Source organism: Ranitomeya imitator, chromosome 5, assembly GCF_032444005.1.
Source record: "Ranitomeya imitator isolate aRanImi1 chromosome 5, aRanImi1.pri, whole genome shotgun sequence".
Taxonomy (NCBI): Eukaryota; Metazoa; Chordata; class Amphibia; order Anura; family Dendrobatidae; genus Ranitomeya; species Ranitomeya imitator.
In genome coordinates this window covers 643,949,869-644,021,476 of record NC_091286.1, presented here as the reverse complement: position 1 = coordinate 644,021,476, position 71,608 = coordinate 643,949,869, and the positions used below count along the sequence as shown (strand labels likewise).

At 47.3% G+C, this 71,608-nt stretch overlaps 1 protein-coding gene across 2 annotated transcripts; it reads left to right on the top strand.

Annotated features, from left to right (window-relative positions):
- Positions 1–19,883: 19,883 nt before the first annotated feature.
- On the top strand, positions 19,884–67,944 carry PUM2 (pumilio RNA binding family member 2). 2 transcript variants are annotated; one of them, XM_069728140.1, is made up of 22 exons: positions 19,884–20,027; positions 43,031–43,349; positions 45,286–45,354; positions 45,574–45,679; positions 47,350–47,537; positions 47,680–47,852; positions 47,973–48,243; positions 48,615–48,717; positions 50,072–50,194; positions 51,701–51,858; positions 52,368–52,497; positions 52,582–52,728; positions 53,221–53,508; positions 55,099–55,335; positions 56,164–56,431; positions 56,684–56,813; positions 57,072–57,200; positions 59,271–59,408; positions 59,498–59,623; positions 61,039–61,160; positions 61,478–61,670; positions 66,889–67,944. In XM_069728140.1, the coding sequence occupies exons 2-22, from the start codon at positions 43,044–43,046 to the stop codon at positions 67,018–67,020; spliced, it is 3,537 nt and encodes a 1,178-aa protein (XP_069584241.1). In that variant the 5' UTR covers positions 19,884–20,027; positions 43,031–43,043; the 3' UTR covers positions 67,021–67,944. The 2 variants fall into 2 exon arrangements, with proteins under 2 accessions (XP_069584241.1, XP_069584242.1); XM_069728141.1 differs by having other exon boundaries at positions 19,893–20,027; positions 50,075–50,194.
- The last annotated feature ends 3,664 nt before the right edge of the window (positions 67,945–71,608 follow it).

Below are 71,608 nucleotides of genomic sequence, written 5' to 3'. Positions count from 1 at the left end.
TTTCGTCGCTGGATCTCCCGCTGTCATCGCTGAATCGGCGTGTGTGACGCCGATTCAGCGATGTCTTCACTGGTAACCAGGGTAAATATCGGGTTACTAAGCGCAGGGCCACGCTTAGTAACCCTGGTTACCAGCGTAAACTTAAAAAAACAAACACTACATACTTACCTTCCGTGTCTGTCCCCCGGCGCTCTGCTTCTCTGCACTGGCTGTGAGCGCCGGCCAGCCGGAAAGCACAGTAGTGACGTCACCGCTCTGCTTTACAGCTGACCGGCGCTGACAGTGCAGAGGAAAGCACAGCGCCGGAGGACAGACAGTAAGTATGTAGTGTTTGTTTTTTTACGTTTACGCTGGTAACCAGGGTAAACATCGGGTTACTAAGTGCGGCCCTGCGCTTAGTAACCCGATGTTTACCCTGGTTACCAGGGGACTTCGGGATCATTGGTCGCTGGAGAGCTGTGTGACAGCTCTCCAGCGACCACACAGCGACGAAACAGCGACGCTGCAGCGATCGGCATCGTTGTCGTATCGCTGCAGCGTCGTTTCAGTGTGACGGTACCCTATGTCAAGAGCAGAGACTAAGTGGATTTTCCTGCTGGACACCATTATTCCTAGAGGATTGAATAGCAGTGTGGAATTGTTTGGCTTTCAATAATTGATCCGATGGATGGATGGTATATAAGGACTACTAACTGGGGGTAAGGGCCATCCCTGAGGAAGGAGACAGACGTCTCCGAAACGCGTCAGTTTTTTGGTCCTTACCGCTCCCCGTACTCCCTCCGGTCATGTGTGCGGTCACGTTGCTCACCTCGTCACACAGGTCCTTCGTGCGCACCGCTCTCACCGCTTGCATATTGTGAGTCGCTCGTTCATTTGGACCCTGCCGCACGCTGTTTGAACTGGAGGGATATGCTGCCACCGGCCGGAGCAGCTATCTGAATAACCTGGACTATCTTCTTGATTTTAACCCTTCTTACTGTGGATTACTTACTGCTCTCACCTCTGGACTGGGGTAAGACTCATTTAACGGTGCCTCTTAGGGACTGTTACCTGGGGCCTTTTATGTTCATTATTGACTGGTATATCATATTGCTTCTACATTAGCCATCCCACACTGGTCACTCCTGCTTGCATATATTACCATCAGTAGCTACTATCAGCGCGAATTTCTTTATATATGTTTTTACATATGTGAATTAAGTATTTTATATCAGTATTTGTAAGCCAAAACAAGGAGTGGAACAATTAGAGGAAAATTATAATATTAACATATCTAGCACCTCAGCCTTTATCACCCACTCCTGGTTTTGGATTACAAATACTGATATTAATTACAGACCAAATACTGCTAGTGTGAGGACAGCCTTGGTTTGTAGAGGAAATACATAGGAGACACGGTCAAGACCCAAAAAAATAAAGTTTATTAACAAGAAATATTAGTAACATTAAAGAAAATAACTGGTACAGATAAAATCACAACAGGACATTTACACAAGATTGTCCTGCCATGACACACGTCCAATATCCGAATCAAAAAAGGCAGCAAATTGGTCCCGCATGTGGCCAACTTCAGCTGTTGACAGGGTGATGCTGGTCATCGGGCAGTGGGCGTGCAACTGGTTCATCCAGTTCAATGTTGGGCCGCTCCTTAGCCATTATGTAATTGTGCAGAACCACACAGGCTTTGACCACCTCATCGACTGTCTCCATTTTTAGATTAATGGCTGATGCAAGAATGTGCCATTTTGAGACTAGAATACCAAAGGTGCCCTCTACTGTTCTTCGGGCCCTGGTCAGTCTGTAGTTAAAAATCCTTTTAGTGTGGTTCAAGTCCCGACTGGAATATGGCTTCAGTAGGTTTTCACACATCTGAAATGCCTCATCACCAACCATAACAAATGGCATCGGTGGACCTTGAGTGTTGAGGAGCGGTTGTGGCCGTGGAAAATTAAAATTTTTGCCATATACACGGCGGCCCATATCAGAGTTCTTTAAAGTCTGGGAATCATTGCCACGGCCAAAAGCTCCAATGTCCACGGCGATGAAGCTACAGTCCGCATCGGCTATTGCCATGAGCACAACAGAAAAATATTTTTTGTAATTGAAGTACTCCGATCCTGTTCTGGCTGGTTTGATAATGCGAATGTGCTTTCCATCAACCGCTCCCAAACAGTTGAGGAAATCACACACACTCCAGAATTTTTCCGCATTTTTCCTTAATGTAACCAGCAGACGTTCCTCTGGTGGAATCGCTCTACGGAGCTGGGTGTCCTGTCTCCGTATGGCTCCTTGGACACGAGCAAGCAAATCCCGGAATGAGTCTTGCGACATCCTTGTATATTCCGGGAATTTGTCCGGGTTGGCATTAAGCTCGTCATACAGCGTGTGATAGGCTCCATGTCTCTCACGTAATTCAATAATGGGGTGTCTCCAAAAACGCCTTCGCCATGTCCTTCTCCATCTTTCGCAATTTCTGTCTTGCTCCCAAGCAAACGCACAGGCAAGAAACAGCTTGATGCTTAAATCCAGGTTGAAATAAAAGCTCTCCATGTGAAGATCCATCATGACACAGCATACAGGAGCAAAATCTGAAGATTTCAGCTGTTCAAGGGTCTATATAAAGATATCCCATAATACACGCCCTCTGTAGTCACATTATTTGCAATGACTCTGTATAATATATGAGTTTCACTTTTTGCATTGAAGAACTGAAATTAACTTTTTGATTATATTCTAATTTTGTGAGAAGCACCTGTATGTGATGGATGTCAAATACATATCCACAAGCTCTGCCACTAAAGGCGCGCTATAATAGGGAGATTACAAGTGATTGCCCAGGATTTCCCAGTATTCCTGGCACGATGCTAATAACATCAGGGACAGACATCCCTCCTCTCCAGCATAGAAATAATAATTAGATGTCCCAGTGGACTCTTCCTCTAGTGATCTAAATAAAAATCCTGGAAAAAAAATATAGCATTTGTTGTTGTTTATTATAATGAGTAGTGTTTGCATGTAATATGTCCTTTACAGTGAAAGTGTTAATGTCGGGAGTTTTGATCTGTGCATTAATCATGCAGTAAGTTGGTACAGTAGTTAGTCCTGGAGCCTTATGTCACAATCCATAGCAGCATCTGCCGGCAGTTTCTTTGTTTTTCCAGCACTCCAGTCACCCGCAGGGAGGCCTTAGGAACCATGGCTCCTAATCTCTGGGTAACACAAACCACTGAAAAGCTATGGTGTCTTTGTTGCATAAGACCAAGTTCACACTAGTATCCCGAGTTCTTTTTTCTGTCTTGTTATATGGAAACTAGATGGTGGCCCGATTCTAACGCATCGGATATTCTAGAATATGTATGTCCATGTAGTATATTGCCCAGCCACGTAGTATATTGCCCAGTGACGTAGTATATTGCCCAGCCACGTAGTATATTGCCCAGTGACGTAGTATATTGCCCAGTGACGTAGTATATTGCCCAGCCACGTAGTATATTGCCCAGTGACGTAGTATATTGCCCAGCCACGTAGTATATTGCCCAGTGACGTAGTATACAGCACAGAGCCGTAGTATACAGCCAGGGCTGGCGTTTGGCACAGGCAGACCAGGCAGTCGCCTGGGGCCCCCACCTAGAAAGGGGGCCCCCTGCCTCTGCAGCCCTTGTATGAAGTGCCCAGAGGGTGTACAGCAGTGAAGCAGCAGTCCCAGAATGTGTCTCCCAAACCCCCCTTGAGACCCCATCAGTGCTGTGATTTACTCATTTGGTCCTGGAGCTCTGTGCTGATTGCTGTAGGATCACGTTTCACAGTCACATACAGCGGGGATCAGCATGGGCTCTGACCACAGTCACTAAATCATTGCTTGTAATCTGATAGGGCGACTTCCTGTCACTACTGTCTGGATGACACAAGACAGGAATATTGTCTGCTGAATCAGGGCATTTATTATATAGAAATAAATGAATTCCAACGTGAAATAAGGATAAACCATACACATGTATAGTACAGGTGTGCATAGGAATCAGCGTTTTTGGTGCATTTTTTTTTTTTTTGCAGCCAAAGCCTGCTCTCTTGTCAGTAAAAACGCTGCTTTCAAAACACCCATTTTTTAGGGTATGTGCAGAGGATCCGGAAATGGCAGCCCTTTGGATGGCAGTGGACATGTGCTGCATCCAAAGTGCTGCCATCTTTTGAACACAGGTGATTCCGCATGTGTTCATTGAACTGTGTGGAATCACCACATCCTATACATTGCAGGGGTGAGATTTCTCTTGTGGAGACTCGCGTCTGCGCAAGATAAATTGACATGCTGAGGTCTGGGGAGACGCAGTTGTGAAATTCAGTCAACGGAAAATAAAAGGGTGTGCAGGAGATTTCTGAAAATCTCAGTTTTTGCTTGTGTTGTAAACTGCTGTAAACTTATTATTTGCAGAAGAAAAAGCTGCAAAAATTCTACCCATGAACATGGCCAAAAGCTGCTTTTCAAAGTGCCAGCAGTGACCCTGCATACAGCTAATAGTGGCAGACCCATTGGCCGATATAAGGCCCCTAAATATGGGGGCCACAGTGCAATGTTATCATTTGGGGCCCCCACTTTAAATTTTTGCCTAGGGCCCCACTTTGTCTAAAACCGGCCCTGTATACAGCACAGCCACGTAGTATATTGCCCAGCCACGTAGTATATTGTCCAGTCACATAGTATATTGCCCAGTGACGTAGTATACAGCACAGAGCCACATAGTATACAGCACAGAGCCGTAGTATACAGCACAGTCACGTAGTATATTGCCCAGCCACGTAGTATATTGCCCACCCACGTAGTATATTGCCCACCCACGTAGTATATTACCCGGCCACATAGTATATTGCCCAGCCACATAGTATACAGCACAGAGCTGTAGTATACAGCACAGCCATGTAGTATATTGCCCAGCCACGTAGTATATTGCCCACCCACGTAGTATATTGCCCACCCACGTAGTATATTGCCCGGCCACATAGTATATTGCCCAGCCACATAGTATACAGCACAGAGCCGTAGTATAGAGCACAGCCATGTAGTATATTGCCCAGCCACATAGTATACAGCACAGAGCCGTAGTATACAGCACAGCCATGTAGTATATTGCCCAGCCACGTAGTATATTGTCCAGCCACGTAGTATATTGCCCAGCCACATAGTATACAGCACAGCCATGTAGTATATTGCCCAGCCACGTAGTATATTGCCCACCCACGTAGTATATTGCCCAGCCATATAGTATATTGTCCAGCCACATAGTATATTGCCCAGTCACGTAGTATACTGCCCAGTCACGTAGCTCCCCTCCGGTCAGTGCTCACACAGGGTTAATGGCAGCGTTGACCGCGGTGTAACGCACTTGGTTAACGCTGCTATTAAGCCTGTGTGACCAACTTTTTACTATTCATGCTGCATAAGCAGCATGAATAGTAAAAATATCTAATGTTAAAAATAATAAAAAAATAAAAAATAGTTACATACTCACCATCCGGAGCCCCCGGATCGAAGCGGCCGGTTACCGACGCTCCTCGCGACGCCCCGGTGACCGCTCCATGCATTGCGGTCTCGCGAGATGATGACGTGCGGTCTCGCGAGAGGCCGCGACCAATGAATATCCGTGAAAGACAGAAGGACAGACAGACGGAAGTGACCCGTAGACAATTATATATTAGATGTGATCTCCACATTAGGTAATAATATACCAATTGAACTGCTTAGATGCCGCAGTCAATGGTCACAGCAGCACTTTAGAGGTTGGAATTGGGTGTTGACGGCGTTGTCATGGCAGGCAGGGGGCGTACCGAAGAAACCAGTGTCTGCCATGTTATACACCTATGAGGCCTGTGATTGGTGTTGTGAGTTCTGTTTTTGGGCTCCCTCTGGTGGTTACTGATGGTACTGGGTGACTTGTGTTCTCTGCGGTCTCTGGTGTCCACCTGTTCCATCAGGTTATGGGAGTTTCCTATTTAACCTGGCTTTTTTGTCATTTCCTCGCCGGCTATCAATGTAATCAGCGTGTCTTTTTACCTCTGCTCCCTGCGTCTGTTATCTTCAGGACAAGCTAAGTTTTGATTTTCCTGTTCCACGTTTTGCTTAATTTTTGTTAGTCCAGCTTGCAGAGATGTGATTCCTTGCTGCTGGTTGCTCTAGTGGGCTGAAATTACTCCTCATGTTCCAGGAGTTGGCACATGAGTTCAAGTAATTTCAGGATGGTTTTTTGAAGGGTTTTTCGCTGACCGCGCAGTTCACTTTTGTATCCTCTGCTATCTAGCTTTAGCGGGCCTCATTTTTGCTGATTCTATTTTCATAACTACGTATGTGCTTTCCTCTCATTTCACCGTTATTACATGTGGGGGGCTGCTATTTCTGTGGGGTGTTTCTCTGGAGGCAAGTGAGGTCTGTGTTTCTTCTTATAGGGGAAGTTAATCCTTCGGCTGGCGCGAGACGTCTAGGAATCATCGTAGGCACGTTCCCCGGCTACTGCTAGTTGTGTGTTTAGGTTCAGGATCGCGGTCAGCTCAGGTTCCATCACCCTAGAGCTTGTTTTGTTTTTGTGCTTGTCCTTTTGTGATCCCCTGCCATTGGGATCATGACAGTATAGCCGGCCAGAAAAAATTGGTCATCGTTTTGGCTGAAGTAGGAGGAAAAGTAGTCTGAGGAAGTTTTTTTTTTTTTTTTTTTTTTTCTCCTCCTCAGTGTTTGCTGCCTAGCCTTAATTGCAGCTTGACTGCTTCTTTCCTCCTCTTAATCCTTGAATGGCTCTGACCTCAGCTGTTTATCATGGACGTCCAGAGTTTGGCTTCCAGCCTGAATAATCTTTCTGCTAAGGTTCAAAATATACAAGATTTTGTTGTACATACGCCTATGTCTGAACCTAGAATTCATGTCCCAGAGTTTTTTTCTGGAGATAGATCTAGTTTTCTGAATTTTAGGAACAATTGCAAGTTGTTTCTTTCCTTGAAATCTCGCTCCTCTGGAGACCCTGCTCAGCAGGTCAAGATTGTTATATCTTTCCTGCGCGGTGACCCTCAGAATTGGGCATTTGCATTGGCACCAGGGGATCCTGCGTTGCTCAATGTGGATGCGTTTTTTCTGGCATTGGGTTTGCTCTATGAGGAACCTAACCTAGAGATTCAGGCTGAAAAAGCTTTATTGGCTCTCTCTCAGGGGCAAGATGAAGCAGAAATATATTGTCAGAAATTTCGGAAGTGGTCGGTGCTTACTCAGTGGAATGAGTGCGCCCTGGCTGCAAAATTCAGAGATGGCCTTTCTGAGGCCATTAAAGATGTTATGGTGGGGTTCCCGGCGCCTACAGGTCTGAATGAGTCCATGACTATGGCTATTCAGATTGATCGGCGTTTACGGGAGCGCAAACCTGTGCACCATTTGGCGGTGTCTTCTGAACAGGCACCTGAGATAATGCAATGTGATAGAATTCAGTCCAGAAGTGAACGGCAAAATTATAGGCGGAAAAATGGATTGTGTTTTTATTGTGGTGATTCAGCTCATGTTATATCAGCATGCTCTAAACGCACAAAAAAGGTTGATAAGTCTGTTGCCATTGGTACTTTACAGTCTAAGTTCATTCTGTCTGTGACGCTGATTTGTTCATTATCATCCATTTCCGTCGATGCCTATGTAGATTCAGGCGCTGCCCTGAGTCTTATGGATTGGTCATTTGCCAATCGCTGTGGGTTTAGTCTGGAGCCTCTGGAAGTTCCTATTCCTTTGAAAGGAATTGACTCTACACCTTTGGCTATGAATAAACCTCAGTACTGGACACAAGTGACCATGCGTATGACTCCCGTTCATCAGGAGGTGATTCGCTTCCTGGTACTGTATAATTTACATGATGTCTTAGTGCTTGGTCTGCCATGGTTACAAACTCATAACCCAGTCCTGGACTGGAAAACAATGTCTGTGTTAAGCTGGGGATGTCAGGGGGTTCATGATGATGCATCTCCGATTTCTATCGCTTCATCTACTCCTTCTGAGGTTCCGGTATTTTTGTCTGATTATCGGGAGGTTTTTGAGGAGCCTAAGCTCAGTTCGCTTCCTCCTCACAGGGATTGCGATTGTGCTATAGATTTGATTCCCGGCAGTAAATTCCCTAAAGGTCGTTTGTTCAATCTGTCAGTGCCAGAGCATACTGCTATGCGGAATTATGTTAAGGAGTCCTTGGAAAAGGGACATATCCGTCCATCTTCGTCCCCTTTGGGAGCAGGTTTTTTTTTGTGGCCAAAAAAGATGGTTCCTTGAGGCCTTGCATAGATTATCGTCTTTTGAATAAGATTACAGTCAAATATCAGTATCCTTTGCCATTGTTGACTGATTTGTTCGCTCGCATTAAGGGGGCTAAATGGTTCACTAAGATTGATCTTCGGGGTGCGTATAATCTTGTGCGGATAAGGCAGGGTGATGAGTGGAAAACCGCATTTAATACGTCTGAGGGCCATTTCGAGTATTTGGTGATGCCTTTTGGACTTTCTAATGCTCCTTCTGTCTTCCAGTCTTTTATGCACGATATTTTCCGTGAATATCTGGATAAATTTATTATCGTGTATTTGGATGATGTTTTGTTTTTTTCTGATGACTGGGAGTCTCATGTTCAGCAGGTTAGGAAGTTGTTTCAGGTCCTGCGGGCCAATTCTTTGTTTGTAAAGGGTTCTAAATGTCTCTTTGGAGTCCAGAAGATTTCTTTTTTGGGGTATATTTTTTCCCCTTCTACTATTGAGATGGATCCCGTCAAGGTTCAGGCTATTTGTGACTGGACGCAGCCTACATCTCTTAAGAGTCTACAGAAGTTCTTGGGCTTTGCTAATTTTTATCGTCGCTTCATAACTAATTTTTCTAGTGTTGTTAAGCCTTTGACGGATTTGACTAAGAAAGGTGCTGATGTTGCTGATTGGTCTCCTGCGGCTGTGGAGGCCTTTCAGGAACTTAAGCGCCGGTTTTCTTCTGCTCCTGTGTTGCGTCAGCCAGATACGTCGCTTCCTTTTCAGGTTGAGGTCGATGCTTCCGAGATCGGAGCGGGGGGCGGTTTTGTCACAGAGAAGCTCCGATGGCTCAGTGATGAAGCCATGTGCGTTCTTTTCTAGGAAATTTCGCCCGCTGAACGGAATTATGATGTTGGTAATCGGGAGCTTTTGGCCATGAAGTGGGCATTTGAGGAGTGGCGTCATTGGCTTGAGGGTGCTAGACATCGTGTGGTGGTCTTGACTGATCACAAAAATCTGATGTACCTTGAGTCTGCCAAGCGTCTGAATCCTAGACAGGCTCGTTGGTCACTGTTTTTCTCCCGTTTCAATTTTGTGGTTTCATACCTGCCAGGTTCAAAGAATGTGAAGGCGGATGCTCTTTCTAGGAGTTTTGTGCCTGACTCCCCTGGAAATTCTGAGCCCACTGGTATCCTTAGGGATGGGGTGATTTTGTCGGCCGTCTCCCCAGACTTGCGACGTGCTTTGCAGGAGTTTCAGGCGGATAAACCTGATCGTTGTCCGCCGGAAAGACTGTTTGTTCCGGATAATTGGACCAGTAGAGTCATCTCTGAGGTCCATTCTTCTGTGTTGGCAGGTCATCCTGGAATATTTGGTACTAGAGACTTGGTGGCCAGGTCTTTTTGGTGGCCTTCCTTGTCGAGGGATGTGCGTTCTTTCGTGCAGTCTTGTGGAGTTTGCGCTCGGGTTAAGCCTTGCTGTTCTCGGGCCAGTGGATTGTTGTTACCTTTGCCTATCCCGAAGAGGCCTTGGACGCACATTTCCATGGACTTTATTTCGGATCTCCCTGTCTCTCAAAAGATGTCCGTCATATGGGTTGTGTGTGACCGCTTTTCTAAGATGGTTCATCTGGTACCCTTGCCTAAGTTACCTTCCTCCTCTGAGTTGGTCCCTCTGTTTTTTCAAAACGTGGTCCGTCTGCATGGCATTCCGGAGAACATCGTTTCTGACAGGGGATCCCAGTTTGTGTCTAGATTTTGGCGGACGTTCTGTGCTAAGATGGGCATTGATTTGTCCTTTTCGTCTGCATTCCATCCTCAGACGAATGGCCAGACGGAACGAACTAATCAGACTTTAGAAACTTATTTAAGGTGTTTTGTTTCTGCTGATCAAGATGACTGGGTTTCCTTTTTGCCGCTTGCCGAGTTTGCCCTTAATAATCGGGCTAGTTCTGCTACCTTGGTGTCTCCTTTCTTTTGTAATTCGGGGTTTCATCCTCGTTTTTCCTCTGGTCAGGTGGAGCCTTCTGATTGTCCTGGAGTGGACATGGTGGTGGATAGGTTGCATAGGATTTGGAGTCATGTGGTGGACAATTTGAAGTTGTCCCAGGAGAGGGCTCAGCAGATGTGACCAAAAGAAGCAAGAAGACCATGGAGAAATCACCAACCACACAACTGAAGAACCGATATCAAATCTTTGTAGAGGATGAAGATGGCACACCTAAGAATGAAGCAATACCAGCAAGCAAAAAAGAAAAGGGCACACAGCAACAAGTGACAGCAAAAAGTACAGCCAAGAAGCAACGAAGAGTGGTGGTGGTGGGAGACTCACTACTGAGAGGCACCGAAGCAGCCATCTGCAGACCAGACATAACTGCAAGAGAAGTATGCTGCCTTCCAGGTGCGATGATCAAGGATGTGACCGATAGGATACCAAAGCTCTTCAGCTCCAAGGACGTCCACCCATTTCTTCTGATACATGTTGGCACCAATGACACGGCAAGGAAGGACCTACCGACAATCTGCAAGGACTTTGAAGAGTTGGGGAAGAAGGTAAAGGAACTGGATGCACAGGTAGTTTTTTCTTCTATCCTTCCAGTAGACGGGCATGGCACCAGGAGATGGAACAGGATCCTTGATGCAAACAACTGGCTAAGACGATGGTGCAGACAACAAGGATTTGGATTCCTGGACCACGGTGTGAATTACTGGTATGATGGACTCCTCGCCAGAGACGGACTACACCTCAACAAACCTGGGAAACACACATTCGCCAGAAGACTCGCTACACTCATCAGGAGGGCGTTAAACTAGAAGAAGAGGGGACGGGAAGAAAAACATTAGACTCGAACAAAGACGACCCAGGAAAACATACTCAGAAGGGAGGTAAGAACATTTCTAAAACAATCCACAGTGAGGAGATTGGAACAAAACAAAATCCTCTAAACTGCATGCTCGCAAACGCCAGAAGCCTGACAAACAAGATGGAAGAACTAGAAGCAGAAATATCTACAGGTAACTTTGACATAGTGGGAATAACCGAGACATGGTTAGATGAAAGCTATGACTGGGCAGTTAACTTACAGGGTTACAGTCTGTTTAGAAAGGATCGTAAAAATCGGAGAGGAGGAGGGGTTTGTCTCTATGTAAAGTCTTGTCTAAAGTCCACTTTAAGGGAGGATATTAGCGAAGGGAATGAGGATGTCGAGTCCATATGGGTTGAAATTCATGGAGGGAAAAATGGTAACAAAATTCTCATTGGGGTCTGTTACAAACCCCCAAATATAACAGAAAGCATGGAAAGTCTACTTCTAAAGCAGATAGATGAAGCTGCAACCCATAATGAGGTCCTGGTTATGGGGGACTTTAACTACCCGGATATTAACTGGGAAACAGAAACCTGTGAAACCCATAAAGGCAACAGGTTTCTGCTAATAACCAAGAAAAATTATCTTTCACAATTGGTGCAGAATCCAACCAGAGGAGCAGCACTTTTAGACCTAATACTATCTAATAGACCTGACAGAATAACAAATCTGCAGGTGGTCGGGCATCTAGGAAATAGCGACCACAATATTGTGCAGTTTCACCTGTCTTTCACTAGGGGGACTTGTCAGGGAGTCACAAAAACATTGAACTTTAGGAAGGCAAAGTTTGAACAGCTTAGAGATGCCCTTAATCTGGTAGACTGGGACAATATCCTCAGAAATGAGAATACAGATAATAAATGGGAAATGTTTAAGAACATCCTAAATAGGCAGTGTAAGCGGTTTATACCTTGTGGGAATAAAAGGACTAGAAATAGGAAAAACCCAATGTGGCTAAACAAAGAAGTAAGACAGGCAATTAACAGTAAAAAGAAAGCATTTGCACTACTAAAGCAGGATGGCACCATTGAAGCTCTAAAAAACTATAGGGAGAAAAATACTTTATCTAAAAAACTAATTAAAGCTGCCAAAAAGGAAACAGAGAAGCACATTGCTAAGGAGAGTAAAACTAATCCCAAACTGTTCTTCAACTATATCAATAGTAAAAGAATAAAAACTGAAAATGTAGGCCCCTTAAAAAATAGTGAGGAAAGAATGGTTGTAAATGACGAGGAAAAAGCTAACATATTAAACACCTTCTTCTCCACGGTATTCACGGTGGAAAATGAAATGCTAGGTGAAATCCCAAGAAACAATGAAAACCCTATATTAAGGGTCACCAATCTAACCCAAGAAGAGGTGCGAAACCGGCTAAATAAGATTAAAATAGATAAATCTCCGGGTCCGGATGGCATACACCCACGAGTACTAAGAGAACTAAGTAATGTAATAGATAAACCATTATTTCTTATTTTTAGTGACTCTATAGCGACAGGGTCTGTTCCGCAGGACTGGCGCATAGCAAATGTGGTGCCAATATTCAAAAAGGGCTCTAAAAGTGAACCTGGAAATTATAGGCCAGTAAGTCTAACCTCTATTGTTGGTAAAATATTTGAAGGGTTTCTGAGGGATGTTATTCTGGATTATCTCAATGAGAATAACTGTTTAACTCCATATCAGCATGGGTTTATGAGAAATCGCTCCTGTCAAACCAATCTAATCAGTTTTTATGAAGAGGTAAGCTATAGACTGGACCACGGTGAGTCATTGGACGTGGTATATCTCGATTTTTCCAAAGCGTTTGATACCGTGCCGCACAAGAGGTTGGTACACAAAATGAGAATGCTTGGTCTGGGGGAAAATGTGTGTAAATGGGTTAGTAACTGGCTTAGTGATAGAAAGCAGAGGGTGGTTATAAATGGTATAGTCTCTAACTGGGTCGCTGTGACCAGTGGGGTACCGCAGGGGTCAGTATTGGGACCTGTTCTCTTCAACATATTCATTAATGATCTGGTAGAAGGTTTACACAGTAAAATATCGATATTTGCAGATGATACAAAACTATGTAAAGCAGTTAATACAAGAGAAGATAGTATTCTGCTACAGATGGATCTGGATAAGTTGGAAACTTGGGCTGAAAGGTGGCAGATGAGGTTTAACAATGATAAATGTAAGGTTATACACATGGGAAGAGGGAATCAATATCACCATTACACACTGAACGGGAAACCACTGGGTAAATCTGACAGGGAGAAGGACTTGGGGATCCTAGTTAATGATAAACTTACCTGGAGCAGCCAGTGCCAGGCAGCAGCTGCCAAGGCAAACAGGATCATGGGGTGCATTAAAAGAGGTCTGGATACACATGATGAGAGCATTATACTGCCTCTGTACAAATCCCTAGTTAGACCGCACATGGAGTACTGTGTCCAGTTTTGGGCACCGGTGCTCAGGAAGGATATAATGGAACTAGAGAGAGTACAAAGGAGGGCAACAAAATTAATAAAGGGGATGGGAGAACTACAATACCCAGATAGATTAGCGAAATTAGGATTATTTAGTCTAGAAAAAAGACGACTGAGGGGCGATCTAATAACCATGTATAAGTATATAAGGGGACAATACAAATATCTCGCTGAGGATCTGTTTATACCAAGGAAGGTGACGGGCACAAGGGGGCATTCTTTGCGTCTGGAGGAGAGACGGTTTTTCCACCAACATAGAAGAGGATTCTTTACTGTTAGGGCAGTGAGAATCTGGAATTGCTTGCCTGAGGAGGTGGTGATGGCGAACTCAGTCGAGGGGTTCAAGAGAGGCCTGGATGTCTTCCTGGAGCAGAACAATATTGTATCATACAATTATTAGGTTCTGTAGAAGGACGTAGATCTGGGTATTTATTATGATGGAATATAGGCTGAACTGGATGGACAAATGTCTTTTTTCGGCCTTACTAACTATGTTACTATGTTACTATGTTACTATGTTTGCTAATCGCCGTCGCCGCGTGGGTCCTCGACTTCTTGTTGGGGACTTGGTGTGGTTGTCTTCTCGTTTTGTTCCTATGAAGGTCTCTTCTCCTAAGTTCAAGCCTCGGTTCATCGGTCCCTATAGGATCTTGGAAATTCTTAACCCTGTGTCGTTTCGTTTGGATCTCCCGGCATCGTTTGCTATTCATAATGTGTTCCATCGGTCGTTGTTGCGGAAGTATGAGGTACCTGTCGTTCCTTCGCTTGAGCCTCCTGCTCCGGTGCTGGTGGAGGGTGAATTGGAGTATGTTGTGGAGAAGATCTTGGATTCTCGTGTTTCCAGACGGAAACTCCAGTATTTGGTCAAGTGGAAGGGTTATGGTCAGGAGGATAATTCTTGGGTGATTGCCTCTGATGTTCATGCTGCCGATTTGGTCCGTGCTTTTCATAGGGCTCATCCTGGTCGCCCTGGTGGTTCTCGTGAGGGTTCGGTGACCCCTCCTCGGGGGGGGTACTGTTGTGAGTTCTGTTTTTGGGCTCCCTCTGGTGGTTACTGATGGTACTGGTTGACTTGTGTTCTCTGCGGTCTCTGGTGTCCACCTGTTCCATCAGGTTATGGGAGTTTCCTATTTAACCTGGCTTTTTTGTCATTTCCTCGCCGGCTATCAATGTAATCAGCGTGTCTTTTTACCTCTGCTCCCTGCGTCTGTTATCTTCAGGACAAGCTAAGTTTTGATTTTCCTGTTCCACGTTTTGCTTAATTTTTGTCTTAGTCCAGCTTGCAGAGATGTGATTCCTTGCTGCTGGTTGCTCTAGTGGGCTGAAATTACTCCTCATGTTCCATGAGTTGGCACATGAGTTCAAGTAATTTCAGGATGGTTTTTTGAAGGGTTTTTCGCTGACCGCGCAGTTCACTTTTGTATCCTCTGCTATCTAGCTTTAGCGGGCCTCATTTTTGCTGATTCTATTTTCATAACTACGTATGTGCTTTCCTCTCATTTCACCGTTATTACATGTGGGGGGCTGCTATTTCTGTGGGGTGTTTCTCTGGAGGCAAGTGAGGTCTGTGTTTCTTCTTATAGGGGAAGTTAATCCTTCGGCTGGCGCGAGACGTCTAGGAATCATCGTAGGCACGTTCCCCGGCTACTGCTAGTTGTGTGTTTAGGTTCAGGATCGCGGTCAGCTCAGGTTCCATCACCCTAGAGCTTGTTTTGTTTTTGTGCTTGTCCTTTTGTGATCCCCTGCCATTGGGATCATGACAGATTGGGCTTTAGAAGAGATTGTTAATTTTCCGATACACTGCAATATTCCAGTAGTGCAGTGAATTCTACAAGCGATCACAGTTCCCTAGAGAGACCATTAAAAAAGTTTAAAAAAATACAAATATATAAGGATAAAAAGATATAAATGTTCAAAAAGCATTTTTTTCACAATCTCAAAAAGTTATTAAAATATTTTTAAAAAATCTATTTGGTATTACCACAAATGTAAGGGTATGTGCACATGGTGAGTTGAATTTCTGCACCATTTTTGCATCTCTTGGCAGAAAAAGCACAGCTGCAAAAATGAGCAATTGGTGCGTTTTTTATTGATTTGAGTGTAGTCAATGGTGAAAAACGCACAGAGAATTGAGACGCAGCAGATTATTTTCTGCAACAGATCTGTCAAAAATAAGCAACACGTGCATGACACGTCAGGGTTCTCATACACTTTGCTGGCATCAGGATTTGCTTCAGGTTTTTCTAGAAAATCTGCAAGGAAAAAAGGCAGCAAAAATGCACCAAATCTGCAAAGTGTGCACAAGCCCATACTGTCCGAACTAATAAAATATTAGACTATTTACCGCCACTGTGAGTAAAAGAAGCAATAAAATTGTTAGAATCGCTTTTTTTTTTCACCTTCCCAAAAACTGAATATAAAGAGGTCAGAGAGTCGAGTTGTATAGAGCCCAAAATAGTGTCCGTAAAATCTACAGCTCTGATGACAAGAAAAAACCTAAAACGATCCCTGATACGGGTCCATAGATTGAAAAATTAAAAAAAAAAAAATCTCTTGAAAGGAGATGAGGAAAAATCCAAAGGGAAGAATGTCCAAGTGGGACTTCCAGAAGGGACCGCATCAAGCGGGAGAAGATCCTGGGGCACACACTGTAGATCTTGCCATGGATTTCCCTCACTGCAGGGCACAGATTCACCATCCGTGTCCATGTAGATTTTTCTTGCAGCGCATGGATGAGGTGCAATGATATTATCGCCCACAAGTCTGGATGGAAAATCTGCAGCACATCCGTCCGCCAAGTGCGAACCCAAAGGCCGCGTGTGCACAATGTCTAAACTTAGGAGAAACTTCCACGTTTTTCAAGCAGAAGATTCTGCAGGAAGCTGTTTTTTCCTTTTTTTTTTTCCTAAAACGTATCTTGTGTCATTCTTTTTCATCATTTCCTGAGCATTTTTTTCATCCAGCGGTATTCTGGAGGGTTCTCGTACATTTTTTTTAAAGTCTTTTTTGCTGTCATTTTTTTTCACTCCACTGAATAATGAAGAAACTGCTAGCGCATATATATATATATATATATATATATATATATATATATATAGTTTATTTTTACACAAAAACGGTGGTAAACTCTGGTTGTTTTCCGGGCGTCTTTTGAGCTTTCCCATTGACTTGTAGTGTAAAGTACAGAGCGTCTTTGGAGCGGAAAATTTCAGACAAATGGACCGGCCACTTCTTTTAACTGCTTAAAGTTTTTTTGAAACATGAAGTTGTTAAAATACATTAAAAAACCTGAACATATGAACAGCAAGTCGTTTTACAGAAATGCATATAGTCATGGCCGAAAGTGTTGGCACCCTTGAAATTGTCCCACAAAACAAAACATTTCTTCCAGAAATCTATTGCAATTACTCACGTTTTGTTATACACACGTTTATTTCCTAGTATGTATTGGAACAGCACAAAAAAAAACTAAGACAAAAAGGCAAATTGGACATCAGTTCATACAAAACACCAAAAATGGGCCGGACAAAATTGTTGGCACCCTCAACCTAATATTTGGTTGTAAAACCTTAGGGATAATTAACTACAATTAATTGCTTCCTATAATCACCAAGCTTTTTCCTCCTCTCAACTGAAATTTTGGAGCACTTTCTTCAGGTCTCTCATATGTGAAGGCGCCTTCTCCCAACACCGCTTTTAAGATCTCTCCACAGGTGATCAATGGGATTTAGATCCGGACTCACTGCTGCCACTTCAGAACCCTCCAGCACTTTGTTTCCATTCATATTTGGGGCTTTTTGAAGTATGTTTGAGGTCATTGTCCTGCTGGAAGACCAATGGCTTAGGAAGCAAACCCAAGTTTCTGCAACTGGGCACTACATTGTGACCCAACATCCTTTGGTAATCTTCAGATTTCATGATGCCTTGCACACAGTTAAGGCACCCAGTGCCAGAGGCAGCAAAATATCTTTGCACCTCCATCATATTTGACTGTAGGTACTGTGTTCTTTTCTTTGTAGGCCTTATTCCATTTTTGGTAAACAGTAGCATGATGTGCTTTACCAAAAAGCTCTATCTTGGTCTAATCTGTCTACAAGATGCTTTCCCAGAAGGATTTTGGCTTACTCGCGTACATTTTGGAAAACTGCAGTCTAGCTTTTTTATGTCTGTGTCAGCGGTGAGGTCCTCCTGGGTCTCCTGCCATAGCTTTCACTCAAATGTCGACAGATAGTTTGCGCGGACACTGATGCACCCTGAGCCTGAAGGACAGCTTGAATTTCTTTTGAACGTGATTGTGCCTGCTTATCCACGATCCGGACTATCCTGCGTTACAACCTTTCATGAATTTTTCTCTGCGTCCATGTCCATGCTTGAAATAAAGTTGTATTCCCACAATTTTGGAAAGCTGTCAACAATTTTGTCTGCTCATTTTGGGGGTTTTGTGGGAACTTATGTCTAACTTGCGTTTTTCTCCTCTGTTTTTTTTTGTCTTGTTTTAATTCACACAAAATAAATAAACATGTTTATATCAAAACGTGGAATTGCAATAATTTTCTAGGGGAAATACTTCTTTTTCTGGAACAATTTCAATGGTGTCAACACTTTTAGCCAATTTTTGGTTTAAAAACTCCAAGTGTTAAGGATGACATCGAAGAACTCATGCAAAATCTCACCACTGACACCACATGGGATTGTCCCACAGCTCGCCACCCCGCCTGATTTCACTATTACGTCAGTCAGGTCATGTATCCCCACTTTCACCAAAATGGTGTTCCGCATCCCATGGGGACACGCAAGGTCAGCTTGATACAGTTTTACACAGACACCTCCCTGTTCTCACGGGCCCAGGGAGTGAGATGATGTGGCCCACGCAGTCACTAACGTGACACCACACTCGCTCACAATACTGAGAGGCCCCTTTCACTAGCACCAGTGAAACAGCGCCTGGTCAGCCCGGTAGGACTGCCACCAGTCCCTCGTTAGATATAAGCCCGCTCCGTTTACTGCATTATATCGGCCTAGAAACCAGCCCCGGTAGCATGGAAAGTTAAGCCGAGAAACGGATATGTGAATTTGTGGATAGAGATAAAAGAGCAGCCCATGGTTAAATTACATATTTAGTCTCCTTAAGGGCACACTATACAATACACTATATACACAATGGTTATATATATGCAATACTATAGTACTATAGTGTTAGGACAAAAGATCTAAGCAGATGGATCATGTCAATTACCAAGTTCACGTTCGATCGTGAGTGCGCTGGGCTGCAGGAGGGGCATGGCCTGCCAGATGGCTCCTAGGTTCTTCACAGCACGTTACTCGAAGTGTACCGAGAGCCCATGTGGCCTTACACTAGCCTATATCCCCTCGGGTCACTCCGCTCCTACCCTCTGGGCTGAACCCAAATCCTCTCCTCTCGCCTGTAGCAGCTAAAAACTCCAAAACCTAAGATGGGTAATAACTCTTTAATGGACGGTCCAAGAGAAGGGGTTTTGGCGCAATCGGATCCGGCTGGGCCCCTGCTATGTGTTGAGACTAAATGCATCTTTACTATCTGGATCCTATTAGACAATCTTATCTTCCTTTCCTGAGGTGTTAGAACAGATCGAAACCCTGGGAGACGTTCAATCGGTTCCAGAGAGCTCAAAAATGTACACGATGTACGGCTAGGACGTATAGTATCTCCATAACTCCTCATGGAATTAAGTTTCTGGAACGTTTTTGCAACTAGAGCAGAACACTATACTGAAAGTAAGTCTTTGCTGGCTCAAGGTGTGAGATCAGTCACGCACAGCCTTTTGAGGCTTGACCCCCGGCTGAGATAGATATTCTCATACAGCTGAAGATAGGATACAAACGATTGACATGAAACGATATAGTCTTCACACCAAGTTTTTGATTGTTCCATTTTGAGGAGGATTTGGAGAGTTTCTGCTCAGTTTCCGCTTGCTGGTTATGTGCAGAAGGAATTTTTCAAAGAGTTTTTGGAGCAGAAAACGTTTTTTGAGAAGTTTTTGATGCAGAAACTCAACAAGAGTTTCGGCTCAATTACGGAAACCCAGCAAAAAAAGATTCAAAGAAATGAATGAGAAGAGTTTTCCAAGCTTTTTTGAGGATGATTCCATAAAGGAGGCGCATTTCAAGCAATTTCCCCATAAATACATAATGGAAGCAGCTTGCAGAACAATCCCCTCACATAAGGACACATTGCGGGGTCGTGCTCGGAGCTCCGGTGCCGGCAGCAGCAGGGGGAGGAGGAGGAGGCGGTGAGGCCGCAGTCAGGAGTCGCCTCCTCCGTCTCCCAGGCTGCAGTGCGCAGGCGCAGCAGGAGGTGTAGTAGTAGCCGCTCGGCCGCCGCTCTCCTCCTCGCCATGTTGCAGTGACTTGGGCCTCCAGCAGCTTCCCCGCTCCGTCTATGCGGCCCGAGCCTCGCTCTGGAGCGGTCACCGAACCAGGCGGTGAGTGAGCGGCGCGCAGGGTACGTGAGGCCGGGGATCGGGCAGGACGGGGTAGGCCGCACTCGGGCCTGGCATGTCGGGAGGGCGCCTGGCTGGTGGTGTGTGCTGGAGCCCGGAAGGGTGCACGGCATGGCGGGCTGAGCAGGGCCTGCACTGGGAGGGGGGAAGTGCGGCAATTACCGGGCATTGTTCGGCTGCTGCCGTTAATCCTGTGTGTGGCCGGAAGCGGCAGGCAGCATGGCATCAGGCGGGGAGAGGGAGCCCCGGGGGGCAGTGCGACCGCCACAAAGGGCCGGCTGCCCGGGGAAATGGCGAGGGGCCTCCTGCCCGTGGGGAGATAGTGGGGGTCTCATGGCGCCAGGGGAGAGTGCAGGGGTCTCTAGCCGGGGGAAGGGGGTCTGCCACTGGGGAAGGGGGTCTCATGGTACTGGGGGGAGAGTAGTGGTGGGGGAAGGGGTCTCCTGGTACTGGGGAGAGAGTAGTGGTGAAGGAAGGGGGTCTCCTGGTACTGGGGAGAGAGTAGTGGTGAGGGAAGGGGGTCTCCTGGTACTGGGGAGAGAGTAGTGGTGGGGGAAGGGGTCTCCTGGTACTGGGGAGAGAGTAGTGGTGGGGGAAGGGGGTCTCCTGGCACTGGGGGGAGAGTGCAGGGGTCTCTAGCCGGGGGAAGGGGGTCTGCCACTGGGGAAGGGGGTCTCCTGGTACTGGGGAGAGTGGTGGGGGAAGGGGTCTCCTTGTACTGGGGAGAGAGCGGTGGGGGAAGGGGGTCTCCTGGCACTGGGGAGAGAGTAGCGGTGGGGGAAGGGGGTCTCCTGGCACTGGGGGGAGAGTAGCGGTCGGGGAAGGGGGTCTCCTGGCACTGGGGAGAGAGTAGCGGTGGGGGAAGGGGGTCTCCTGGCACTGGGGAGAGAGTAGCGGTGGGGGAAGGGGGTCTCCTGGCACTGGGGAGAGAGTAGCGGTGGGGGAAGGGGGTCTCCTGGCACTGGGGGGAGAGTAGCGGTGGGGGAAGGGGGTCTCCTGGCACTGGGGAGAGAGTAGTGGTGGGGGAAAGGGGGTCTCCTGGTACTGGGGAGAGAGTAGTAGTGGGGGAAAGGGGGTCTCCTGGTACTGGGGAGAGAGCGGTGGGGGAAGGGGGTCTCCTGGCACTGGGGAGAGAGTAGCGGTGGGGGAAGGGGGTCTCCTGGCACTGGGGGGAGAGTAGCGGTGGGGGAAGGGGGTCTCCTGGCACTGGGGGGAGAGTAGCGGTGGGGGAAGGGGGTCTCCTGGCACTGGGGAGAGAGTAGCGGTGGGGGAAGGGGGTCTCCTGGCACTGGGGGGAGAGTAGCGGTCGGGGAAGGGGGTCTCCTGGCACTGGGGAGAGAGTAGCGGTGGGGGAAGGGGGTCTCCTGGCACTGGGGAGAGAGTAGCGGTGGGGGAAGGGGGTCTCCTGGCACTGGGGAGAGAGTAGCGGTGGGGGAAGGGGGTCTCCTGGCACTGGGGGGAGAGTAGCGGTGGGGGAAGGGGGTCTCCTGGCACTGGGGAGAGAGTAGTGGTGGGGGAAAGGGGGTCTCCTGGTACTGGGGAGAGAGTAGTAGTGGGGGAAAGGGGGTCTCCTGGTACTGGGGAGAGAGCGGTGGGGGAAGGGGGTCTCCTGGCACTGGGGAGAGAGTAGCGGTGGGGGAAGGGGGTCTCCTGGCACTGGGGGGAGAGTAGCGGTGGGGGAAGGGGGTCTCCTGGCACTGGGGGGAGAGTAGCGGTGGGGGAAGGGGGTCTCCTGGCACTGGGGAGAGAGTAGCGGTGGGGGAAGGGGGTCTCCTGGCACTGGGGGGAGAGTAGCGGTGGGGGAAGGGGGTCTCCTGGCACTGGGGAGAGAGTAGTGGTGGGGGAAAGGGGGTCTCCTGGTACTGGGGAGAGAGTAGTAGTGGGGGAAAGGGGGTCTCCTGGTACTGGGGAGAGAGCGGTGGGGGAAGGGGGTCTCCTGGCACTGGGGAGAGAGTAGCGGTGGGGGAAGGGGGTCTCCTGGCACTGGGGGGAGAGTAGCGGTGGGGGAAGGGGGTCTCCTGGCACTGGGGGGAGAGTAGCGGTGGGGGAAGGGGGTCTCATGGCACTGGGGAGAGAGTAGCGGTGGGGGAAGGGGGTCTCCTGGCACTGGGGGGGAGAGTAGCGGTGGGGGAAGGGGGTCTCCTGGCACTGGGGGGAGAGTAGCGGTGGGGGAAGGGGGTCTCCTGGCACTGGGGGGAGAGTAGCGGTGGGGGAAGCGGGTCTCCTGGCACTGGGGGGAGAGTAGCGGTGGGGGAAGGGGGTCTCTTGGCACTGGGGGGAGCGTAGTGGTGGGGGGAAGGGGGTCTCCTGGTACTGGGGGGAGAGTAGTGGTGGGGGAAGGGGGTCTCCTGGTACTGGGGGGAGAGTAGTGGTGGGGGAAGGGGGTCTCCTGGCACTGGGGGGAGAGTAGTGGTGGGAGGAGGGGCGTCGGGTAGGGGGTCTCGTGTCACCACGGAGAGTGATGGCCGGTGGGGGAGGGTGTCATGCCACCGGGGAGAGAGTGGTAGCAGGGGAAGGGGGTCTTCTGGCAAAGGTGTGATAGTGGGAAAGGGAAGGGTTTTTCTGTCATTGAGGTGGGGGATGGGTTTTCCTGGCAGGGAGGTGTGTGTGTGGTGGGGGGGTCTGTTGTGTGTGGGTGGTCCCTTGTCAGGATGATTTCTGGTCTGTGTGGTTGCCTTGTCTTGCGGGGGTTTCCAGCAGTGAGTCTCCTCTCTAGAGATGTACACCCTTTGATTTTGACCCGACTTGGCCGTGATAGAACAGTTCTGGCCGGTTCAGCCTGGAGTCTTGGATCCTTTTCCTGCACTTCAGGTCACTTTTGGACTCTGATGTGACCCCTGTCTGACCGCCACACTGCCATTGTTGTCCTTACCCAGTGATGAGGGTTGTAGTAGGTGATGGACAGATGATGAAGGTCCTACATGAAGCTTATGGTGGTCCCCCGGGCCCTCTCCGCAGCGTCTAGGCCCCTAATTACCAAATCTAACTTCTGCTTTCAGTAGCAGACGAGTGATTCCGGAGTCTGGGAAAGCAGAATCCCCCCCCCCCCAGCCATGGAGGCCGGTTTGGTCGCACCCAGCTTTCCTGCACTCGGATAGGCTTCCTACGATATGGGGCACATTCCTGCGGCTGAAGACGTCTTGTTCACATCACAGTGGTGTACGCAGAGTAAACAATGCTCAGGAAAACGATTCATCCTCCGCCTTCCTGTGCGAACGCTCCCAGCATGCCCTAGTAACCTGCGTCTGCTCAGGCATGCTGGGAGTTGTAGTTTCTCAGCAGTCTTGGAGACACAGGCCTGTGACCGCTGTTATGCCTTCATATACTCTTCAGAAAACCCAATGTTTCCTTTTGTTGTTTTTATAGAACCCTGTTGAACAAACTCGAAATCCCTCCATGCCACATCATGCTGGCAAAAACCAAACAGGCTGCGTGCAGTTATTTTTTTGAACTTGTATAGTTCTTCTTTTCTCTCTTACTTTTCGGACGGTGCTGACCAGTCGATGGGGCGTTAGTTCCCCAGACTAGTCGGCCGTCTTTCCATGTTATCACTGCGTACACCCGGACTCAGAGACGCAGTGACGCTGCCGGAATGAGCGGCGCTCATGTGCAGATTTGCGTGAGCGTCGATGACGCCGGTCGCGCAAGTTATGTTATCAAAATTTAAAAAATGCGCCATTTTCCAATACCTGTAGTGTCTCCATTTTTTTGTGATCTCGGGTGGGGTGAGGGTTTATTTTTTGCGTGCTGAGCTGACGTTTTTGATATCATTTTGGTGCAGATACGTTCTTTTGATGGCCCGTTCATTATTGCGTTTTAATGCAATGTTGCAGCGACCAAAAAACGTAATTCTGGCATTTTGATTTTTTTTTTCTGGTACGCCGTTTACCAATCGGATTTATTCTTGTTATATCTTGATAGATCGGGCGATTCTGAACGCTGTAATACCAAATGTGTGTATTTTTTTAATTGTTTTATTTTGAATGGGGGGGGGGGGGTGATTTGAACTTTTTATTTTATTTTTAGTATTTTTAAAACCTTTTTTTTTATTATAATTTTCAGTTATTTCAATAGGTCTCCTTGGGAGACTAATAAGCAGCCCTGCTGTATGTAGCAGTAATGCTCACTTGCTATCCGTGCCCACGCTGGCACCTATGAGCGGTATTAGTGACGCGCTTCCGGCACGATCACATTAAATGCTGCTGTCAGATTGACAGCAGTATTTAACAGGTTAACAGCCGCTGGTGAATCATGATTCCTCCCGCGGCTATTAGGGGCACATGTCGGCTGTTCAAAAAAGCTGATGGGATAGGTGTGGGCTCAGCGCCGGAGCCCACAACAAAGTGAGACATGGCATGCACAGTACAGGTACGGCGCATGTCGTAAAGGAGTTAAAGCATTTATTTAACGGAGTTACATTATACAGGTGAATGCTGTTGGATTCAAGGACGTGGGGGACCTGACTGGTTCCCTTTAAGGACACAGTGACCCCACTTATGTTTATTTTTTCTGTATTGAGCGAGGCCGCGCACGTCTAGTCAGCATGTGACTGCATGTATTGAGCGAGGCCGCGCACGTCTAGTCGGCATGTGACTGCATGTATTGAGCGAGGCTGCGCACGTCTAGTCGGCACGTGACTGCATGTATTGAGCGAGGCCGCGCACATCTTGTCGGCACGTGACTGCATGTATGCAAACTTCGTACTTGTGTCAATGGAAAATCCTGACGGTGCGCTTGGGGCTCGCTGTGAGGATTCACAAGTCTACAGTCACATAGTTACTGGACAACCCCTTTAAGTATTACTAAAACCTGAGCAAATCTTGTGCGTGTGTCTGTAGGAATTTGTGTAGGTTTGGGGAAAGGTGGTGGGGGTCTTAGAGCACTTTCCCGTGGATGTCAGGGCATTTTTCTTGCTGTTTGTAAATACTGCCTGACGCCTTTGGCCGTAAATTTTCCACAGTCTTCAATGTCTTTATTGGAGAAAGTCACCAAAGGATGGGTGGTAAGTTGCGGCTAAGTAAGGGGGTCTGATACTTGGGACCCTCGCAACTCTGAGAACGGCTGGTTTCTGTACACGGAGGGGTCCAGTAATGGTAGCAGGAAGAATCTGCCCAGTGTGGACATGCACAAGACGTAGTCACACGTGGCAGTAGTGGTGCGCCGGGCACATTTAGGTGCGGCTCTCCAGTGTTTGATACATTACTGCCCCCCGGGAGTATACGGCCATTTCCAGCAGTCATCCTGTTACAAATAATCATCTTTACCGTTATTGGCCTCGTTTACATCGTCTTTATCGCTTCATTGGGGGACACAGATAACCGTGGTTGTATGCTGCTAGGAGGCTGACACTATGCAAAAATGAAAAGAACAATAACTCCTCCCCGACAGTATACACCACCGACAGGCACGGAGCACCTCAGTTTGTGCTTGGTGTTTGTAGGAGGCGGACCTGGATCTCCCAGATCCGCAGCTAATCATTGGCGCACCTGGATCTCCCAGATCCGCAGCTAATCATTTTTTGCTTTCGCAGGTTTGTTGTGTTTTACTAATTATTTATTTTGTTTTTCAGATTCAACTTTTAGGGAATCAGGGTGTTAGTTCACTCTGCCTTCCCATTATTAGCGGCTGAGCGAGCAGTGTGGTGTCACCCACAGCGCAACACTCAGGCCTGCTGGCAGGACATTTCTCCCCTGTGCCTTCATTGGTGCCTCAGGGTGAGTTTGGTGGCCGGTCCTTGCCGAATTTCCTCCTCACCCCTCTCCTCGGACAGGGCTGAGGGGCAGACGGTAGTCACCAGCGGTGACCTTCCCCCCCCCCCCCCCCTTTTACCCCAAGGGGGTTGATGCCGTCCCCTGCAAGAGGGTTCTTCTCTCCAGCGTCCCTGCCTTCCCTTGGGCCCCTGGACGACCCTCACCTTACAGCGCTGAAGAACAAGGTAACGACGACATACCGGGGGGAAGGAGATTGATGTTTGTGTTACGCGCCATTTCCACGCTGGCTCGCTCGCTCCCCTGGACCTGTCAGCGCTGCCTTGCATTCAGAGCCGCGGCTCCCCTTTTTTACTTTCACTTTCCCTCAGTTCGGGCCGGTCGGCCACGCCTCCTGATCGCCCGCGCTTTCTGGCGCCCAGCGATATTTTAATACAGCTCACACGTCCCCTTCTGGCGCTGGACCTATCAGGGGTTTCCCTCTTCCCGGTCATTTGCTGTGCGATTAACCACTCCCCCCTTTCCCCACGAGGCCTATATTCCTCCTCCATCTTGGATTCTGCTCCCTATCGGACGCTACACCGCTCGGGGGGCACGGATACCGGCTCAGCTGCAGCTCTTTCCTTCCTGTACGGTAGGCTTTCATCCGTACCCTAGCATCCCTCCCCTGCAGTATATCATACTCCGGAGGCAGCACTGCAGTAGTTTAGACTTACACAGGCAGAGCTTTCCAACCTTTTTTTCTTACCATAAGCTCACAGCCTACATACGTCCAACTCTATTGGGGCTTCTGTTTCCAAACCCACCATCATTCATTACGCTTGCTCACGCTGCAAGAAAAAGTGGTCAGCAGGTCAGTCGTCGCCCTTCTGCCAATCCTGCAGTCCGCCTACCATGTCTGCCCCGCAGGAAGCTTTTGAAACTCGGAATGTGTGCACTCCCCCTCCCCTAGAGTGGGCTGTTGCTATGTCTCCGTCAGTCTCTGACTTGACTAAAGTATCTCAATCTCTGGTCCAGGCGCTTAAACGACTTCCGCATCTAGCTACAGCCACCGTCTCTCATGGCGAGTCGCACGCACCTGTTATCGACCCTCAGAAGAACGCTCCGGCCGCTCTAGAAAGAGGTCCCTGTCTGGCTCCTCTTTCAGCTCTCCGGGTCCCTCAGCAGTTCCCAAGCTGCTCACCTTTTCCCAATTCCCCTCTTCGGAGGAGGACCTTGGGTCGGACATAGATTCCCAGTCCGGGTCTGACTCAGACCAGACGTCTGGCATACAGACTATTGTAGATGGTCTTATCTTGGCTATCTCCCAAACTCTTAGGCTATATTCACACTTTGCGGATTTTGCTGCGGATCCGCAGCGGATTTGACCGCTGCGGATCCGCAGCAGTTTCCCATGAGTTTACATTTCAATGTAAACCTATGGGAAACAAAAAACGCTGTGCACATGCTGCAGAAAAATCCGCGCGGAAACGCTGCGGATTACATTCCGCAGCATGTCACTTCTTTTCTGCGGATTTTCAGCTGCTCCAATAGAAAACTGCAGTTGAAAATCCGCAGAAGAAAACGCAGTAAAAACCGCGATAAATCCGCAGTAAAAACCGCGATGGGTTTTCACTGCGGATTTTGCAATTCCGCTGCGGAAAAATCCGCAGTGGAATCTGCAAAGTGTGCACATAGCCTTAAACAGGACGAGGTTCTCTCACAGGATCCTTCCGTCTCCTTCAAACAGGTCAAGCGTCCTTCTCGCTCCTTTCCCAATCACGAGGAATTTAAGGTTACCCTGTCTAAGCACTGGGAACATCCTGAGAAGCGTTTCCCAGGTAGAAAACACCTGGACATATTATACCCTTTTAGTCCTCACCTTCTTGCCAAATGGGCAGAATCTCCAAAGGTGGACCCGCCAGTTTCCCATCTTTCATCCAAGACGGTCCTGTCCTTACCAGACGGTGCGTCTCTTAAAGACGCTACGGACAGACAGATCAAGACTCTAGCCAAATCAGCTTTCGAGGCATCAGGAGCTTCCCTCTGCCCCAGTTTCGCCTCCACCTGGGTGGCAAAGGCCATTTCGGCCTGGGCCAAGATTCTTCGACGAGGCATTTTGGCTTCGGCTTCCCCACAGGAACTGGCTGATTTGGCGGACCATATTGGCCACGCGGGCAAATACGTTTTGGCTGCCTCCTTGGATGCAGCGGCCTGCTCCGCAAGGGCAAGTAGCAACATCATTGCCATACGCCGCATTCTGTGGCTCAAAGCATGGGGCACAGATACAACTTCTAAGAAGTCTCTCACCAACCTAGCCTTTCAGGGTTCCAGGCTCTTTGGCTCTCGGTTAGACCAGATCATTTCTGATGCCACGGGAGGAAAAAGTACTTCCCTCCCTCAGTCTAGACCTAAACGTTTCTTCAACAAAAGGACCCTAGGCCTTTTAGGCACTTTCGTCAATTTCAGACCACTGACTCCTCTTCCCAGCAGGAGCAACCTTCCGCTTCAGGAGAGCGGAGGAGACCCTCTTACAAGCCAGCCCCCAGATGGAGAACTAAGAGCCAACCTTTCAGGTCCTCTGGCTCCAGATCTGATAGATTTCGTTCCAAGTGACGGGTCGCCCCCACCTGGAATGATTTCCAGGGTGGGAGGCAGACTTCTTTCCTTCCGGGACGCCTGGTTGTCGGTAGTCAGCGACGCATGGGTCAGAGAGGTAGTTACCTCCGGTTACAAGATCGAATTTTCTTCCCTTCCGGAAAATCGTTTCTTCCTCTCTCGTCCACCAAGGCAACCGTCTCAACTGCCCGGGTTTCTTCAGGCGTCTCTTCCCTGGTCACAGCTGGCGTAGTCATTCCTGTCCCTTTAAACAAGCGTTTTTCGGGGTTCTACTCGAACCTCTTTGTAGTCCCCAAGAAGAACGGTTCCCTTCGCCCAATTCTGGATCTTACGCTTTTGAACCGCCATGTTCGACTCCGCCGCTTCAGGATGGAGTCCTTGCGGTCTGTGATTGTCGCCATGGAGCCTGGGGAGTTCCTCTGTTCGGTGGACATTCAAGATGCGTACCTTCTTGTTCCTATCTACGTAAGGCACCAGAGGTATCTTCGGTTTGCTATCCAGGAAGAGCACTACCAATTCACGGCCCTCCTGTTCGGCCTGGCGTCGGCCCCCAGGGTCTTCACCAAGATCATGTCGGCGGTCATGGCCATCCTTCATTCCAGGGGGATACTCATCATCCCCTACCTGGACGATCTTTTGATCAAGGGTTCATCTCATCGAGACTGTGTGTGGAGCCTCCAGATTTCTCTGGACACTCTGACTCGCCTCGGCTGGATCATCAACCAGGACAAGTCATCTCTGATTCCCTGACAGTGTCTGTCCTTCCTAGGCATGGAATTCGACACGAACTTGGCTCGGGTCTTCCTCCCACTGGACCAATTCTCCGGTCTTCACAAAGCAGCCTGATCTCTCAAACACCCAGCTCCTCGCTCGCTTCGGTTCTGCATGGCAGTCCTGGGAAAGATAGTTGCCTCCATTAAGGCCATTCTCTTTGCCCAATTCCACACCAGTCCCCTCCAACTGTTTCTTCTCTCCACTTAAAACAGATCCACAACCTCACTGGACCGCCCCGTTTGTCTTCCTCGACAGGTTGGACAGTCACTGACCTGGTGGACCCGGTCTTCATCGCTCCTCAGAGGGAGGTCTTTCCTTCTGCTTCAGTGATCGGTTGGGGAGCGGTCTTCCGACATCTCACAGCGCAGGGTCGCTGGACCCCCCAGGAGGCTCTTATTCCTATCAACTTACTGGAGATCAGAGCAATCTTCCTTGCCCTACTCCACTGGCAATCACTCCTGGCGGGTCATCCCGTCCGCATCCAGTCGGACAACGCCATGGCCGTGGCATACTTAAACCACCAGGGTGGGACGCGAAGCAGTCAGGTAATGGCAGAAGCAACCAAGATACTTCATTGGGCGGAACGTCACGTTCCGGTCATTTCAGCTGTCCACATTCCGGGGTCGAAAATTGTGCAGCCGACTTCCTCAGCCGCCAGGGCCTGGCGGCGGGCGAGTGGTGTCTCCATCCCTCAGTATTCGACCAGATTTGTCTTCGTTGGGGCACCCCAGACGACGACCTCATGGCATCTCGGATGAACCACACGGTTCCTTTATTCGTGGCCAGATCCCTGGACCCTCTGGCCATCAGCCACGACGCCCTGGTAATCCCATGGTCGCAGTCTGTTTCCTTACCTGTTTCCCCCTCTTCCCTTGATCCCAAGGGTAGTAAAAAAGATAGTTAGACGGGATTCCGGTCATACTCATAGCTCAAGACTGGCCAAGGCGCCTTTAGTATGTGGAGCTCGTCAACATGCTCGTGGATACCCCTTGGAGACTCCCAGACCGCCCAGATCTTCTCTCACAATGCCCACTCTTCCGCCAGAGTTCTCAGTCCCTGCATTTAACGGCATGGCTGTTGAGGCCGCAGTTCTGAGGGAGTCTGGTTTTTCTCATCAAGTCATACAGACCATGATCAGAGCCAGGAAGCCAGCTTCTTCTCGCATTTACCACAGGTACTGGAAGGCCTTCTTCTGGTGGTGCGAGACACACGACGTCTTTCCGATGATTTTTTTCCCTTCTGGACTTTCTGGGGTTCCTGTAATCGGGTCTCGACTCGGGTTTGTCCCTCAGTGCCCTAAAGGGTCAAGTTTCTGCCTTGTCCATTCTTTTCCAAAGGGGCTTGGCTTCCATCTCTCAAGTGAAGACCTTTCTGCAAGGAGTTGCTCATCTTGCTCCTCCTTTTCGTCCTCCGCTGGAACCTTGGGACCTCAATTTGGTTTTCCGTGCCCTTCAGACCGTTCCTTTTGAACCGCTTCAGGACGTCTTTTTCCTTTCTTTCCTGGAAGGTGGCCTTCCTCATTGCCATCACTTCAATTAGAAGAGTTTCCGAGTTGGCAGCATTATCCTGCTGCTCCCCTTTCCTGGTTCTTCATCAGGACAAGGTCGTTCTAAGACCTGTTCCCGAGTTTCTTCCCAAGGTGGTTTCCACTTTCCACATCAATGAGGATATCATTCTTCCTTCTTTTTGTCCTTCTCCTGTTCACTCCTTGGAGAAGTCTCTTCACAAGCTTGACGTTGTCAGGGCCGTGCGGATCTATCGTTCTAGAACTGCCCATTTTTGCAAATCAGACTGTTTGTCATCGCTTGTCGCCGGAAAGGCCTTCAAGCGTCCAAATCCACAATTTCTCTCTAGATTCGTTCTGCTATAACGGAATCCTACCGCGTTCGAGAGACACAGCCCCCTCCTGGGGTACGGGCCCACTCCACCAGAGCTGTCGGTGCTTCCTGGGCTGTTCGTCACCAAGCCTCCGCTTTGCAGGTTTGCAAGGCTGCCACCTGGTTGTCTTTGCATATGTTCACGAGGTTCAACAGGGTTCATACCCAGACCTCGTTAGAGGCAGGTTTTGGTAGGAAGGTACTGCAGGTGGTGGTCACACAGCGACCGACCCGAGTCCTTTTTCTCGTTTCCTTTCTACCCACACTTTTCTGGGACTGCTTTTGGACGTCCCACGGTTATGTGTCCCCCAATGAAGCGATAAAGAAAGAGGGATTTTTGGTTCTCACCGTAAAATCTTTATTGGAGCCTTCATTGGGGGACACAGCACCCTCCCTGGTTATTTGTTCTTGGTACTGTTTTTGGACCTACAAGTCCCGATTGAGTTGGTACGCATGTGTTTTAAGTTATGGTTATTTCTCCTACTGCTTTTTTTCACCAACTGGATTGCTCCGTGCCTTTCGGGGGTGTATACTGCCGGGGAGGAGCTATTGTTCTCTTCCTTTTTGCATAATGTCAGCCTCCTAGCAGCAGCAGCAGCATACACCCACGGTTATCTGTGTCCTCCAATGAAGGAAGGCTCCAAGAAAGAGACTTTACTGTGAGTACCAAAAATCCCTGTTTTGACTTTTGGTCACCCGACCATCAGCCGTGGTTCATGTCAAGCATTCAAGGAAGATCTGAAAATACACATTTTCCTTTCCACAGAGGTGTCTGTGGGATGGAGGAGGGGAGCGGGTGTGTGATTGGGTACAGAGGAGAGTATTTGCCCTGAAGTTATTGTTGTCTTTGCTTTGCTGCTTCTTCCATTCATGAGCTATGGGCCAAATAATGAATCTGAAGAACCTTGTAAAATCGGTGCGATCTGGGGTGAACCGAGGTGGTCGCTCCACACAGATGACGTATGCAGGGATGTGTCGTTGTACAACGCAGGGACCCTGCAGTCCACTCCATCAGCTCATACAAAGCCATGCTGTAATTCGCCATTGTTAGAGGGGGAGGAGAGATGACTCCTTGCTGCAGCTTACAACCCACTGTTTGTGTAGCACCCTGGTCCCTCCACTTGTCTGGAGGTAGAGTAAAAGCGATAGTCTCTCTTTTAAGATTACTTTACCTAGGTGGCTAACAATGAATGTAATTCTTCCTTCCTCCTGCGGAGGTGCTGCAGAGACACTGACCATTTGATGCCAAGCTCCTGTACAGGATCGCAGCATGCCCTATTCCCTTCCAAGTCTCTGGGTGTTTTAAAAAAAATAAATAAATTGCATCTGATTCATACAGACATGTTGCCGATATTAACCCCTTCATGACCCAGCCTATTTTGACCTTAAAGACCTTGCCGTTTTTTGCAATTCTGACCAGTGTCCCTTTATGAGGTAATAACTCAGGAACGCTTCAATGGATCCTAGCGGTTCTGAGATTGTTTTTTCGTGACATATTGGGCTTCGTGTTAGTGGTAAATTTAGGTCAATAAATTCTGTGTTTATTTGTGATAAAAACGGAAATTTGGCAAAAATTTTGAAAATTTCGCAATTTTCACATTTTGAATTTTTATTCTGTTAAACCAGAGCGTTTTGTGACACAAAATAGTTAATAAATAACATTTCCCACATGTATACTTTACATCAGCACAATTTTGGAAACAAAATTTTTTTTTTGCTAGGAAGTTATAAGGGTTAAAATTTGACCAGCGATTTCTCATTTTTACAACGAAATTTACAAAACCATTTTTTTGAGGGACCACCTCACATTTGAAGTCAGTTTGAGGGGTCTATATGGCCGAAAATACCCAAAAGTGACACCATTCTAAAAACTGCACCCCTCAAGGTGCACAAAACCACATTCAAGAAGTTTATTAACCCTTCAGGTGCTTCACAGCAGCAGAAGCAACATGGAAGGAAAAAATGAACATTTAACTTTTTAGTCACAAAAATGATTTTTCAGCAACAATTTTTTTATTTTCCCAATGGTAAAAGGAGAAACTGAGCAATGAAAGTTGTTGTCCAATTTGTCCTGAGTACGCTGATACCGCATATGTGGGGGTAAACCACTGTTTGGGCGCACGGCAGGGCTTGGAAGGGAAGGAGCGCCATTTGACTTTTTGAATGAAAAATTGGCTGCACTCTTTAGCGGACACCATGTCACGTTTGGAGAGACCCTGTGTGCCTAAACATTGGAGCTCCCCCACAAGTGACCCCATTTTGGAAACTAGACGCCCCAAGGAACTTATCTAGATGCATAGTGAGCCCTTTAAACCCCCAGGTGCTTCACAAATTGATCCGTAAAAATGAAAAAGTACTTTTTTTTTCACAAAAAAAATATTTTAGCCTCAATTTTTTTCATTTTCAGATGGACAACAGGATAAAATGGATCCTAAAATTTGTTGGGCAATTTCTCCTGAGTACACCGATACCTCACATGTGGGGGTAAACCACTGTTTGGGCACATGGTAAGGCTCGGAAGGGAAGGAGCGCCATTTGACTTTTTGAATGATAAATTATCTCCATCGTTAGCGGACACCATGTCGCGTTTGGAGAGACCCTGTGTGCCTAAACATTGGAGCTCCCCCACAAGTGACCCCATTTTGGAAACTAGACCCCCCAAGGAACTTATCTAGATGCATACTGAGCACTTTAAACCCCCAGGTGCTTCACAGAAGTTTATAATGCAGAGCCATGAAAATCAAAAATAATTTTTCTTTTCTCAAAAATGATTTTTTAGCCTGGAATTTCCTATTTTGCCAATGGTAATAGGAGAAATTGGACCACAAATGTTGTTGTCCAGTTTGTCCTGAGTACGCAGATACCCCATATGTGGGGGTAAACCACTGTTTGGGCGCACGGCAGGGCTCAGAAGGGAAGGCATGCCATTTGGCTTTTTAAATGGAAAATTAGCTCCAATCATTAGCGGACACCATGTCGCGTTTGGAGAACCCCTGTGTGCCTAAACATTGGAGATCCCCCACAAATGACCCCATTTTGGAAACTAGACCCCCAAAGGAACTAATCTAGATGTGTGGTGAGAACTTTGAACCCTCAAGTGCTTCACAGAAGTTTATAACGCAGAGCCATGAAAAAAAAAATAAAAAAAATTATTTTCTCAAAAATGATTTTTTAGCCCGCAATTTTTTATTTTCCCAAGGGTTACAGGAGAAATTGGACCCCAAATGTTGTTTTCCAGTTTCTCCTGAGTACGCTGATACCCCATGTGTGGGGGTAAACCACTGTTTGGGCACACGTCGGGGCTCAGAAGGGAAGTAGTGACTTTTAAAATGCAGACTTTGATGGAATGGTCTGCGGGCGTCACGTTGCGTTTGCAGAGCCCCTGGTGTGCCTAAACAGTAGAAACCCCCCACAAGTGACCCCATTTTGGAAACTAGACCCCCAAAGGAACTTATCTAGATATGTGGTGAGCACTTTCAACCCCCAAGTGCTTTACAGAAGTTTATAACGCAGAGCCGTGAAAATAATAAATACGTTTTCTTTCCTCAAAAATGATGTTTTAGCAAGCAATTTTTTATTTTCTCAAGGGTAACAGGAGAAATTGGACCCCAATAATTGTTGCGCAGTTTGTCCTGAGTATGCTGGTACCCCATATATGGGGGTAAACCACTGTTTGGGCGCACGTCGGGGCTCGGAAGTGAGGGAGCACCATTTGACCTTTTGAATACAAGATTGGCTGGAATCAATGGTGGCGCCATGTTGCGTTTGGAGACCCCCTGATGTGCCTAAACAGTGGAAACCCCTCAATTCTAACTCCAACACACCCCTAACCCTTATCCCAACTGTAGCCGTAACCCTAATCACAACCCTAACCCCAACACACCCCTAACCACAACCCTAACCCCAACACACCCCTAACCCTAGCCACAACCCTAATTCCAACCCTAACGCTATGTGCCAACGTTGCGGATTCGTATGAGATTTTTCAGCACCATTTTTGAAAAATCCGCGGGTAAAAGGCACTGCGTTTTACCTGCGGATTTACCGCGGATTGCCAGTGTTTTTTGTGCGGATTTCACCTGCGGATTCCTATTGAGGAACAGGTGTAAAACGCTGCGGAATCCGCACAAAGAATTGACATGCTGCGGAAAATACAACGCAGCGTTTCCGCGCGGTATTTTCCGCACCATGGGCACAGCGGATTTGGTTTCCATATGTTTACATGGTACTGTAAACCTGATGGAACACTGCTGCGAATCCGCAGCCAAATCCGCACCGTGTGCACATAGCCTAATTCTAAAGGTATGTGCACACGCTGCGGAAAACGCTGTGGATCTGCAGCAGTTTCCCATGAGTTTACATTTCAATGTAAACCTATGGGAAACAAAAATCGCTGTACACATGCTGCAGAAAAACTGCACGGAAACGCAGCGGTTTACATTCCGCAGCATGTCACTTCTTTCTGCGGATTCCGCAGCGGTTTTACAACTGCTCCAATAGAAAATCGCAGTTGTAAAACCGCAGTGAAATGCGCAGAAAAACCGCGGTAAATCTGCGATAAATCCACAGCGGTTTAGCACTGCGGATTTATCAAATCCTCTGCGGAAAAATCCGCAGAGGACCAGAATACGTGTGCACATTCCTAACCCTAACCCTACCCCTAACCCTAGTTCTTACCCCAACATTAGTGGAACAAAAAAAAAAAAAAAATTCTTTATATTTTTTTATTGTCCCTACCTATGGGGGTGACAAAGGGGAAAGGGGGGGTCATTTACTATTTTTTTTATTTTGATCACTGAGAGGTTATATCTCAGTGATCAAAACTCACTTTGGAACGAATCTGCCGGCCGGCAGATTCGGCGGGCGCACTGCACATGCGCCCGCCATTTTGGAAGATGGCGGCGCCCAGCAAAGAAGACGGACGGACCCCGGGAGGCTAGGTAAGTATAAGGGGGGGGAGATCAGGGCACGAGGGGGGGGGGGGGGCGTCTGAGCACGGGGGGGTGGATTGGAACACGGGGGGGTGGATTGGAGCATGGGGGGGTGGATCGGAACACGGGGGGGGGGGGGGGGATCGCTGTGCGGGGGGTTTGATTGGAGCACGGGGGGTGTGATTGGAGCACGGGGGGAGCGGACAGGAGGACGGGGAGCGGAGCACAGGACGGAGGGGAGCGGACCACAGATCGGAGGGCTGGGGGGGCGATCGGTGGGGTGGGTGCACATCAGTGTTTCCAGCCATGGCCGATGATATTGCAGCATCGGCCATGGCTGGATTGTAATATTTCACCAGTTTTTTAGGTGAAATATTACAAATCGCTCTGATTGGCAGTTTCACTTTCAACAGCCAATCAGAGCGATCGTAGCCACGGGGGGGGGGGGGTGAAGCCACCCCCCCTGGGCTAAACTACCACTCCCCCTGTCCCTGCAGATCGGGTGAAATGGGAGTTAACCCTTTCACCCGATCTGCAGGGACGCGATCTTTCTGTGACACAGCATATGCGTCACAGGTCGGATTGGCACCGACTTTCATGACGCATACGCTGTGTCACAGGTCGGGAAGGGGTTAACCTTGGAGAATGCATTTGGACATGTGCAAACAGACGTCACACGGAAGGAAATTACGGACACGCGGACGTCGCACGGATGTCAATGTGGATGAAAATAATGTGTTTTCTGGATGAATATTGAACAACTTCGTGCTTGTCTGACACTGACCTAAAGTTGACAAAGAGATGGCGGGGTCTGGTCCCATTTTTTCACCGATCATTATGTACTGTCCTTTTTTTATGCTATATTCTTTTTTGCTGTTTTCTGGTGGTTGAAGGGCGTCAGATATCGCGAATTGCAGGGTTTTGCATTTCTGCAGTCTGTTCCTGGGTGCACATGGCGGCTGTTTCTTGCCGGCCGCGGTTGCAGGGTTTTGCATTTCTGCAGTCTGTTCCTGGGTGCACATGGCGGCTGTTTCTTGCCGGCCGCGGTTGCAGGGTTTTGCATTTCTGCACTCTGTTCCTGGGTGCACATGGTGGCTGTTTCTTGCCAGCCGCGGTTGCAGGGTTTTGTATTTCTGCAGTCTGTTCCTGGGTGCACATGGTGGCTGTTTCTTGCCGGCCGCGTTTGCAGGGTTTTGTATTTCTGCAGTCTGTTCCTGGGTGCACATGGCGGCTGTTTCTTGCCGGCCGCGGTTGCAGGGTTTTGCATTTCTGCAGTCTGTTCCTGGGTGCACATAGCGGCTGTTTCTTGCCGGCCGCGGTTGCAGGATCTTGCATTTCTGCAGTCTGTTCCTGGGTGCACATGGCGGCTGTTTCTTGCCGGCCGCGGTTGCAGGGTTTTGCATTTCTGCAGTCTGTTCCTGGGTGCACATGGCGGCTGTTTCTTGCCGGCCGCGGTTGCAGGGTTTTGCATTTCTGCAGTCTGTTCCTGGGTGCACATGGCGGCTGTTTCTTGCCGGCCGCGGTTGCAGGGTTTTGCATTTCTGCAGTCTGTTCCTGGGTGCACATGGCGGCTGTTTCTTGCCCGCCATGGTTGCAGGGTTTTGTATTTCTGCAGTCTGTTCCTGGGTGCACATGGCGGCTGTTTCTTGCCGGCCGCGGTTGCAGGGTTTTGCATTTCTGCAGTCTGTTCCTGGGTGCACATAGCGGCTGTTTCTTGCCGGCCGCGGTTGCAGGATCTTGCATTTCTGCAGTCTGTTCCTGGGTGCACATGGCGGCTGTTTCTTGCCGGCCGCGGTTGCAGGGTTTTGCATTTCTGCAGTCTGTTCCTGGGTGCACATGGCGGCTGTTTCTTGCCGGCCGCGGTTGCAGGGTTTTGCATTTCTGCAGTCTGTTCCTGGGTGCACATGGCGGCTGTTTCTTGCCGGCCGCGGTTGCAGGGTTTTGCATTTCTGCAGTCTGTTCCTGGGTGCACATGGCGGCTGTTTCTTGCCCGCCATGGTTGCAGGGTTTTGTATTTCTGCAGTCTGTTCCTGGGTGCACATGGCGGCTGTTTCTTGCCGGCCGCGGTTGCAGGATCTTGCATTTCTGCAGTCTGTTCCTGGGTGCACATGGCGGCTGTTTCTTGCCGGCCGCGGTTGCAGGGTTTTGCATTTCTGCAGTCTGTTCCTGGGTGCACATGGCGGCTGTTTCTTGCCGGCCGCGGTTGCAGGGTTTTGCATTTCTGCAGTCTGTTCCTGGGTGCACATGGCGGCTGTTTCTTGCCGGCCGCGGTTGCAGGGTTTTGCATTTCTGCAGTCTGTTCCTGGGTGCACATGGCGGCTGTTTCTTGCCCGCCATGGTTGCAGGGTTTTGTATTTCTGCAGTCTGTTCCTGGGTGCACATGGCGGCTGTTTCTTGCCGGCCGCGGTTGCAGGATCTTGCATTTCTGCAGTCTGTTCCTGGGTGCACATGGCGGCTGTTTCTTGCCGGCCGCGGTTGCAGGGTTTTGCATTTCTGCAGTCTGTTCCTGGGTGCACATAGCGGCTGTTTCTTGCCGGCCGCGGTTGCAGGGTTTTGCATTTCTGCAGTCTGTTCCTGGGTGCACATAGCGGCTGTTTCTTGCCGGCCGCGGTTGCAGGGTTTTGCATTTCTGCAGTCTGTTCCTGGGTGCACATAGCGGCTGTTTCTTGCCGGCCGCGGTTGCAGGATCTTGCATTTCTGCAGTCTGTTCCTGGGTGCACATGGCGGCTGTTTCTTGCTGGCCGCGGTTGGGTAACACGAGGTTTACCTCCATCAGCTCTTTTTCTGGTGGCCAGAAGTTCTGCATCACTTCCTCCCCATCTGGCTGTAAAGCAGATCTGAAAGGTTGCGATCTGCGCGATTCAGGGTGTAAACTACTTTCACTCCTCGTACTTGTGTAGCCTGAAAGTAAGAACTTGTAGAAACAGGTGACTTCCTACCTGGCCGAGCGTCATCCCCTCCCCATTGTTAGTCTATGTGGCTAAGCTCCCTCCCCATGTACATCTGCGGCATGATGATCTATTGCCTTATTTGCTACTTCATTTTTCTGTAATGCACCCACTTCCTGGCGAGCTTTTAGTCATTTGCCAATCTGAGCAAGCAGAGCTGCAGTGTAAAGCAGGGACGGCAGGTCCGTCTTGTCCTCTGGGATGGGTGATGGATTTCAAGCTGCCTGTGACTTTATTTGAACACCCTACAGATCACTGGGAGGCCTGGTCCCGAGACCCCCATCGATTGCACAAAGTGACTGATATGCGCTGTCCTGTAAGTCCGGTGGAGGTCTCGGGACCCTCACCAAAGTTTAGAACGTACACATGAATTGGGAGCTGGTCAGCGCCGGTCTTGGCGAGTACGGCCCGTACGTCTGCAGTCAGGTACGTTACTATCTTTTCTGCTGCAGCCTCCGTTCTTTGCCTCCATCTTTAGGTCTCCTAATCTATAGAAATCAACATTTGTGTGTAAAGTACACCCAATGATGGCGCTGTTCCGCAGCTGTCTGCATACAAAGGCCGACCTTCAGACACAGTGGGCAAAGGAATTCTGTCAGCACAAAATGACTGTTCAAACCCAGCCTAAACGCTCGGTGCACCCTGAGCCTGACCACGCACATCAGCGCTCCTTCCCGCCTCCTTGTTTCTCATTTATCTCTGTCCTCATTACAGGAGGATGGAGATTAATGGCAATTTAAGCAGGTGGGAAGGATTGCTGAGCTGCTTGGCCACCCCAAGGGTTAATTGCGTGCCTGTGCTTAGTTTGAACAGTCGTTTTGTGCTCAGACTCTGAGGCAACTTCCAATTTTTCCTATTTTTAAGGTAGTGGTTGTCTTACCTGAGCTGCTGCTACCAGCATGTAGGAACGGACTATAGAAAACTATAAACTGCAGTGTTGGGGGTATGACCTGTGGAGGAGGAGGTGAGCTGTAACATTTATTGTGAATGGTGGATCCTGTGTTATCTACTGTATATAGAGGTGTTATCAGTCATTGTACAGGAGGAAGAGGTGAGCTGTGACATCACCTATTGTGAATGGAATATATGATTGCTATGAATATGGTCAGCTCCTATCTAGGCCATTTCTCCCTACTGCGAGGGATATATATATATATATATATATATATATATATATATATATATATATATATATATATATATATATATATATATATATATATATATACACACACACACTATGAAATTGCAGAATGACCTGTAGTCTGAGCTGTACATCTATGTCTATGGGAGGGGGTTGCGGGCATGCTCTGTCACCTGCGCAGAGGTCCTTGTTGTGGAGTCGCCCCTCACTACTCCTGTGCAGTAATGCCCGCAGCCATAGATTGGGGGGTATATGATAACACATGATTCGTGGTCTCCTTCCAGGACTGTAGACGTTTCCTCTCCTCACCTTGATGGGGTTTTGTACGAGGTGAATGCCAACGAGGCGGCTGCTTTTCTGCAGACGCCTTTTATCAGCGAGGCAGCTGACAGCTCGGTGCATGTGCAGACGGCGGCTCCCTGTGCACCAGACACAATGCGGGCCGGTGTGGGGCTGCATACAGGAGGCCCCATGTAAGAAGGCGCTGGTGGATAACGAGCTGCGTGCGGACACGTCGCCTTGTTTATGTTGGAGCACGGACCAAAAATAGTCCCTGATTGCCCCGGGGGGTGATGCTGTGATCCCAGCCGCAGGGCCCCGCGCCAATACCTGCAGGCGCCTGTGTTCTCCAAGTACTGCACATCCCATTATGATATTTATTTTTTTTTGGGGGGTGGGGGGGGGGGCGAGTTGTTCTTTAGAAGGACACCATTTGTTTTCATGTGCACAATTTAAAAAAATGAAATTCAGTTTTAAAAAGAAGAAAAATGCAATTCCGCAATTTTTTTTTTTTTTTTTTACATTTTATTTTATTTACATCATTCTTTATGAAAAAAAAAGTCCTAGCGACCTAATTACAGGCTACCTGCATAGTTCTATTTTTCTTTTTAAGTAACCCTCAGCGGTTTCAGTTTTTGGGTGACGGATTATTTTTTGTGCCATTAGGTGAGCTGTGATATCATCTATTTTGATTGGTGGATCCTGTAGATAGGGGTGTTACCTGTTGGTAATTATTAGGATAACTCCTGTAACCTTTCTGAAACCTCACTTTTGACCTCTGATCTCGTGGTAATCAGTCCGCATTGGAGTTATCTGTAGTCTCGGCGTTACAGTAGTGTCCGCGGTCGGCGCTGGTTGTAGTTTGGCTCGCTGACTACTAGGCTGTAATATGCATGGCCCGTTAGGTCTACCCCACTCTGGACGTGTCAGATTTTGCTCCCTTGTGTGGGTGAGACCCTGTCATGAGCGATTCCTCCTCCAATGACGGAATGTTTCAGATAACGAGGCTTCATGTCTGGTCATAACATCTCCGGGCTGATGGTATGTGCCGCGCGGTAAGGCGACTCCGGCGTGTCCAGGCACACAGCGTCACTCCTTTGTGTTCTGCTCACCCGTGTATCCGCTTATATACGACGTTGTCTTTACTCTTCCTCTTTCTTCCACATTTTGCATAGTTTTTTTTTTTTTTTTTCTGTTCAACTGTTCCGAGCCTGCGTGAAGAAATAAGTAATCCTGCTTACCGTACTTTATTTTACAACGATCCCTTCCTTGTGGCCACATGTAAAAAATGGACGAAAATCCCATTTTAAAAGGTTATTGCCATCTTCGTAACTGGACATGGTCAGCGCTTAAAAATTACAGGCAATTTATTCTTTTATTAAAAATTTTCTATCATTTTTTGAGATTTTTTTTAATTATTATTATTATTATTATTTACAGCTTATTGCCTTGGAGACAGACCACTGGTTCTAGACAAGTTTTCTTTTTTTGTTTATTATTGAGCTTGTAAGCTCGGTCCTGCAGTTACTTTCTACTTCCAAACCGCTTCAGAGCAGCGCTTACAGGCTAGACTGCAGCGGTGGTCGGTCTCCTTGTGTTGTGGATTCTGTTTTTGGGCTCCCTCTGGTGGTTACAGATGGTACTGGGTGACTTGTGTTTTCTGCGGTCTCTGGTGTCCACCTGTTCTATCAGGATATGGGAGTTTCCTATTTAACCTGGCTTTCTTGTCATTTCCTCGCCGGCTATCAATGTAATCAGTGTGTCTTTTTACCTCTGCTTCCCGCTTCTGTAATCTTCAGGACAAGCTAAGTTTTTGATTTTCCTGTTCCACGTTTTGCTTAATTTTTGTCTTAGTCCAGCTTGCAGATATGTGATTCCTTTTTGCTGGTTGCTCTAGTGGGCTGATATTACTCCTCATGTTCCATGAGTTGGCACATGAGTTCAAGTAATTTCAGGATGGTTTTTTGTAGGGTTTTTCGCTGACCGCGCAGTTCACTTTTGTATCCTCTGCTATCTAGCTTTAGCGGGCCTCATTTTGCTGAATCTGTTTTCATAACTACGTATGTGCTTTCCTCTCATTTCACCGTCATTACATGTGGGGGGCTGCTATTTCTGTGGGGTGTTTCTCTGGAGGCAAGAGAGGTCTGTGTTTCTTCTAATAGGGGAAGTTAGTCCTTCGGCTGGAGCGAGACGTCTAGGATCATCGTAGGCACGTTCCCCGGCTACTGTTAGTTGTGTGGTTAGGTTCAGGAGCGCGGTCAGCTCAGTTTCCATCACCCTAGAGCTTGTTTTGTTTTTGTGCTTGTCCTTTTGTGATCCCCTGCCATTGGGATCATGACACCTTGGCAACGAGCTTCAAACAATTTAAAAAAAAAAGTGTTTATATCTGAAGAACGGATGAGAATTTTAGTAAGTGGTAAATTGCAAAAGGGCTTGTTTTTACAATGTCTATCCATCGCTGAACATGGGACATAACCCGTTAAACTAAAATCGGCCGTTTGCGTTGATGGCAGCAGCCATTTCCCATTATAGAGGTGGTTTCAGTGCACATCACTCCCCAGGATGGGGCATAGTGGGTATTTTGGGGGAATATCTCTCCTTCATTACTACTTTATGGGAAGATCGAGATAGAATTGAAGCATTGTTTCTTGTAATATTGGTATTTTTTTTTCATAAACTACCCGTCCTCTAATTAATTAATAATTTTTCTCCCTTTGTTCCTGTAGGTGCCTATGTGGAATGAACATCCCATGCGCCGCAGGCATGAATGAAGTGGCTTGGCAAGAGACCCGAGGAATAATGCATGCAAGCAATGGGCCGGAGGCGCTGGGGGTCGGGATCTCCTCTGGAGGAGCAAGGTCGGGGCCCATTGGAAATCACCCACATGCCCTTCCTCCTGGGGCAGCCGGTCCCCCGATGCCTCTGAGCGGCCGCTCTCAGGACGATGCCACGGTGGGATATTTCTTCCAGAGGCAAGCCGGAGAACAGGTGAACGGCTACACAAACAAACACCGCTGGCCGACAGGAGATAGCGTGGAGGCTTCGGTAAGTTTGGTTACTTACGTCTTTGTCATATTGGGTGGTTTTTCCACTGACGAGAGAGTTCCTTTAGTATAAGTGGAGTGGGGGCTGACACTTATTCACCCCCACCGATCAGCTCCGCTTCATTTGCTGTGTAGTGGCCACCGTCGAACATGACTGCTCCTCTTCTATTCTGCGGATCGTGGGAGGGCCGAGTGTCAGACGCCAACTGAAGGATATCGATGACCTGCCCAATAGCAGAGTACTGGACATCCCCTTTAAGACCCTGTTTCTGATGTATCATTAGACATTTGTCTACCTCAAATGTCAGTGTCCAACCCCATTGACTCATGTTTTCTCCACAAACTTCCTGTTTACCGTTCACAAGATATTCCAGGAGGAGCGATAATCTGCACGCACTTTCCCAGAGCTCATTGCCTGGCGTATCTAGTCTCCTGGTGGTCTGTAGAAGGAAAAATGGTACCCACTATATACCAAAGGCCGGTACTGCGACTGATGGGGGTTGTAGCGTCACTTCAGCTCGGGCGCCCCTGTCCAGAATCACGTGGTGGGACATTGTCTTACAGGATCATCCGATAGAGGGTACGAGAGGCCACTTCTGGATGACGGCGAGTTCTCATCTTTTTCCCAGGGAGCATTGGATTGTAAACATTGGCCTACAAAAGTACAACTTGTCCTGCGAAAAAACAATCCCTCATACAGTGATTTGAATGGAGGGCTTTGGAAGAAGAAAAAATAACAAAGCATAAAAAGATTGAAATTTAGGGTTGGCATCTTTGATTTTGGAATGGGGTGTCCCAACAAAGGTGGTGATGGTCAGGGGGGTCCTTACATGTATATGGGAAAGTACAGAACCCCAGGCTGCACACACCTGGCCCGATGTCAATAAGGGGTTTAATGGTGACATTGTAGGGGGTCTCCCAAAGTTCCCAGCACTAGCGAATTTTCAGTTCTGCTTGGGATGTGTTTCATCCACTTCTACGTGCGATGGCACATAAATATTGGGACCCCGGATATGTCCTTCTAGAGATTGCCATCAGTCCCTGTTACTACTGGTGTGAGAAAACGCATATAAAAATTCGATGACGACTGCGGTTATGGTTTTCTGTGGGGCAATAGAAGGCGTCTGACCACTGAGATGCCCATAAATTGCTATGATGGAGGGACGGGTTTTTTACTATTTTTTTCAATTTCCAGAGGCAAAATATAGAAAATAGATGGTCTGTACTAATGATTACACAGACATAGTAAAAACATAAGCATAATGCGAGCAGACATGATGTTGGGCTAGGTCTACCCATCAGAAGATGTTGGGAATTGTCAGGGTTGCAGAGCCATGGGATACTGGGCCAGACCTAGATCCTGTGAATCGATGGGCTCATCTCTCCTGTTAAATTATTACATGGCACCTGGGGTCAACAAGGACGCACGCGTGCACCGTCTGGTCTGCCGCCATGTTTCCTGGGTGGGTAGTTGGGAACAAGTTCTTACAAACACTTGTTGTTAAATGCAGTAATATGTGGGCGGAAGTTAATGTACCTGCAATGGCAGCTGGCGCTCTGTTCATAGAAAATCCCAACAGGGCCTCAACCCTCCCACTGATCGGCACATCCGAAGACAGGAGGACCCCTTTAAATGAAAGTTCTTGATACTTTCACGTTTCGCACCTCCACCTCTCGTATTTGCTTCTGACATCCCTTTGTGGTTTCACTCATGTATTGGGAAACATGTAAACAAACGCTCAAAATTCCCTTCTTTACCTCCGGTGTCACGTAAAACCCCCTGTTCATAACAAAAACAAAATGGTACAGCAAAGTGAACCTCCCAGGTCTCCGGCCCCGGGCGGTCCCTGCTGCCTGCCGCCTCTCCTGTGCTCACTTTGCCGGGTTGGGTGAGGATATTGGGTCTGGATGGTTACAGCCGTGTTTTTCGCCTCTAGGTGAGGTCTGCAGACGACACGAATCACGACTTCCAGGCGCTGGCGTTAGAATCTCGAGGAATGGGAGAGGTAAGGACTGTGCTCCATCTTCTCCGGTCTTGTTTCTTGTGTGTTTGCAGGTACCACTCAGAAAGTGTTCGCACCCTCTTGTTTTATTGGGTATACACAAATGCAGCAGAGTCAGAATAAACCTTTCTCTAAAAAATGCCAAGATACTCATTTGCCCTGTCATGACGGTCTTGTTTGTGCTATTCATGGTTGTCAGTCTCATCTCTCTTTTTATTAAAGCTTCTGCCTGCCAAAAAGTTTTGGGAGCCTGAAGACCCAGCCAAAGATGGACAGAAAGGGATGTTCCTTCCAGACGAATGGCGGGAGAGTACGTGGGGCGCATCTCGTAAGTGTTTTAATGCAAAATTGATAAAAACTTTGTATAAATGCATACATCTTACTAATATGTTTGGATTTACAAATGTACCCCCATTTTTGTCAGATATTTGGCAGGTCCCAAGATACTGGTTCCAGAACACTTCACCTTAGGTTTGTGAAGAGTTTCTTGGGTCAGCAAGTCATCGTTTCTATGTGTGTGAAGGGGGACTGACTTGGTTATTGATGCCAGCCAACCCCCTTCACACAGCATCGATGACTTGCCGACACAGGAAGTAGTATTCTGCATTAAGGACAAGCCTAATGCAATTTTATTTATTATTATGTCCAGTCTGTAAAGTTATGCTTTGTATTTGACCTTAGTAGGCCATTTGACAGGTTTCCTGATTAGCAAGACCTCCAAAATCCGTGCTTTGTGTAACATCCATACTCCTTGTTTATATAATTGGTGTCCGGCCTCTTCCTCCCCAGCAAGGTAACACCGTCTCCTGCTTTCTGGCAGTGAGAGTCTCCATTGTAGCTGCCAAAGAGGAGCATATCTTCCATTTTACTCAGTGTTCCTGTGGTACCAGCGTCTCACTCCTAGTTCGATGCCAGAATATAGGAGACAGTGTTACCTTGCCGGGGAGGCAGTGCGGATGTTGTACAAGACTAGAGGGAACTCGGGGTTTGGAGACCACTCTGATGATATTCCTAACCGGAAAGAAGCCAAATCGTCCCATGTAAGTTAATTAGAAGCATTCATAATGTTCCATGCTGAAAAAAAATAACTAAGAAAAAAATAATTATTTTAAGGGGTTGTTTATTGCTTTTATGCATTAATGTCCAATCCCATGGATGGACTGTGGGGGTCAAACAACCACATCTCCATTGATCGCCTCAGCAGGGCTCCTTCAGACCAGTGGCCGCTGCCAGGTACTGCAAACAAGATCCTATCGATATATCCGGGTGCCACCAAAGCTATTAAGTGCTCATTAGTGGTGGTGCTGGGTCTTGGACCCCACCACTCTTATATTAATAATTGAAGAACTACACCTTTTAATGTGACCCGTCCTTAGCAAAATAGAGACCTGTCAGCCTAGTGTGGGGGCATTACTTGCTGCCACCACCATCACTACTCTCTTTATGGTCATGGTGTCTGGTTTCCTATCAGTTCTTCCCTCGCCAGACCCCTAAATAAATGATAGCCCCTAGAGCAGCATAATCTAACCCTATAAGTCTCCATGCTCTAGCTTGGTGCCCTCCATTAGTAGCAATTGTACCCCCTATATCCCAGTAGAAGGGGGTCTCACTTTGCCAACCAATCTCCTGTGCACTGAGGAGGGGCACCCTGAAACTAAATAATAAAGGAGGTTCCCAGAAAGTAAAGGAGGCGACCTGAAAATAAATATATATATATTTTTCTTTCGGAAAAGATTTGAGTTTATCAAACTACCCCAAGTCACGGGGCAAGGCTCATTAAAGTGTCGCACATTGGGGTTGATTTTACTAATATTTTTTAGGCAGTGTAAACTTAGGCTGGACAGTCCTAAAACCCACTTAATTTCAGGCAGAATTCTGGATAACCAAAGTCGGTAAATCTGCCCTTATAACTTATTAGGTGTCTACTTTTCCTCTTGGAAGAAATCTTCTTTGCGTTCTTTTAAATTTTCAATGTTTTTACAAACTGTTCTCTCGTAGACCATTCCATGTCGCAGCCCATCATGGTGCAGAGAAGACCCGGACACGGCTTTCAGGGAAATCATGACGCCAACTCCGTGCTGTCTCCGCGCTCAGAAAGCGGCGGGTTAGGAGTGAGCATGGTGGAATATGTCCTGAGCTCATCACCTGCCGATAAACTCGACCCAAGATTCCGGAAAGGATCCTACGTGAGTGTGCGCTGCAGGGGCCTGGAGGTGCTGGCACCTAAGTATTGATCTGTCGGAGGTTTCCATCAGTGAGGGGTCTGGGTGCTGAGACATGTCTTCCCCTTCGGACATTTATCAGCACGATCTCCGCTTTTATATACAGGGGGTAAGAGATTGCGATTTGGACGGATCAGAGAAGGCAGAGCAAAAAAGCAAAACCTCTCCATTTGACGAAGAAAAGAAACGTGATTTGATGTCCGCCGACGTCGACGAAGTCTCTAAATTAAATGGCCGAGGACTTCCCAACGGGATTGATGCCGACTGCAAGGAATTTAAGTAAGTGACGACTTTGTGTTAGTGAATGGCTAGAAAACATGGAGCCGTGACAGTCTGATATCACGGATGTGCGCATATGTTGTTTCTGATCATTTATTATTTTGTGTATTCCCCCCACAGCCGCACTCCAGGAAGTCGGCAAGCTTCTCCGACAGAAATAGCCGATAGAATAGGCCAGAACCAAAACGTGACTGAGGGGTTAGGGCAGCTGTCCAATCAGATGGTCAACAAGCCCCTCACAGATGAGTTTGGGGGTCCGGAAGGACAGAACCTGGATGGCATAGAACATGTTGGTCTGGATTCGCTGCAGTTCGACTACCCCGGGAACCCGCTACCGATGGACTCCGCAGGAGGTGGCGTGGGGCTGTTTGACTACAACACCCAGCAGCAGGTTGGTTTTCCAGCTCTGTAAATATTGGGTGCTTTCCTCCCTCTCCCTAGGTCCAGCACTGAGACTTTGTACTTGTCTGCATCCATGACATCACGTCAATGGCACTGCAGCCAATAATTGGGCTCAGCGAGATGCTGAGGTCACTGATTTGCTATTGACATGACGTCGGCGCTGCAGACAATATTATCAGCAGCAGTGGAGGAGACACTGCTCTGGATTTGGGGGGGAGGGGGGCATATGTGTTTCAAAACCAGAAAATCCCTTTAAATAGGTTTTGTTTTTTGTCTAGGCTTATTAACGTTATTACAATGCAGAACTATTGCACCGACCATGTCTTAATTGTGTCAAATGATTTATTTCCCCTCCCGTAGCTCTTCCAGAGGCCTAACGCATTAACAGTTCAGCAATTAAATGCAGCCCAGCAACAGCAGCAACAACAATATGCACTGGCGGCAGCGCAGCAGCCTCACATCGGTACGTAGTCTCTTCCTACTGTATAAATACTGTGGACATAGGTTACTCCACACATCTAGGCCACTGTAAGGCGTAAGCTGTTCCCTAGAGGGGCTGTTCTGGCATATTGTATTACTGAGCCGTCGTCAGGATCCGGGCGCGACACTCGCTGTCATTACCTCCGGCTGGATGTAAACCTTGCATCAAGAGGCACAATTCGGCTCTCTTCAGTGTGCAGCTGAGCATCCCAGGGCAGGTCATCAATGCTATATATCCGGACAACCCCTTTAGCAAATTGGCTCTAGATGGCGTCCGGGTCCTAACGATGCCCCAAAACGGACCCCTGTGGAGGAGAGGCTCTGCAGTATGATTTCTCAGCTAACTGCCATGATTCATATTGATGGCCACATTGAAGAGGGTCTTCACCACCGTTTGGGCCATAGGTGCACACAGATTTTTAATGGAAAACTGAGCAAAAATCCTCCTTTATAAACTTGGCATTTATTCTGCAAAATGACTCCCGTGTGCACATAGGATGAAGCTGTACTCGGCTGTAAGTATTCTTCTTAAGGCTACAGTCACACCTCTGTTTATATAGAAAATCGCACTGATCAGAGTAGGGTCAGATTTTCTCGTAAATAAGGAAATTAAAAAAAACAAAAAAACACAATAATTTTTTTTTTTTTACCTTTCTGACAGTCTATGCTAATGGGACTGCACTGAATATTATCTGAGCGCAGTATTTTTTATTTTTTTTTTTCTTTGTTCATGGACCCAGTGACTTGCATTGCCAATTTTAGTGTGACCCTTAGATCACTTTCAGACAGACCTCTGCCATTTCAGTTTTACAATTCCGTATGACAGATATGTGAATGGCCCCATAGACGATCACAAGGTGCGACTGCGATGTGTCAGAATCACGCTGCCAAAATTGGACGTCTGAATGAGTTTGGTTCCATATATAGATAGATATAGAAATCCTTATGCAGGAACTGATCCCATTAGTTCCTAGGGGATTGTCTATGCCTCAGTTACTGAACCCATCCAGGTTCTGGATGAAAAAAAAAAAAATTTGCATGTGACGCCTTATCTGGTTATAGACGCCTGACCAGTACACAGATCACACTACTTGGTCATTGTTGTCGGACATAATACTGTCGAAATACACGTGGAGGTCAGGCCTAGCTCCTGTGGACCCCACCACTGGCAGTCGGACCCCCATCTTTGTAACTTTTCCATATGCATTTATACCCGTGATGTAAGAGCGCAGAGGTTTCTGGATGATTACTGTGTTCTTTGCTTTCTGTACTGACGCACCTCTGGCCGTCACTCGCTCGTGCTCCATCGCTTTCATAAAGGTTTCTTTGTCCTCCAGCAGGTGTGTTCTCCGCCGGCCTGGCTCCCGCTGCCTTTGTGCCAAACCCTTACATCATTAGCACCGCTCACCCTGGCACCGATCCATACACCGCTGCCGGTCTCGCAGCTGCTGCCACCTTAGGTATGTACCTGCACGTTGGGTATCGCATTAGTCAGCAGCGTGCACTGACTAATCCTTTATTAACCGCTTCATGCCATGGCCATTTTTCATTTTTTTCCTCCCTTTTTTTCCCCAAAGCCATGATTTTTTTTATTTTTCCATTGATATGCCCGTATGAGGGCTTGTTTTCTTGCAGGATGAGTTGTCCTTTTGAATGACACCATTGATATTACCATATAGTGTACTGGAAAAACGGGAAAAAAAAATTACAAGTGCGTTGAAATTGCAAAAACTGCTATTCCCCCAATAGTTTTTTTTCTTTTGTTGTTGCCGTTTTCACTTTATGGTAAAACTGACCTGCCATTATGATTCTCCAGGTCATTGCGAGTACGCAGATGCCAATCATGTCTAGGTTTTTTTGTTTTGTTGTATAAGTGGTGAAAAAAAAAAAAAATTCCGAAATTTGTGTGGGAAAAAGTCGCCATTTTCCCAAGACCCGTAACGTCTCCATTTTTTCAGGATCTGGGATTGGGTGAGGGCTTATGTTCTGCGGCTTGATCTGACGGTTTTATTGATACCATTTTGGGGTGGATGCAATGTTTGGATAATCTGTTATTGCATTTTATTGCAGAGTTTCCGCGGCCCAGAAAAAAAAAAACTTAATTCTGGTGTTGCATCTTTTTTTTTTTTTTCTTCCTCGTTGCGCCATTTACTGATAGGAATAATTTTTTATTTTTTGATTGGACATTTCTGAATACCAAAAATTCAATAAAGCAAAAGTGTGGATTTTAACTTTTTTTTTTTAAACTTTACTTAATAGTCCCCTCAGGGGACTTGAAACTTCGATCACTTGTGTTTTGTACATAACAGAACTTCAGCACTGCTATGTATAGCAAAAATCATCATCTATGAAAGCCGGCCAAAAGCCGATGTTCACAGTGATGGGCACTGGGGTCTGGTTAACAGCCACTGTTGGAGCTCCGATCCAGGCTGTTAAAGGCATATAATGGCCGAATATATCAGCTGTCATGTGCGGGGAAAGACGAAGGCTCAGCCCCGGAGCCCGCATGAAAGGCAGAGACACGACATAAGTATACGTCATATGTTGTGAATGGGTTAGGAGGCCGTCCTGTAACACTATTGTCAATCCTTACTTAAAGGGGTATTCCCATCTCCAAGATCCTATCCCAATATGTAGTAGATATAATAATAATAGCAAATAACTAGAATTAGAAATGTAGTATAGTTCTCCTGATTCGCTATGTCTTTCCTCATGTGCAGGCATTGCAGGACCTTAGGTAACCATGGTTACGACAACTAGCTAACTTACTGGCACTATATCAGTGGTCATAACTATGGATACCTATGATCCTGCAATGCGAATCAGAAGAACTGTACAGCATTTTTAATTGAAAGTATTTGCTAATATTATTATGATGGCACCTACGACATATTGGGATAGGATCTTGGAGATGGGAATACTCCTTTTAATGATGACTGATGCAGCGTTATGTCTCCCCTTCTCAGGACCCGCGGTCGTACCACCCCAGTATTACGGGGTACCCTGGGGAGTGTATCCAGCCGGATTGTTTCAGCAGCAAGCAGCAGCCGCTGCTGCTGCCGCCTCCGCCGCCAACAGTAACAACCAGCAGGTGGCGACACAAGCAAATCAGGGTCAGCAACAGGTAACGAACCATTACAGGTCAATCTAAGTAAATGCGGTCATGGATACGGCCTTCCCGTAACGGGTTATTCCCAAGATTACAGTAATTCTTTACATAGGTCGTGGTTCGACCACTGCCCATACATGACTATGGGGCACTGATGATGGACGGTGTCTCCGGGACCCCGTAGACATGTATGGATTGGTCGCACTGCTCCATTGTGGCTGGGATTTTTAGGGCCCCGTTTTCAAGCATCAATGAGCAATTGGAAATAATGTTTAGACTCCTTAATTGCACTTGTGGCCTAATTAGCACTGCGATGATACATTATACAGCAGGTCAGTCTCCTGTGTCGGGGCTGTTCTGCAATACCACACACCACCCAGTAGTGGCGCTGCTGTTGAGAAAGCAGCCATGTTTTTGTGTTCTTGCTGCATCCCTTTAACTCCGAATATAATAATGAATGTTCAGATTCAGTCTCGCGTTTGTATATCAGACCATCCCGTCTAATTGTAATGTCCGTCTTTCAGGTCATGCGAGCTGCTGCCAATCAGCGCCCACTCACTCCCAACCAAGGACAGCAGGGACAACAGACGGACTCTCTCGCAGCCGCAAATTCTGCCCTGGCGTTTGGACAGGGGCTGGCGACCAGCATGTCGGGTAGGAAGGAGAAGTTTTATCCAGGACGTGGCCTCCAGTGCTTGTAGCGCAGTGGTGAAACCTCTTCCTTTTTTGCTGTTCCAGGCTACCAAGTTCTTGCTCCCACTGCCTACTACGATCAGAGCGGCGCCCTGGTGGTCGGTCCTGGAGCGAGAGCGGGGCTGGCTGCCCAAGTGCGGCTCGTGGCATCCACCCCGGTCCTCATCAGCCCCGCCGCAGCAGCACAAGCCGGTACGTGGGTAATGTTACCTCCTCGAAATGTAGGAAGGTAGTGGAAATGCATCAGATCCTCACAATGCATACAACAGTGGATCGCGTTCGCACAAATGTCGTTCATGCTGCGGAGTCAGACAAGCGATGGGAATCCTTAAATCTGGCATGTCCCGTTTTGCGATTTTTCTTCTCTAGGGTATGTTCCCACAGAACAACTTCACTGCGGACCCCTTGCATCGAAGTTGAGTCTCGAACCCTCACCTCTTGTCAATATACATTACAGATAATTTTTTTGGAAGATATTCTTTAATTTCATGCACTATTCTGGCTCCGTAAAGCAAAGTCAGCCCCGTTTTGTCTATGTGGGAACCAAATGTAGAACAAAATCCAAGCTTTGCATTTTTTATACCTGTTGTACTATATCCTCCTGGTTAAAAAATGGACATTTAGTAGCGTGCTGCAAAAAAAGTCCTGAATTTACCTTTTTTTTTTTTTTTTTTCTCCTGACAGCTGCTGCGGTATCTGCCAGCGGCGCCAACAATCTGACCGCAGCGACAAATGGCATCTTCCGCCATCTGGCCCCTCAGCAGCAGCAGCCGCAGCAGCAGCAGTCCCAGCCGAACACCAACCTCCATTCCAGCTCGTTCTATGGGAACAACTCCCTGACCAACAGCTCCCAGAGCAGCTCTCTCTTCTCACACGGGCCATGTCAACCCGGAAACACATCGCTGGGGTTTGGCAGCAGCAACTCTCTGGGTGCAGCCATCGGCTCGGCATTTGGGGGCTTTGGATCATCGGGTAAGTTTAACACTGCAAAACCTAACTTTAAAAAAAAAAAAAAATTTATATTTCTAAAAATGCTCCTGTGTCTATACGTTGCTGTTACATGTGTGTTCTGTCGCCCCCAAATCAACCCTTTTATTTCTTGGGAGAACTTTCCTTGGAGAACTTTAATTTACCCTCAGAGCTGCATTCCTATTTCTGCTGGTTGGTACTGACCTGAAGACGCTGCTGCCACCTGCTGGCTCAGTATGACTGCACGCAATGGCCTCCTGCTTTTAGTGGTTGTAATTGGCTCTTAGATTTGCCATTGTATCTTGCTTTATGCATCCCCAATTATGCTTTTCATTGACTGATAACCATCCTCTGCATTTTTGCTGTATTGCTTTAGGAAGCAAATAAAAATAATTTCAGAGATTTTCTGCCTTTTAATTTGCACCAATGCAACAGTGACATCAGTGGCAGGATTCGGTAGTATTGCGTTGCCCTGCTTCTGCTTCCTGGGTTAAAAAAAAATATATACTCTGATCCCTGCAAGCAAAAGGTTAAGGCCGGGGTCACTCAAGCGAGTGCAATGCGAGAAACTTGCACGAGTCTCGCATCAATACCCGTCACTGCTGCCGGGACTGGAGCATTCTGTTTCTATGCAGCCGCACTCTCCGGTCCCGCGTATTGATGCTGGAGACTCTCGCGAGTTTCTCACATTGAACTCGCTAGTGTAACCCTGGCCTTATTCCTAAAATCTATTGATTTAAGGGATAATTTGCTGATCGCTGTGGCCCCCAGTGTCCTGAGATTGAGGTCCTGCATCCCCGGAACAGAACCCCTTCTTGAATAAAGGGGCGGTGCGCATGCTCAATCTCCTTTTTATTCATTGTATATAGGACTGTCGGAGAAAGCTGTGAGCTGTATGCTCGTCGTATGGTCAGACTGAACACTGTCCATTCCGCACAATGTCCTGCTATTAGCAATGAGTTAAGCAGAGGTGCGCATGCTCGACATCCCCTCCGTTTAGACAGGGCTTTTCAAGCGACTTTCTTGTCGCAGGTCACAACACTCATCATGCTGCATTGTAGTATCGGCATACTGTGATATTGGACCTTTTGAAGCTCTGGCTGAATGTTCTCCTAGCCTTAGAGAGGGCGTATCGCTTGGTGAAAAGTGTCTAGTTTTTGTTCTCCTTTTATTTTTACTGATCCCCTGGGTATTGTTATGTTTTGTTTTTTTACAATCTGCCATACGGTTCCAGAGATAAAGGCCTTTTTTTATTTAGTGCTGGTTTTTGTGTTCTTACAAGAGGGAGGAGCAGCCTAAAGACACGCCCCTGAGGATCCTGAGAGCATAGAAGAGCCCATATCTCTGGATCCGAATGGTGGATTTGAAAAAAAAAATCTAAAAAAAAACACAGTGGGAATAAAGAAAAGAAACTTGGCACGTTTGACCTGGTGACAGGCCCTCTTTAAGGAACTTTGCTCTTTGTGTAGGATTTCATTTCTGTTGCTTGTTTTGCAGATGGCGCTCTGGGATATTCCTCCATGAACCGTCCAGTTGTCAATTGTCTAATTTCTGTTTTATTTTCTCATATATTTTTTTTTTTATTTCACCCAGTTGGGAATTCGGCTGGTGGCAGTGGCTCCAGGAGAGATTCTCTGTCCGCTAGTTCTGATTTGTACAAAAGGTCTGGCAGCAGCCTGGCACCCATAGGGCAGCCCTTTTACAATAGCCTGGGATTCTCCTCATCTCCGAGCCCCTTAGGCATGCCTCTGCCAAGCCAAACGCCCGGGCACTCGCTAACACCACCGCCGTCACTCCCATCACATGGATCGTCATCCAGTTTGCATTTAGGTAAAGAAAACAGGTGTCTGTGCTGTTATGTGGTTGCTATGAATGTGCTGACGTCCAGTCTTACTGTCGCTTACTGCTAAATTCACAGTCTGTGTATACGGTTCTATGTTACATAAAGGAGTCGTAGGAATCCCGAATTGTCTATGGGATTGTTCGAGAGCCGGCAGTCCCATAGACAATGAATGGCTCGATTGGGATTGGTTTTGTGTCCCAGTGTTGTATAACAGCCCCTAACTTTTAATATTGGGACAGGTCCTTTATCTCTCGTAGTGCCAGACATTGGTGTTACTCCTCATTTATGCTCAGTCTGATTTATGCCCCTTGGTACGGCTGATCACTAGTGGTGGGGGGAGGGGGGTTGCCTAGAGGAGACCTCCATTAATGTTGTTGTCATGGATAACCTCTTACCGCTCTGATACCCTCTGTGTCATGGCCTCGGTTTACAGCCAGAAGCCATGATGCTTTGGCATATAGCGCCAACCTATTCTTCAGCGCTGCATTCCCAGAAGTATCACAAAAAGTAGGTTTTATATACTGTCTCGTATTGTGCCGGCCCAGTCACCCAACCGGTACGAGCTAGACGGAGGTCACAACGGACCTTTTCCATTCTTATCTGATGAGTAGGAGACTATGGAGACTTTTCCTGCCCCAAACTTCACAGAGTATAAGCGGGGTGCACACGACGGGTCCTCTGTCTGATATGTGACCGCTATGTGCCGACGGCCTGCACTGAGCCCGACGCTCTGGGGTAGTGGATGGATTTGTAAAATATTCATCAAAACATGGTCTCTATTAATGCAGACTTTCTTTATTTATTGTTTTATACAGGAGGCCTGACAAATGGCAGCGGGCGGTATATCTCCGCCGCCCCCGGAGCAGAGGCCAAGTATCGCAGCGCTGCCAGTGGATCCAGTTTCTTCAGTTCCAGCAGCCAGCTCTTCCCACCTTCCCGCCTGCGATACAACAGATCGGACATAATGCCCTCCGGACGCAGCCGACTACTGGAAGACTTCCGCAACAACCGCTTCCCAAACTTGCAGCTCAGGGATCTCATCGGTCACATTGTTGAGTTCTCCCAAGACCAGCATGGATCCAGGTAGGAGATGACATTACCTCCGCTGTCCCTTACCCCATGGGCAGCAGTCCTAAAGAGGTATACAACCATGGCATAACTGTACAGTATGACTTAAAGGTCTCCCACCTCTGGGACCCCCACCGATCGTGGGTTCCCCTTGGCTCCATGGTTTCCCTTGTGGCCGGAGTTAAACACGAACTCCTGTTTTTCTTTTAGTTGGGGATGAAAATATATATTCTACTTTAAAGTCCTCTCCGCCTACTTGTCCGCCAGGTTCATCCAGCAGAAGCTAGAACGGGCCACCCCAGCAGAGCGACAAGTGGTTTTCAGCGAGATCCTTCAAGCCGCCTACCAGCTGATGACCGACGTCTTTGGGAATTATGTTATTCAGAAATTTTTTGAGGTTGGTGACTTCATTCACTGTCATACTTAGTTGTGGGAATAAAATGCAGGTTTAATACAAAGACTTATCATTGGCAACAATGGTGTCCTTCTAGCACACGGTCGTAGAGCTCCGCAGTGGCGTCTTTCTCTGTTGGTGGCTCCCCTTCAGTTTGAGAAGGGAAGGAGCCTACAAGCAACTACTGTTGTCAGCCATATTGGCTTTCACTTTTTTTTTATTATTCAGTTCTCTTGACAGTGTTTGTTTGTTTTTTTGCAGTTTGGCAGTATGGATCAGAAACTGGCATTGGCAACACGTATACGTGGACATGTTCTCCCGTTGGCTTTACAGATGTACGGTTGTCGGGTTATTCAGAAAGCCCTAGAATCCATATCTCCAGATCAGCAGGTAAGTGAGGTTGATACACGATTTGAAGGTATCCTAGTATTTTCGTGGCACATGATGGTTGATTTAATCAGCCATCATGTGTCGCTAACGGCTGCGGATGGAGCAGAGCTCATTCCCTGGCTGTTTACCTGTTAAATCTCTATGTCAATCTCTTGACAGCGGCATTTAACACGTTCCAGCAGGGGGACAGCAGGTCATTATAGTTTCCATCTGCCTGTGACATAGTAGACTGTCTTGATTGTCCACCTCCAGCAGTTTTCTATTCTCGAAAATGATGCACAACAGAACGCACGCTCCCTCTGCCGCCACCATAATAATCTATGGCCCCTGTCGGTGCATATGTCTGAATCCCGTTTTGCGGGAGGTTTGGACATACAGTGGGGCAAAAAAGTATTTAGTCAGTCAGCAATAGTGCAAGTTCCACCACTTAAAAAGATGAGAGGCGTCTGTAATTTACATCATAGGTAGACCTCAACTATGGGAGACAAACTGAGAAAAAAAAATCCAGAAAATCACATTGTCTGTTTTTTTTAACAATTTATTTGCATATTCTGGTGGAAAATAAGTATTTGGTCAGAAACAAACAATCAAGATTTCTGGCTCTCACAGACCTGTAACTTCTTCTTTAAGAGTCTCCTCTTTCCTCCACTCATTACCTGTAGTAATGGCACCTGTTTAAACTTGTTATCAGTATAAAAAGACACTTGTGCACACCCTCAAACAGTCTGACTCCAAACTCCACTATGGTGAAGACCAAAGAGCTGTCAAAGGACACCAGAAACAAAATTGTAGCCCTGCACCAGGCTGGGAAGACTGAATCTGCAATAGCCAACCAGCTTGGAGTGAAGAAATCAACAGTGGGAGCAATAATTAGAAAATGGAAGACATACAAGACCACTGATAATCTCCCTCGATGTGGGGCTCCACGCAAAATCCCACCCCGTGGGGTCAGAATGATCACAAGAACGGTGAGCAAAAATCCCAGAACCACGCGGGGGGACCTAGTGAATGAACTGCAGAGAGCTGGGACCAATGTAACAAGGCCTACCATAAGTAACACACTACGCCACCATGGACTCAGATCCTGCAGTGCCAGACTGCCACTGCTTAAGCCAGTACATGTCCGGGCCCGTCTGAAGTTTGCTAGAGAGCATTTGGATGATCCAGAGGAGTTTTGGGAGAATGTCCTATGGTCTGATGAAACCAAACTGGAACTGTTTGGTAAAAACACAACTTGTCGTGTTTGGAGGAAAAAGAATACTGAGTTGCATCCATCAAACACCATACCTACTGTAAAGCATGGTGGTGGAAACATCATGCTTTGGGGCTGTTTCTCTGCAAAGGGGCCAGGACGACTGATCCGGGTACATGAAAGAATGAATGGGACCATGTATCGTGAGATTTTGAGTGCAAACCTCCTTCCATCAGCAAGGGCATTGAAGATGAAACGTGGCTGGGTCTTTCAACATGACAATGATCCAAAGCACACCGCCAGGGCAACGAAGGAGTGGCTTCGTAAGAAGCATTTCAAGGTCATGGAGTGGCCTAGCCAGTCTCCAGATCTCAACCCTATAGAAAACCTTTGGAGGGAGTTGAAAGTCCGTGTTGCCAAGCGAAAAGCCAAAAACATCACTGCTCTAGAGGAGATCTGCATGGAGGAATGGGCCAACATACCAACAACAGTGTGTGGCAACCTTGTGAAGACTTACAGAAAACGTTTGACCTCTGTCATTGCCAACAAAGGATATATTACAAAGTATTGAGATGAAATTTTGTTTCTGACCAAACACTTATTTTCCACCATAATATGCAAATAAAATGATAAAAAAACAGACAATGTGATTTTCTGGATTTTTTTTTCTCAGTTTGTCTCCCATAGTTGAGGTCTACCTATGATGTAAATTACAGACGCCTCTCATCTTTTTAAGTGGTGGAACTTGCACTATTGCTGACTGACTAAATACTTTTTTTGCCCCACTGTAAACCCTTCCGCAAACTGGAAGACCGTGTGAGAGCCCCCTAATTCAGTATTTATGTCACGATTTTATGTAATGTGTCTGCCTCTTGCAGAGCGAGATGGTGAAGGAGCTGGACGGACATGTCCTAAAGTGCGTGAAGGATCAGAACGGAAACCACGTGGTCCAGAAATGTATTGAATGTGTCCAGCCGCAGGCCCTCCAGTTCATTATCGATGCCTTCAAAGGACAGGTGGGTAGTATCTCTGCCCATCACCCCAAATGTCAAGGGCATTAGAAATGGAGAACCTTTATTATTTTTCCTCTTCCCTTTCCCCCCAGGTGTACGTTCTCTCCACTCACCCCTATGGCTGCCGAGTGATACAGCGCATCCTGGAGCACTGCACCGTCGAGCAGACCATGCCCATCCTGGAGGAGCTACACCAGAGCACAGAACAGCTGGTGCAGGTAGCGCTCATATCTCTGCATCTTATATAAGGCTCTTTTGCTCGGAGCCTCTAGTTTACAATTTTTCTTTGACATCAAGAAGAACACACGAGTGCCGCCATTATGGCAGATCCCATGTAGATACCCCCAAACCAAGTCAGCTGGATCTTTTGGCAGGGCTATGGAGTCGGTAAGCCAAATCTCCGACTCCCATTCCTTAATTTCCATGACACCAACTCCACCAAAATGGGCCCGGACTCAGACGCCACGACTCCAACTCCACAGCCCTGTCTTTTATTCAGACATTGAGCCAGGGGTTGCTGATTGGTGTGACCTATTTAGCCTGCAGAGTCGAGCGCAGCTCTGGAGAATACTATGGTCTGTAAGGCTTCTTTCACACTTCCGTTTTCCAAATCTGCACAGGATCTGTCAAGACGCTGAAATGACGGATCCTGTGCAGTTTGTGGAAAATGTGTCCACTGGGCCCGTCTTTCTGACGTACCCGTCGAGGCTATGTGCATTTGTTGTGTATGCATCTTCGCAGCGGTTTTCTGCTGCGAAAACGCATACACAACACAAACCAGGTTTTAAAAAAAAAAACAAAACGCAACATTCTCACCTACCGACGTCCCGCGCAGCGATGCTCCCGGCAGCTGGCGTTCCTAGTAATACATTGCGAGAAGTTTCGATTTCGCAATGTATTACTAGGAGCGCCAGCTGATGCTGCGCGGGTGTTGGTAGGTGAGAATATTTTTTTGGGTTTTTTTTATTATTATTTTTAACATTATATCTTGTTACTATTGATGCTGCATAGGCAGCATCAATAGTAAAAAGAGAAAGCGAGCGAGAGAGAATTTCCCTGACGGGAAATCCTTCCAGGCATGCTCAGTTTGAAAAGGCGGGACCCGTCGCTGGATTCCTGCTTTTCACAGGCAGCGACCGATTTTCCAACGTGAAGAAAAAACGTTCCTCTGAACGTTGTCTCTGCCCGACGGACCGTTTTTTTTTATGCAGGATGCAGTGCACAACGGATGAAACGGATGGCCATCCATCACAATCCGTCGCTAAAACAAGTCTGAGAAAATGCAGGATCCTGCATTCTCAAAAATCGAAGTGTGAAAGAGGCCTCATTCAGAAACGAAAAGATTTAACAATGTATTTATTCCACTCTTTATGCACAAAGGATCTGCCTTTACATATAATGTATCCCCATTGTAACGTTTGGCATTTCTGGTTGGATCACTACTGTCTCCAATACTTTAAGTATCTGGCCCATCACTTTCTGTTCTTTGGTTTTCTAGATTTGGCAAAATTAAAGCCCCTCAACCATTTGTAGAGCACTGGTCTTTCTCACCAGTACTATGCAGTCCTCTGCCCTGTAGGATCCATTGATGAATTCACTGCTGACCACATTGTAAATCTGTCTTGTATTGTAGGACCAGTATGGAAACTATGTCATCCAGCACGTACTGGAACATGGCCGATCAGAGGACAAGAGCAAGATTGTGTCTGAGATCAGAGGAAAAGTCCTGGCGCTGAGCCAGCACAAGTTTGCCAGGTAACAATTCAGAAAGAGAATTTTACTTTTTGTATTTGTTGGACTTTCTTCACAGCCATCTAGAAATGTGTTAAAACATCCTGTGTTCTGTAGCTCCGTTGTCAGCTTTGCTGTATAGATTGGGAGAGTATGAGAAGAGTAATCTCGTGATCATTAGAACAGTGGGTGACTTGACCTCTACTCACATCTAGGTTTCTGCTCATTTCCCTTTAAATTGAGAACCTTTTTGAATTGTTTGGATCCCAGTTTCCGTTTTTCCCCCTTTTTATCTTCTGTAATCTTATTGTCTTCTCGACGTTTTCTCCATCTCTTCTCAGTAATGTCGTAGAGAAATGTGTCACTCACTCGTCCCGGGCAGAGAGAGCACTGCTGATTGATGAAGTTTGCTGCCAGAACGATGGTCCTCACAGTGCCTTATACACCATGATGAAGGACCAGTACGCAAACTACGTGGTACAGAAAATGATTGACATGGCAGAGCCCGCTCAGCGCAAAATCGTCATGCATAAGGTAAAGGCAGTAAAAGAGGTCTAAAGGGCACAAGTGACCTAAAATGAGTGACATTGCTTAGCTGATCTGGTGCTCCACGCCAGTCTTTTCACTTCCCGTTACCATAACTGGGGCAGGGGTTGTAAAATCCACAAGCATTGGCCATGGTGTAGACAGTATGAGTTTGCCGTGGTCAGTGATCTCCTGCAGGAGAAGTTAATCTCCATTAATTTAATGTCCCTCTCGAGACCCCAGATCATAATATTTGTAAGACATGCAACAAAATAAAAAAAAAATCCTAATTCTCCTCTTAGCGTCACGTTTCCCGTCATTGAGTATTTACATTTTGGCAAATGTGGCTTTTTGTATCATTCAAGCAGAACTCCATTTTACTCCAATTTATTTGCTCACCTGTAACAACACAAAAGCACAATGATGGGATCTTCAATCACATACGGTATATGCCCCAGGCCGATGCACAATACCATGACGGGTAAAAAGGAGATTTTTGGTGCTCTGCTTCTCGTAACCTTCATTGGTGGAGGGAGCCATGAGGTATGCTGCAGCTGCTTGGAGGCTGAATAAGAATGACAGAAGTTGGCGCTTCCCCAGCAGACATCATACTGAACCAGTTAGGTGGTCAGAAACCTGTGATATCGACATGTGCAATACGTGATAAGGAGGGAGCGCTGCTAGATAATTTGACTACTTTGGGAAGTGGCCCGAGTATTGTTTTGAGACCTTTAATCCATTTGCTAAAAATGTCATACTAAGGTCTTAGTGCGTTGGTTTCACTCGCCGTGAAAAGTGGTCAGAGCGCTGTCTAGTTCACTTGTGTGATACAAACTATAGGGTGGTATCTACTGATGGATTGACCCACTCTGGATGGAGTCAGAGTATCGTCTGAATATACTAGTTCATATACGGTAGTCACCTGGTTGTGAGGTCTATATTTGCTTGGTGTGACTTTCCCTGGTATGTGGGCAGATTACCAGGGGCGGTAGAGATCAGCAGACTTTCTAGGACTATAACTAAAGACTGGGACACCTTGGGTAGTTCAGTTACCATGTAATCAGATGGGTTAGTATGTGAGACCAGGATAATGCGCCAGAATCACCCAAATGAAGCAAATCGGCTGAAATAAATGGAAGTGGGGCAGAGCCATAAGTGTGTAAGGTTGATTGGCTTGGTGGCATTGCTTGCTGGGAGCCGGTTAGGCCGCAGTACAAGCTGGCCACTCCATTCTGTCCTAGCCCCTTGTGAGATCCGGAAGCGCTACAGGTTGCGCCTGACGGGGAGTGTTGGTGCGCAAAAAGTGCTAGACCTGTAAAGAGTGCACTGGAGAAAGAGGCCAACACTATGTGGGAGCTGTTAGCATGCTGGAGCACAGGGAACATATTCGTCTATCCTGAAGAGGCCATTTCCTGGGGGTTTTGGAGCCATCTTCACTGGAACCTTTAGATCTGTATTCGCTCTTTGCTGTGATGGACAGGAAGGAGACAAGGATTGTTCGCCTTATCACCTGAACACGGCTACATTCGTGATTGAGGCACTGCCATCCAGACCAAAAGGGATACAATTTGACCTGTTCAGTACTTTCTTCTCAGTTTATAATGAGGTGACAGAGGCTAATCCACTGTTGTCCAACCTAAAGGAGAAGACAAAAAAGATGTAAAACAAAAAATAAATAAAACAAAGTGAAAAACAGGTGTGGTCATCAAACTTGTCTGCCTCCAACGTGACCCTAACCTGGTTCAGTCCAGTATCTGCAGTTGGGTGTAGTTGACCTGTGTCTTCCTCCTATGTGAGACTAACCTCGTTCAGTCCAGTATCTGCAGGTGGGTGTAGTTGACCTGTGTCTTCCTCCTATGTTGAGACTAACCTCATTCAGTTCAGTATCTGCAGGTGGGTGTAGTTGACCTGTGTCTTCCTCCTATGTGAGACTAACCAGGTTTAGTCCAGTATCTGCTGGTGGGTGTAGTTGACCTGTGTCTTCCTCCTATGTGAGACTAACCTCGTTCAGTCCAGGATCTGCAGGTGGGTGTAGTTGACCTGTGTCTTCCTCCTATGTGAGACTAACCTCGTTCAGTCCAGGATCTGCAGGTGGGTGTAGTTGACCTGTGTCTTCCTCCTATGTGAGACTAACCTCGTTCAGTCTCTGCAGGTGGGTGTAGTTGACCTGTGTCTTTCTCCTATGTGAGACTAACCACATTCAGTCCAGTATCTGCAGGTGGGTGTAGTTGACCTGTCTCTTCCTCCTATGTGAGACTAACCTAGTTCAGTCCAGGATCTGCTGGTGGGTGTAGTTGACCTGTGTCTTCCTCCTATGTGAGACTAACCTCGTTCAGTCCAGGATCTGCAGGTGGGTGTAGTTGCCCTGTGTCTGCCTCCTAGTTGGCACTAACCTGGTTCAGTCCAGTATCTGCAGGTGGTGTAGTTGCCCTGTGTCTTCCTCCTAGGTGACACCTGGTTCAGTCCAGTATCTACAGGTGGTGTAGTTGCCCTGTGTCTTCCTCCTATGTGAGACTAACCTGGTTCAGTCCAGTATCTGCAGGTGGTGTAGTTGACCTGTGTCTTCCTCCTATGTGAGACTAACCTAGTTCAGTGCAGTACCTGCAGTTGGGTGTAGTTGACCTGTGTCTTCTTCCTACATGACACTAATTAACCTGGTTCAGTCCAGTATCTGCAGTTGGGTGTAGTTGCCCTGTGTCTTCCTCCTATGTGAGACTAACCAGGTTTAGTCCAGTATCTGCAGTTGGGTGGGTGTAGTTGCCCTGTGTCTTCCTCCTATGTGAAACTAACCTGGTTCAGTCCAGTATCTGCAGGTGGTGTAGTTGACCTGTGTCTTCCTCCTATGTGAGACTAACCTCATTCAGTCCAGGATCTGCAGGTGGGTGTAGTTGACCTGTGTCTTCCTCCTATGTGAGACTTAAGGCCCCGTCACACATAGTGACGCTGCAGCGATACCGACAACGATCCGGATCGCTGCAGCGTCGCTGTTTGGTCGCTGGAGAGCTGTCACACAGACCGCTCTCCAGCGACCAACGATCCCGAGGTCCCCGGTAACCAGGGTAAACATCGGGTAACTAAGCGCAGGGCCGCGCTTAGTAACCCGATGTTTACCCTGGTTACCATCGTTAAAGTAAAAAAAAAACAAACGCTACATACTTACCTATCGCTCTGTCCTCGGTGCTCTGCTTCTCTGGTCTGGCTGTGAGCGGCAGGCAGCCGGAAAGCAGAGAGGTGACGTCACCGCTCTGCTTTCCGGCTGACTGGCGCTCACAGCCAGACCAGAGAAGCAGAGCGCCGAGGACAGACAGCGATAGGTAAGTATGTAGCGTTTGTTTTTTTACTTTTAGGATGGTAACCAGGGTAAACATCGGGTTACTAAGCGCGGCCCTGCGCTTAGTTACCCGATATTTACCCTGGTTACCAGCGAAGACATCGCTGAATCGGCGTCACACACGCCGATTCAGCGATGTCAGCGGGACCTCAACGATCAAAAAATGGCCCAGGCCATTCCGACACGACCAGCGATCTCACAGCAGGGGCCTGATCGCTGCTACGTGTCACACATAGCGAGATCGCTACTGAGATCGCTGTTGCGTCACAAAACTTGTGACTCAGCAGCGATCTCGCTAGCGATCTCGCTATGTGTGACGGGGCCTTAACCTCGTTCAGTCCAGGATCTGCAGGTGGGTGTAGTTGACCTGTGTCTTCCTCCTATGTGAGACTAACCTCGTTCAGTCCAGGATCTGCAGGTGGGTGTAGTTGACCTGTGTCTTCCTCCTATGTGAGACTAGCCTCGTTCAGTCCAGGATCTGCAGGTGGGTGTAGTTGCCCTGTGTCTGCCTCCTAGTTGGCACTAACCTGGTTCAGTCCAGTATCTGCAGGTGGTGTAGTTGACCTGTGTCTTCCTCCTATGTGAGACTAACCTAGTTCAGTGCAGTACCTGCAGTTGGGTGTAGTTGACCTGTGTCTTCCTCCTACATGACACTAATTAACCTGGTTCAGTCCAGTATCTGCTGGTGGTGTAGTTGACCTGTGTCTTCCTCCTATGTGACACTAACCTGGTTCAGTCCAGTATCTGCAGGTGGTGTAGTTGACCTGTGTCTTCCTCCTATGTGAAACTAACCTGGTTCAGTCCAGTATCTGCAGTTGGGTGGGTGTAGTTGCCCTGTGTCTTCCTCCTATGTGAAACTAACCTGGTTCAGTCCAGTATCTGCAGGTGGTGTAGTTGACCTGTGTCTTCCTCCTATGTGACACTAACCTGGTTCAGTCCAGTATCTTCAGTTGGGTGTAGTTGCCCTGTGTCTTCCTCCTATGTGACACTAACCTGGTTCAGTCCAGTATCTGCAGTTGGGTGTAGTTGCCCTGTGTCTTCCTCCTATGTGAAACTAACCTGGTTCAGTCCAGTATCTGCAGGTGGTGTAGTTGACCTGTGTCTTCCTCCTAGGTGACACTAACCTGGTTCAGTCCAGTGTCTGCAGGTGGGTTTAGTTGCCCTGCGTCTTCCTCCTATGTGACACTAACTTTGTTCGGTCCAGTATCTGCAGGTGGGTGTAGTTGACCTGTGTCTTCCTCCTAGGTGACACTAACCTGGTTCAGTCCAGTGTCTGCAGGTGGTGTAGTTGACCTGTGTCTTCCTCCTATGTGACACTAACCTGGTTCAGTCCAGTATCTGCAGTTGGGTGTAGTTGCCCTGTGTCTTCCTCCTATGTGACACTAACCTGGTTCAGTCCAGTATCTGCAGTTGGGTGTAGTTGCCCTGTGTCTTCCTCCTATGTGAAACTAACCTGGTTCAGTCCAGTGTCTGCAGGTGGGTGTCTAGGGACCTCTTCTCTGTATCTGGTGTGTGGACGCGTTAGTTTTATCTGTCATGGTATCATGTGCTGACTGGTGTTAATACACTATTGAAGATCCCATTGCTTTGCTGTTTGGTCTCCGCAGAGCAGGTGGGTGATTGCCTCAATTTGGGCTGACCCTACATTTTTAATGTTGTCAGTCTGCTTTTGTTTAATAAAGTGTTTGTTTGTTACTTGCCGTATATTGTTATTTTCGTCATTTTACGCCTCTAGCTACCATTTTGGATAATTTTTGGACATCCCTTGGATTATGGTTAAATGCATCAGAGAATTAAATGAAATGGAATATTGTGGTCAGCACTTGCCAATATGTAGAATTATAAAAGCCTCAACCTCTGCTAGAAATAACCTGTTTTGTTATTTTCCTCTCTTAGATCCGACCGCACATCACAACATTGCGAAAGTACACCTATGGGAAACACATACTGGCCAAGCTGGAGAAATACTACATGAAGACTAGCAGCGATCTTGGGCCAATGGTTGGACCATCGAACGGCATGCTCTAGGCAAAGCCAGGAATTGAGAAAAGTGTCCTCACATTACACCTGCCATGAACGAAGGCCTTCCCGACCCTCCCACCTCGCTTCCTGTCACCTCAGCCGACGTGTACCACACTATTTATTGTCCTCCCTCCTTGTACATTTGGGGCGTCCCCCCAGCTACTGTGGGAGACTTATCCAACCGCCTCACCGGCACAAAACCAGAGCCTGTAAATGATGTAATTGTATCAAGCTGTCACATATTTTGTAAATTTTTACCTTGTAAAGTTCCTGTAAAAAGTGGTAGTTTTTAAAGGGAAAGTACAGTATTTTAATAATGCTGGTTTGCCGGTCGGGTCAGTCTCCCATCAGCTCGGTGGGTTAATCTGTAAATAGGGGTCTAATCTTATTTTTGTGACATAAATTTATTTCTTTTAAACATATATATTATTTTTTTTCTCAAACTACTTTTCCAAGTTTGTTTCCACAGGTGCGTAGGCACATAAAGAGTCGATGTTTAAAGGGATTGTACATAATCAATCAAAAAGTGGCTATTTAAAAGTATATCTTACCTGTTACATCTTCGGCGTGCCCTGCCGTTCTCTATTTACTTGCTGCAATCTTGTCATGTGGTCATACCAGGGTGATACTGCTGGCGGCATTTTTTTTTCTTCCCCCACTTTGGCCACTTTCTGGTTGATTCAAGACAACCCCTAAAAAAAAAAAAAAAAAAAAGGTAACCTACATGCAGTCAAGGTCCCCTATATGTGCAGAGACCCCACCAGCTCTCCTGATTTGCCCCTGTATTTAAACATTGTGCATTTACTCATTAAATTTATTCATGTGTTTCAAAAGGAATAATAACTGCATGTAAGTGTGCAGCGATAACACTCAATTAATTTATTCATACATTTCCTGGAAGAATAACGGGAACAATGGTAAAATCCCCCCAAAAAAGAGAAGATGCTAAAAAAAACAACAAAACTAATTTAATGAGGAACACAAGTGTGTTGTAACACAGGAGAGGTGATGGGTCCTCATTAAGCCAAGACTGTGTTCATAAGATGGCAGCCTAGGGACCAACGACGTAGCCAAAGCGTTATGTTGGTAGCCGTGTTCTGTCTGTAGATTGCTGAGACTAAGCGGCGTTGTTATCGGAGGACTGTACGGAACCTTTCATCTTGGTCTCCATGTAATTGCTCATTTCCTGCTATGACGGTCGCTACTCCTGGAGGAAGGAGGCACAATATTAAAGGGCCTAACCCAAAACCATACAGCCCGATCAAGAGCGTTTCTACCCTTTACGGGGTCAATCTGTGATTTAGACCACACGTTTCGGATTAAGTTTAACTCTACCTCAGCTGCGTCCGTCTGACCCGGGCGACCTCACTTTATTCATTTTTAGGCTGCCTTCCTATGGGTGATTGTGTGTAGGTTCCGGATGCACGTGAGGTCCATGTATTGCATTAGCTCACTCACTTTACTGCCTGTTGGAAAGACTTGTGTGTGGATACACAACTGCTGTGATGTTTTTTTTTTTTTTTCCCCCTTACATTTTTCTAATTTACGTAAATCGTCGGCTGAATAATGATGCTGGCTTTTCTTTATTTTTTTTTACGTTTATGAAATCTGTGCCCCCATCCCTGGCTAGTAATGAAGGCCTATTATCAACTTTTATTTTTCCCCATTCATTTGCTTTTATTTATATATATATATATATATATATATATATATATATATATATATATATATATATATATATATATATATATATATATATATATACCTCCGTGGGGGGCGGTGGGGAAGGCTTGAATAACGACGTTCCTAGACCAGAGCCTCGGAATCCACAGATTAAATAAAATTCCGGAGAAAATGATGACAACTCCGTTACGTTTCCTGATTAGCACTGGCGATTATTCATTGCTTAGCTCTGGCGTGGTAGATATATATTTTTTTTTGTTACCATTATGTACACAGAATTGTGAATTATTATTATTTTGTTTTTTGTTTTTTTTAGCCAGATCGAATGAATTTAGATAGTGGATAAAGGTCCCTTTTTTTTTGCGCATGATAAAATATATATATTACGGAAAAAAAAAAAAAAAACAGTATATATATATACATATAGTCGAACGGCTTTCTGTTATGTAATTTTTTGGGGGTCATATATAAATATCTGCTTTGTATTGTATAAGTGTAACTAATGAGTAGTTGACCGTTTACAGTCTCGATGTTTAATACCGAGCCTTGCTTATTTTGTAGTTGGTTGTACAGATTGTACATTTGTAAACCTATTTTTTTTGTTTTGCTGTATATGTCACTTCCTTTTCACCTCTTCGTCTGGGAAGGGGAAAAAAAAATCTTTTTTTCTCGCATTTTAGTGTACATTTGGGTGTCTCTATATTGCCTTGGCAAGTAGTATTGTACAATGTAAATTTCTTTCTTTAGATCAATTTTTTTTTTAACCAGTCTTTCTACAGCTTGGTAAAAAAAAAAAAAAAAAAAGTCTATATAAATATATAAATACCAGCTATCTATTTATCTAGCGCTGGAGAACCCGTTCTTGTTTCTACACCACGGCTCTAACACGTTGATAGGAATCAATGCAGTACTTTGTGCTTAGTGAGTAGAAATGGTATATATATAATATGTCCATGTATATAGGGTTCTGCTCACACAGGAGAGCCTCGCAAGTAATAAGGCCAGTGGCTTGCTATGTATAGTACTGTATTTTTGGGGGATTAGCCTGCTAAAAAGCCAAGAGGATAAAGTAAAAAAAACAAACAAAAAACTTATGTAAATTATTGTCAATTTTGGTGAACATACAGCATTGTATCAATAATCTATAGATGATGTACATTTACAAGCGGCCTTATGTACATTTTCCAATGATCTTTTTAAAAGGCAGAATTGTGACCACATGTGTATAATTAAAAGACTTTTTAATCCTTTAGTTTTGGCGTATTTTTCCTTCCATTTTCCTCTAGAGCAGAGGTTCCCTCTATTAATAATTTTTCTACCTAGATTTCTGCGCTAATTTTTTTTGTTTAGTATTCGCAGTCGGAATACAGTTTTCTCCTTCGCCTCATTGGGGGGACACAGGACGAAGGGTGTTATGCTGCTGCCACTTGGAGGCCATTAAGCAAATACACAAAAAAGATAACTCCTCCTCTGCAGTATACACCCTCTGCTGGCTCTCTCATGAACCAGTTCTTGCTTAGTGTCTTCAGGAGGCACTAGGGTCTGATTTCATACCAGACTTTATTTTATTTTTAAATTCCCCCCCCCCTTTTTTTTTTCTTCCACGGATTGGATGGGAGATGGGGCCTTTCAAGGTCCCGATCTTCCAAAAACATCAACAGTCGGGCACGCGGAATGTTGCCTACCCGTACACCCTCGTGCAACGTCGGCCAGGGCTCTCATCGGGGTGATGGATTCCTTTTAATGGGTCCGCTCTCCCCTCACCGACAACGGACGGGAACATGAGGTGTCACCCTCACGTACCCCCTTCCGGAGCCAGGCTCCCAGCCTATCTTACAGGCGTTATTCCTGGGATAGGCGCCAGTTTCTATCATCGCCACGCCTTGGTCCGCGGCCATTGCGGCCTTCTCTGCCGCGAAATCCACGGTCATTGCTCCCCTTGTTCGCTGGCCGCGGCAGTCACCTGTGCTGCGGTCGCTGCCGCGGCCGGCTACCATCGCTGCTGCCTCTATTTTACACCCCGACTTCTGGCGGTGGTAGGCCCAATCCCGCCGACTCCGCCCCCTCTCACTAGCGCTCGCCGGTCGGCTTTGTTCCAGGATGCTGCATTATGCAGCTGCGGCCCTGCCCTATCCTTGCTCCGCCTACTCTCTGGCGCTTCTCGTTACTCACAAGAAGCGCCGACCTTATTCTCGGGGCCTTGTTCCTGGATGCACGGAAGGAAGAGTGGGTATCGCCATTTGCAGACGCCTGACAACGCAGCAGGACGACCTCTCTGGGGACACAGGACCAGGGTAAGCTAGCGCACGCTGCTTAACCCCCTCCACTGCAGATACATTTTAACCCACTCTGTTTAACCCACTCTGCTTAACCCGTACGCTCCAGGCACATCCCTGCAGCCATCTGCAGCTCCCTGCCGTAGTTTGAAAAATGTGTCAAAGGCTAATAAAATGGCGGATAAGACAACGGTTATCTATGCTTCATGTACCTCATGCAATGTTTCCCTACCGTGGAAACATCCTAAACTTCTCTGTACGGACTGTGAAGCTTTAGGCTCTCAGGAGCCCCCCACCACTGTAGAGCACAGAGGTGCCAGCCCACCTAGTGGGCTTCTTTGACACAGTCCATGGCTTCTCTCGCAAGGGCCCTAGAATCCTTTCGTGATTCCCCCTCAAGCCAGGGCATCTCCTTACCCCCTGTAGAGGGTCCTTCAGCTACACAAGAGTTTTCTTCAGACAGGGGCCAGATGGTGCCGGGGGTACACATTGCTCCTGGAAACGTACCCGTGCCGCATCCCCACGGAACTCCGATGCCTCTTCATCTGCTAGCTCTATCGTTCCCTTTCACCAGGGGCTTACAGTGAGCACGACTCAGAATATGAGATTGATGTGGCCCCAGACCCGGATTCCCC

Excerpts from the sequence above, each read along its gene's own strand:
- PUM2 (XM_069728140.1), top strand. The coding sequence starts at position 43,044 with ATGAACATCCCATGCGCCGCAGGCATGAATGAAGTGGCTTGGCAAGAG. Across the intron at positions 48,718-50,071 it reads AGCGCAGCAGCCTCACATCG|CAGGTGTGTTCTCCGCCGGC; the intron begins GTACGTAGTCTC and ends TTTGTCCTCCAG. Across the intron at positions 59,409-59,497 it reads TCGATGCCTTCAAAGGACAG|GTGTACGTTCTCTCCACTCA; the intron begins GTGGGTAGTATC and ends CTTTCCCCCCAG.